This window comes from Pagrus major, chromosome 21 (assembly GCF_040436345.1).
Source record: "Pagrus major chromosome 21, Pma_NU_1.0".
Classification (NCBI taxonomy): Eukaryota; Metazoa; Chordata; class Actinopteri; order Spariformes; family Sparidae; genus Pagrus; species Pagrus major.
The window spans coordinates 20,106,681-20,178,769 of NC_133235.1; the positions used below are offsets into that span (position 1 = coordinate 20,106,681).

The 72,089-nt window shown below is 40.5% G+C and overlaps 4 protein-coding genes across 4 annotated transcripts; 3 read left to right on the forward strand and 1 right to left on the reverse strand.

Moving 5' to 3' along the window:
- Positions 1 to 6,734: 6,734 nt before the first annotated feature.
- Positions 6,735 to 9,134, forward strand: gjc2 (gap junction protein gamma 2). Its single transcript, XM_073491253.1, has one exon. It carries the CDS (start codon positions 6,824 to 6,826, stop codon positions 8,078 to 8,080), a length of 1,257 nt encoding a protein of 418 aa, XP_073347354.1. The 5' UTR covers positions 6,735 to 6,823; the 3' UTR covers positions 8,081 to 9,134.
- Positions 9,135 to 12,030: 2,896 nt separating this feature from the next.
- Positions 12,031 to 15,000, forward strand: iba57 (iron-sulfur cluster assembly factor IBA57). The gene is made up of 3 exons (XM_073490681.1): positions 12,031 to 12,525; positions 13,978 to 14,327; positions 14,437 to 15,000. Exons 1-3 carry the CDS (start codon positions 12,173 to 12,175, stop codon positions 14,826 to 14,828), a joined length of 1,095 nt encoding a protein of 364 aa, XP_073346782.1. The 5' UTR covers positions 12,031 to 12,172; the 3' UTR covers positions 14,829 to 15,000.
- Positions 15,001 to 15,147: 147 nt separating this feature from the next.
- jmjd4 (jumonji domain containing 4) lies at positions 15,148 to 18,254 on the reverse strand. Its single transcript, XM_073490682.1, has 6 exons — positions 17,550 to 18,254; positions 16,688 to 16,853; positions 16,464 to 16,589; positions 16,062 to 16,329; positions 15,810 to 15,956; positions 15,148 to 15,702 (listed from the first exon to the last, which is right to left on the reverse strand). The coding sequence occupies exons 1-6, from the start codon at positions 17,800 to 17,802 to the stop codon at positions 15,367 to 15,369; spliced, it is 1,296 nt and encodes a 431-aa protein (XP_073346783.1). The 5' UTR covers positions 17,803 to 18,254; the 3' UTR covers positions 15,148 to 15,366.
- Positions 18,255 to 18,272: 18 nt separating this feature from the next.
- On the forward strand, positions 18,273 to 25,403 carry snap47 (synaptosome associated protein 47). The gene is made up of 5 exons (XM_073490683.1): positions 18,273 to 18,521; positions 18,648 to 19,169; positions 19,296 to 19,804; positions 20,110 to 20,234; positions 22,923 to 25,403. The coding sequence occupies exons 2-5, from the start codon at positions 18,673 to 18,675 to the stop codon at positions 23,067 to 23,069; spliced, it is 1,278 nt and encodes a 425-aa protein (XP_073346784.1). The 5' UTR covers positions 18,273 to 18,521; positions 18,648 to 18,672; the 3' UTR covers positions 23,070 to 25,403.
- Positions 25,404 to 72,089: the final 46,686 nt, after the last annotated feature.

Below are 72,089 nucleotides of genomic sequence, written 5' to 3' on the forward strand. Positions count from 1 at the left end.
GTCCGAGCAGCAAGTTGCATGTTTTTGCTCTGGTGTCTTGTGTCACTCTTTTCTCTGAGGGTGGGGGCACATCCAAGTCACATGGTGGAGCTTGATCTGTTACATAAACACAGACCTCCACAGCCCCCAGTCCGCTCACATCAACTTTGTTCAGTAAATACATGTGGTTAAAACTCTTGTGATGACATTGGTGGCGGCCAAGGAGAGTTGTCGAGATGTTCACTCCTCCATGTTGCATCATTTTAACACTCGGCTACGCTGCCAACCCTCACAGCTCCCAGTGGCCTCTTAAAGGTGAAACTGTCTGCGAATAAAAAAATCATTCAGGTAAAATGTTTTTATTTATAATAAACATTTAAAAGAAACAGTTCATACAGGACATTTACCACAACAATTTCACTGATTGCCTTTTTAAAATAAATTTGACATGTTTATTTGACAGCTGTCACGTTGGATTTTTTTTGTCCGAATCTCACAGATGTCACCACGTATGAAAAAAAAAGATCTATTTTACATTTAGCACCAAATATAACTTTAACCTAATGAATATTAAACACCATCATTTGGCTGTCGCATGATGCCAGTCCTTGTGACAACAGCAATGTCAAACAGTGTCTTACAGGGGAATACTGTACCATTTGCCCCGCCCTGGGCAGTCCAATCAATATTTATCAACATGAACTGCAGTTTCCCAAAGCTAGAAGAGCCTGAATGACACAGGGACAACACATTCAAAACTAGGCTAGTCATTGGTTTGACTCTTTGCATTTGTGCACTTTTGTTTTGAGCAGTTCAATATATTTTAGTGCAGTTTCAGAAACCAGCTCATTTTACAAATGTACCGTGTTTCCCATCAGTCATATAAATGCTGCTCTACCATGTGAAGAATAATGAAATTAACTGCCCAGGAATAAATATTATATTAATGATTATATATATGATGATTGTGAACTATTTTTCTATAATTTAACTACAAGGAATTTTTGTTGTGACACAGTCTCAATTTACTACTGATGCCTTTATACGACCTACACACGCAAACAAGACCATCAGCCAGGAGATTGGCTATTGGCTATCTTTATAATTGCATGGTATCGAGGAGTCCAAGCCAGAGGAAAGAAGCTGCTCTGTAGTCTGATGGTACTTTTGCCAGTTTAGGCTTACACTGTGCATCCTGCAGACAGCCCTAATTTCAAAAGAAAAATAGTGTTAAAAATATGCTGCATTTTTCTTTCACACATTTCCAAAACAACAACAAGGGCCACACAATCAACCAAAAAAAATTAAAGTTCTTTGTATCTGCTTTAAAATAGAGACAAGGATAGATTGGAATAAATTAGGTTTGTTTCTTTTGTACAGACAGTTCAAGATAAAACCATGGGTTACTGTACATGTTATTTTTAACTACTGTAACTTAGAAAGATCTGTAAAATACAAAAATGTGTCAAATCTTTTTTTACATTTATAACCAAATACAACTTGAACTTAAAGATGATTAAAAATACCATGTATGAAATTAAAAAGTAAAAAATGAAATATGAAATGAAAGATCGAGCATTCAATTAAAGCACAGTGAAACCTCAGTGAGTGTTAATTAAATCCCCACCATGAGCAGCAAGTTCTACTAACTGTCTAGGAAAATAACTCTGACTGTATAATTGACTTTTGGTTGAATGTTCACTCATCAACCATCTCCACTGGACCATCTGTGTCTCTTGGATGACGGGAAGATTTTGGATCTAGAGGAATGCACTGCAACTTAAAAACACGTGCTCATCTGTCCCTTAGGGATAGCACATGTCCAAACCCCAAATGCTCTAGTCATTCCAGCAGCATCCCCTGTCTCCGTTTCCTCAGTGCTGCACCAGGGGTGCTCGCTACGCCACATCTCCTCAGTCAGACGGAGAGGGGAGGCTTGAAGGCGAGGCCTCCGGAGGATGGGTCCTGCAGGCCCAGATGGCTTGGCTCTCAGAGCTCTCTGTAGACTGCAAACTACTCAGACAGAATCTGATCTAAAAGCAAAGACTCCTCATTTGCTTGTATTATTTTATTCTTGACACGTCTCGCTGCTATAGTCCTTGCTCTCTGACCAACTGAAGGCAGTCTCATATTCGTAACGATGTAGTCAGACTCAGGAAATAAAGAATTTTTCATCATCATTTACGGAACTAGGTTAAAACTGTGATCTGATTGATGGGGGCCTTGCTGATGTTGTTGAACGTTATTCTTCGCTTTATAGCGGTATACAGGTCATAACTAAGGGTTATTGAGGGCCTTGTGAAAGTAACATTATAATAATATGGTCACTCTGACAAAGACCAGACACATTTCACTGATGCAAGCCAGACACCAACCCGTTTGTCTGTCCTCTATTAAAGGTAGCTGAGTTTAGATCCCTTTCCACACTTGACAGCAAAGTCTGGCACACAGAAGAAAGAAATGGGGACATTCCTTTCCGATTTTAATCTTGCATCCTCATCTGTACTTTGTCCCGTCATTTCAAGGCTTAAAAGAAATGTAATGAGGTGTGTGTGTGTTTGAGAAAGAGACAGAGGCTTCTGCACACATACAGCCGTTCTTGCTCTAATGTGAAAAAATCTATCACGTGCCTTAAGTAACGTGTGCTACTGCGCTCCGCATGCCGGGGTGAAAGCTTGAAGAGTAAACATCAAGTCGGAAAGGACATGTAGCGGGAGTGCGGAGTGCGACCCATCCACTGCTCTGTTATCTGGCCATCTGCCTGGATGGAGGATCTAAATATTATGGCACTTGATATGACTGAGCGTACCTGCTGGTTACATTCTAGCGGATCTGCACTGAGGCAAGGTGGCTTATGTCTCAGTGACACTTCTGTCCTCAAACTCCCTGTCTCACTCCTTTGTCTCACAGAGTTGTTTTTCCATAAGTGTCACCCACTGTAAACTGTTATGTAATCGACAGAAAATATAGAGGTTGCTACTCTGCATTTACCTCTGTTGATGTGTGTGTGCATGAAATTTCACAGCGTTATGGGGACATTTATGCTAAGTGGGGACATTGTGGATGTTTGAGGGTTAAGGCTTGGTTTTAAGGTCAAGGGTAGATTTAAGTGTAGGAAAGGGTTAGTGTGTGTGTGTGTGTGTGTGTGTGTGTGTGTGTGTGTGTGTGTGTGTGTGTGTGTGTGTGCGATACAGAGAGGGAGAGATGAGGATGTTTTAAAGATCTTTTGCATTTTTGTAAACATGTGTGAAGTGTTCTACAACTTTATACATCACCCTTTCTCTCAAAATGAGCTACTACTGATGCTGCATACATGGTTGGAGGGCATGAAGACAAGACGCTGAGATACATAGATGGATGGAGATGTAGAGAGAGAGGGAGGGATAGAGACAAAGTAAGAGAAACAGAGAGGGAGAGAGAGAGAGACCCTCTTCATCTGTGTTACAAATGTTGCACATGAGCGTTGGGGGGAGGTTGACTGCGTGTGCGATTAACACGCTCCCTCAGCTGGGTGTTCATTTCAGTCTGCAGTACGATATCCTCAAGTCTGAACCCTCGGATGAGGGTCACTTGCCAGAGGAGGATTTTTTTTCTGCCTCTCTGTTTTTTTATACTTCCTTCTTGGGCAGAAGGCTGGTGTAATAGAAACCAGACACAAGCTAGAATGTGAGGCATTCACAGCGGCGAGACCTCACTTCTTCACAGAGAGGGAAAAGAGGATAAATAGAAAGTCTTGTCTGATAAGTTCCATCATTGTTTCTGGTTTTTGCCACTCTGGAAGCTGTCAATAAGACAGAAAAGGCCAGGACGTTAGGATGGAAGTGGTATTCCATGGATCAGATATCTAGCAAGGGCTGAGGAGACCTTCGGGATGGGAAATGCATGTGCAACTTTTCCAGGTGGGTTGTTTCAGTTACTGACTTTGCCATAAAGAAACTACAGAAAATCATTATAGATGTACATTGTGAGGTCCTGTGTCTGAATTAACCCTGTTGAAAGATAATTGACATTGCAATTGTCATTCAAATATGAATATTTTCCCACAAAGGCAAAGCAACTGAACCAGTTTGAAAAGAAACTTTTGTTAGATTTTTCTCCAACAATATGATGCATGTTTAATCATGCATGTTTTAAAAACTTTAGACATTAATGTATTTCTGATGAAATACCTGGTCCAACAATTGAAAAAATGGCTTAACCAAACACTGTGATCTTAACTATGTAACAGCACAAAGCTATTTGGGACTTTTTCCCAAAAGATGATACTACGCAGTCAACTACTATATTAAACAAGTTTAAATGTATACATGTGATAACTATTCTTGATTTAAGAGCTAAGAGCTGATTTAAGATACATTTATATCTTGACATGGAAATAAAGTTAAATGAATTGAACTACCTCTACTGAGGTCAACTAAATTAGTTACTGTAATTCATAGAATATCCCTTTACAATACACCTTTATTAAAATAAGTTTCTCTATTTTGTGGAATTTAAAAACATGAGTGAATGCATTTATTATACTTTAATATTTTTGCAACTGCAATACCTCTGTAGCTAATATTATTAGATAAGCTGTATTTCTATAACATTTAAATCTTAAAAAGTATGGCATTTGTGTTTCCCTATTTTAAATGTTATATATGAAAAATATTTACTCCGTTGCTTTGTATGATATTTCAACAGACACGTATGAAGCAAAAACTCATGAAACCAAACATGATCTCAGGCTTTATTTAGTCTCAAGCAAAATGACGCATTTACATTGGTGCTCTTGATGTGAACGTGTCACTCTTTAGCTTCCGTAAAATCTAATCTTTATTTATTAATCAAACTAAGTCCCATGTAGATTAGAAATGTCTTTTCTGGGGAGACCTGGTTAAAATGGCGACAGCACTGAAAAATGAAAGCCAGAAAAGGCAGCAAATCCTTCACATAAGAGGCTGTAAAACACATCATCAGCAGGCGGATATCACACGTATAATAGTACAATATAAGGCGACATGAAATGTAAAAAAAAAAATAATATCATGATTATTTTAACGGATATTACGGTTGCTATATGATTCATGATTTTTGGGAATGATTTTTTTGAATCACAATTTTTATTTCACTGAAATAAACTATTGAAATCATGATAACGTGGCATGTAAGAAACATATTTTCTTATATCTGGAGAAAAAGATTTGTAGGCCAGGGCATCTCTGCAGCACTACAGTACTTTATTATGATGCTGTTTTGTCTCACATTTTACCTTGATTAAAACACCACTGCTTCTGCGAGTTGGATATTGGTCTTGACCATATTGCAATTCTGATCATCTTTCGATGTATAGTACAATTAAAGGTTATGTAATGTTGCTATGATACACAACATATTCATTCAAACTTTGTTGTAAATCCTCGGTGTAGTGGCCCTCCTGTCATGTCATCCTGGGGCAGACATGAGCATCCCCACCATAGGTGCCATCTGTCTCCATGTGGCTGTACCCCTCCCCAGCGTCAGCAGTGCTGGATCTGGAGGGGAGGCCTCGTGGCAGAGCAACAAGCCTCTCCTGTTCACTCAGATGGCAGGGGAGATGACACATCCCACGCCAGGGAACACAGTGCCGCAGTCATGAGATCAACGTGAACTCGGCAGCTCAGGCCCATGAATGGAGGGACAGAAGCGTTACACTGTCTCCTCACTGCAGCTTCATTCACCTCACAGAGTCAGCAGTGACTCTGACTGTGAGGAGAGGATGACACTGTGAGGTTTCATGTCATCTGTTTTGCTGGGTTTGTGTGTGTGTCCCTTGGCACGAAGAAAAGCCGAGTACAGTATGTTTGTGAAGTGGCACTCTGAGTGGAGCACAGTCTTGAAGCAGAATAGGCTTTTCATAGTCAGAGCACTGTCGGTTTCATTTTGTGTTTTCAGTCTGTCACCCTCTTGTCAAGTCCTTGGATCAAAGCTTTAATCAAAGTGATTGTTGTTGCTGGTGGAACTGCACGTGGCTGAGGGAGTGTTTAATTCTCTTTTTTGTTTACAATCTTTGCTTTTTTGCCATTCCAACCCCTTTGCAAAGTATTTCAATCTGTTAGACTGTAATATTAGACATGTGTGTGGCTGTGTGTTTAGATAGGGTGGCTGAATGACATCACCCTGCTTACTGACATGAATCAACACGAGCCATTGTCTTGTGTTTGGCTGTGCAATTGATTGAAAGTGCTACAGTTCAAACGACTACAGTTGAGCTGAGAGACATTTGCGAAGTAAGATTTGATGCTAATTTAAACTGAGACAGCTGCAAACAAAAAAAAACTGCGTCCTCACAAGGTTAGTCAAAGATCCAAGCTGGATTAGAGCTAAAATTGTTCATAGATTGATCAATTAGTTGATCGGCAACTATTATGATAATCCTTGGATCATTTAAGTCAAAAATGGCAAAAACGATCTAGTTCCATGTTCTTAATGTGATTATTTGCTGGTTTTACTACATTATTTGCTCTACTACAGTAAATTAAATATCTTTTGTTTTTGCGGGAGTGGTGGTCAAGTAAAATAACATATTTAAAGATGCCACTTTGGGCTCTTGAACATTTACAGACGATAGTTGACAGATTAAATGAAAATAATTAGTTGCAGGCTTCGTCTGGATTTGGTTAAACAACTTCAAAAAAACAGCACAGGCGTTTGATCTAAGAACGTACCATTACAACATAGTACTACAAAGAAATATTCATTGGGATTCACAAAAACATTTGGTTCATCTGTGACTCATAGATTTTAATTGGTCCCTACTTGATCTTAATCAATTCTTTATTCTCTCTTCACAGATTCTAGTTGAAAAGCTTGCTAGAGCAACATGAGCTGGAGCTTTCTCACTCGTCTCCTGGAAGAGATCCACCACCACTCCACCTTCGTGGGGAAAGTGTGGCTCACTGTGCTCATCATCTTCCGCATTGTGCTCACAGCGGTTGGAGGCGAGTCCATCTACTCAGACGAGCAGACCAAGTTCACCTGCAACACCAAGCAGCCGGGTTGTGACAACGTATGCTACGATGACTTTGCCCCTCTCTCGCATGTCCGCTTCTGGGTCTTCCAGATCATCATGATCTCCACTCCGTCCATCATGTACATGGGTTACGCCATCCACAAGATAGCCCGAACTTCAGATGAGGAGCGCAGGAAGAACCACAGGATCCGGAGAAAGCCTCCTCCTCACTCCAGATGGAGAGAGAGCCATCATTTGGAGGACGTCTTAGAGGAGGATGAAGACGACGATGCTGAGCCAATGATCTATGAGGATACGCTGGAGGTGCAAGAGGCCAAACCTGAACCGGTGAGCAGCACTAACAAAGACCCACCAAAACACGACGGCCGCAGAAGAATAATGCAAGAAGGCCTGATGAGAATCTATGTTCTTCAGCTTATGTCTCGAGCTATTTTTGAGATCGCTTTCCTTGCAGGACAGTACCTCCTCTATGGTTTTCGAGTTAGTCCTTTGTATGTATGCAACAGGGTCCCCTGTCCACACAGAGTGGACTGTTTCATCTCCAGGCCCACAGAGAAAACAATCTTCCTCCTCATCATGTATGTGGTAAGCTGTCTTTGTCTCGTGCTAAACGTGTGTGAGATGCTTCACTTAGGAATTGGCACTTTTCGGGACACCCTTCGCATGAAGAGGAACCGGGGCCGACGGACATCCTATGGCTACCCGTTTTCACGCAACATCCCAGCCTCCCCTCCAGGATACAACCTTGTGATGAAGACAGAAAAACCTGGCAGGATCCCCAACAGCCTCATCACCCATGAGCAGAACGTAGCCAACGTGGCCCAGGAGCAGCAGTGCACCAGCCCAGACGAGAACATCCCTTCTGATTTGGCAAGCCTACACCGGCACCTGCGGGTCGCCCAGGAACAGCTCGATATGGCTTTTCAAACATATCAAACCAAAAACAACCCGCAAACATCCAGAACCAGTAGTCCTGTATCTGGGGGAACCATGGCAGAGCAAAATCGAGTCAATACAGTCCAGGAGAAACAAGGAGCAAGACCGAAATCAGCCACAGAGAAGGCTGCAACCATTGTAAAAAATGGAAAGACCTCTGTCTGGATCTAGAGGTTCATCTAATTGAGTAAATTAACAGTAAAAACTTTAAGGACTCCAGGACTGCACTGCAACAGAGCTGGAGATATGTGTGCGTGTGAGACAATAACAAGAGAGAATTTCAATCACACCAGCTGAAGGAGTACAATACACAGTTTTGGGGGATAAAAGAGAAAACACACATGACGAAATGATCAAGTCCAGTATCATGAATCTTCTTTGTTACTGTAGTGTGTCATTTTGTGCTTGCCATAGCTTTTGGACATGATTAACATGCGCTCATTTAGTTAAACATCTCTAATTCCAACTAAAATGTCAAAGTATAAACAGACTGCTGCGAGCTATTTATCTGATCTACCCTTGACTGCCGCTGAACTGGATTAATTTGAAGAAACGTAACTTTGTAAGTGTGTGATTGTACCCTCAATCCAAATTTGCAGTGAATGCAGTGAAAACACTGTACAAATGCACAGTGACTCATTTCTGAAGAACGCTGATTGTCGTTGGAAAGATGCATGTTTAGTATTTGGGGAGGTATTTTTGGATGTAGTATGGATGAGTGTTGCTGGAAGCAGATTAAATGTGAAATATTTTGATAAAGATAATGAAACAGGGCTGTGTCACTGTAGGCTCCTCTGGTCAACATCTGCTCAGTGTGATGATTTTCAGTCATTGCGTGCAAAGCCTTTATCTATGCTATATTTTCCAAAGCCTTGCAGTGTCACATCTGAAGGGGAAGAGGTAAGTGAATAGAAAATCTGATTATTTTCTAAACTAAATACTGATTTTCTGCATTCTGAAGCAGATGATGCATGCTTTACAACTGGGAACATACAACATAGGCTACAGTAGAAACCCCTTCCTTAGGTATTCAATTAGCTCTACGTTTATCTTCTGTTTAGGCATGTTAGGTTTTTCTGTCATTGAAGCAGTCTGTTTCTAGATTTGGTTTCAGAGTAATATTTAATCCTGCCTTCACTGTTGTCATACTTCAAAGTGCCTCAAACTTTCAAAGACTGTTCTAGTATTTTATTCATGAAGAAATAAACTTATTTGAAACCTCTGATTTCTTGCTTTCTGACAGACATCTGCCTCCCTCCTTCATTTCACACATAGCAATAATGTATTTTGGAAACTGCAAATGAAAAAGAGAGAAGCTCGCAATAAAGTGTATAGATAAGTATGTTGCTATAGCTCCAATCAAAGCATAAACAAAAGACATTCTAACATAAACCATCAGACAAATTGTACATGACTAAATTATACAAACTGATTCAATTTTGTTTCATGGTTGGGATCAGATATGTTGAGAGTTTTGAAATGTAACGGGCAGTAAACCTCAGTTACACATATAGTAGATTGTCAATTACGGTCAACCTAAAGTAGATTTGAATAACCCCATAACCAATTTGCAAAAAAGTTATCACTAAATTATCTCTACACCCACACACTTTCACTGTTTTGTCTTAGTTATAAGCAATTTATGAATATATTGTATATCTATCTAAATTTGAAACAACTTCCAGACTCTACCCACCAATGTAAGATAGGTTTCTTTGTATAGCAAGTGACACAGAGAGAACAATACGACCTTATTGTCTGTTTACAGTAAAATGCAAGTTACATTCAAGAAGTTAACACACAAGTTAAACATACAGTTATATGACGCATATTTATAGATTTTTCAAAGCACATCAAACAGTCATGGCCATAAAACATATCACATAACATCCTCAGATCTAGATCTTATTTAGCAGCACACTTAGTTTGGATTTTGGTTTAGCAATAGGATAGATGTGTGAAAGAAATCTTCAGCCTGTTTAAATAGAAAGGCATCATGTCAAATTCCAGTGAGCTTGTTGTTTAAAAATGAAAGTACTGAAATAATTGATCTGGAGAGCTGATTCTTATCCATATTGAAGAGCTTTTTGCCAAGCATCTCTGTTTGTGGAAGAAGCCATTCAGTGCACTTTCACATCACTTTTTTTTTTTTAAACAAACCGGCTTGTATCTTTTAAATCTTTAACCTGGTAATGAGTTACACATTTAGCTCTGTAAAAGTTTTACAGTGTTTTACTGAGGAGTTAATGTTTATAGCGCCTCAGTGAGGGGTAAGTTATATGCCTGTATGCTGCTAGAATTTTGTCATAATTAACATAGAATTAAAAATGGCAGAGTATTACATTTTATAAAATTATAACATTTTATAAGAAATGCAGTTGTTATTATACTGTATTAGGTTTGTCTGTATTTTCCAGGAAAGAAGAAAATGCTAATCATGTAGATGAATCCAGAAATAGAATATATCTAATATAATATATTGGAATATGCGGTTACTCAAGTTACCTCTGAGAGATAAAGCTGCTTTTCTGTTCAATATGCATACGATATACATACATGACTAATGAGCTAGCCTTTCACGTACAGTAACTGCAGTTGGTAATATGGCCAGATTTACTGTGATTTTCATCTTTTTTAGTACCGAATTGGTGGCCATGTTGATGTTGGTGACGTGTGTTGCGGGAGACGATGTAGTTCACTGAGCGGTTTAACACAAAACTAGATGGTTTTCACTGTATTTATGAAAAACAGTGACTTAAACAGCGAAATATCTTTTAAATTGACAAACATTATAATGGTGATTCATGATACAATTCAAATGGGATCAAAAAATGATTTGTCTTTCTCCATCCACCACTGTAAACTCCGGCACTCTGTAGTATAAATAATACAATAAAAGAAAATTAATAAGAAGATGAAATGTGCCAGGGTTCAATGTGAATAGATAAAATAAACTTAGGTAAAAACATTCAAATTGGAGCAAATTCTCACAGTCTTAACAGCTTCTTTGTTCTTGCTGAGGTTACTGTCTTAATAGGAAGCTCCATTTCATTTCATTTGTAACCCTGGAAGTGAGGGTTTACCTTTGCAAATTTACACTTAATGTAGAACTTTGCAACAAATATAACAGGATTGATAGAAAAAACTGATACTGATATATTGCCTAAATGAGCTTACAAAACCAAAACACATTTTCCAGTATAAACTCAAAGTTACCTATATTATCCAAAATAAATCTACAAAAATCTCACCAGCAACAGTGTGGTAGATTTATTTATTTATACCAACTATCAAACACACATACCCAACATTAAAAAAAAAACAGACAACAACCACAGAAAGCCAGACCAGACGGAGACATATACACTAAAGTTTCTGCCTAAACAAAACATATGACAAAGAATGTCCCACCCAGATATCACATAGCAAGGACTTCCACTAAGATCCAGGAGAATTAAAATGTCTAATAATTGGGCCTCGGATACTTTCACATTTTTCACAAAACCCATGTGTGTTGCTACGCAGCCTTTCAAGATGTGTCCCTGAGACAAGTTCCCCCATCCATTTAGAAAAACGAGGAGCACTGGTGGCCGTCCATTCCTTCTGTCATTCTCTTTGCCACTTACATACCAAACATAAGAGTCTGCTGGCATGTGGCAGTGAAAGAGAGGCTTTGGAACAACCAAACAAGGCAATAAAAGCATCGGGTTCAATATTTAGATAATACATTTTGCAATAAAAGATGCCTGGTATGGCCTGGAGTACCTTTTGCTATATTGCATCTGTCACAAGTATCAGAACCATTAGGATACTTTTTTTTTGTAAATGTCGCAAATAAACATAGTGGCTGCTTGATGACTTGAATTATGTTAGGTTGGTGATAACTTAACAATGTTGAGTAGTAGTAGTAATAGTAATAGTGTAATAGTAATAGTAGTAGTAATGGCAGAGACCGCAGGCTCGGGCAGCCATAAGACCATAAGAGTTTATTCTCAACATTTTGACTTTTTTCAAATGATATATTTGATATATTTACCGTCATATTTGAAAACAATAAAACAATTTTTGAGTGTAGTAGGTTCATGCGTCACACTCACACACGTGCTCCAATATTATCGAGCAGTGCATTGTGGGATTTCAAAATGGAGTCCTTGCAGCGGCTGTCAAGAGCGATGTCCTGTGTTATGTAGCCGACCGCTGCCGTCAGCAGGCGGAATAGCCACTTGTCTTCACCCGTAACACACTCCTGTGACATTACACAAAATGGGGGTTTGGTGTTTCGCCAGAGGTGCGCTCACGTCCGCCGGTTGTCTCGGAAAATACACCGGTCGGTATTTGTGCGTCACGTTCCTCTCCGGGGGTTCAGCTCCAGCCGGGAACCGTGTCAGGAGGTACAGCCAGGAGCCGGGTAGCGGTAGAGATGTCTCGGGACAGTTTGTGTGCTACCACCTGCCTCACAGGACCTTAGTGAAGATCCAGGGAGCAGACACTAGCCCGTTTCTTCAGGGGATCATAACCAATGACATGGGGCTGCTGGAGGAGCCGGGACAAACAGCCATGTACTCACACATGCTAAATGTACAAGGAAGGACACTGTATGACATCATGTTGTACAGGTACAGTAATACTTCACTATACCGTTTAAACCCATGTTCATGTTCGTTAGTTAACACCAGGGTGAGGCTGCTTATCTTGTTATGCAGATGCTGGCACAGACTGTACACAAACACACCCCTAGGTTTAAGATGTCTTGTTCAGTTCACTTAAAAAATGAAGCCAACTTAAAGGACACTCCAACTTTTAGGTCAGTGAAATGAAAAATACCTGTTTTACATTAGATGCAGATATTTTATTAACTTTTGTAGTAAAATAAGGATGTCTAGCTGTGTCTCAATCTTCTGGAGAAGTGTGTCCTCAGTTGTGACCCCATGTTGCAAAACTACATCAACAATCATCAGTAATGCTATATAACAGATTAAAGGTGCACTATGTAGTTTTGGAGAAGAAATGCCAACTACAATTATATATTGCACCTTTAAACCTTACTATGGCTTACAGCTACACATCCCCAAACTGATCCTTTAAACTGTTACCCTTCCTGTGTTAAGTCTCAGCCTGACATACTTTTCTACAGGAGATAGCATTCACCAAAAAAAGGGAAGTGAGATGCTTTCAAAATGCTATTACACCAACATTTTAAAACAGTTTTTTTGCATTGTCAGACAAACAGTACGTACAGACTCCATGACAGACTCCATGTTCACTTTCAACTAAGCCAACTTAAAGGACAATCCACCTGAAATTAAAACATATTAAAAAGGAAGTGAGATGGTGTCAAAAAGCTATTGTATTAAGGCTTGAAAGCAGTATTTTTCATTGCTAAAATAGCTATTTGTGATTAAAGGTACCTAGCTTATATAGATGGTGTGTTTTCCTATGTGCAGGAAACTTGAGCAAAGTCAGATGACAAGTAATTACATTGACAGGAGCAACAATCTTATGTAGAGCAGGAAAAATTGTAGCCCAGTTGGACCCAAAAATATGCTAGATGAACTTTTGAAGGACACATGTACAAATTCAATTCAGTTTCCGCAGATACTAGTTTATTGTAGCTTGTCAGCTTATTTGTTTTCTGAACTTGATTATTATATACTATTATTAACTATATTAATTTTTATATTAATATGTTTTTCCTTGTATGTTGATCTGTTGCCTCTGACATATATAGTTATCTTCCTTGTGAGTTGTAGAGTTGTGTTTATGGATTGGGTAAACTGCAAATGATTTGCCTTTTTGGGGTCAATAAAATTTGAATCTAAAAAGGCACTAGTATGTTTAGTGTGAACCTGTCAGTATACCTTTTTGTCAGTACACAGATCTTTTGATGAAAATCAAAGGTTCATCTGGAAAATAAACAAAACCATTAACTGAGGTAGACCAGGCAGATTGAGAAAGAATTGCTCAACATGAAAGTATGTTTGTATGCTTGTGGAGGTAATTGATTTAATAGATTTTATGATGATTTTCTTTTTTTAATAACTCACTAAACCTGCTGTATTTCCTTTCAGTCTGAAAGAAGCTAATGCAGGACCTGGTGTTTTCCTGGAGTGTGACCACACAATTAAAGACTCAATCTTGAGACATTTGAAGGTGTACAAGATCCGCAGAAAGGTCAACGTAAGCCCCTGTCCAGAGCTTTCTGTCTGGGCGGTGCTTCCCAAGCAGAAGAATGAAGGTCAAGAGGCCAGTAAACCGGAGCTCTTGTCTCCAGACAAAGCTCTGGTATGGGAGACTGATCCTCGAACTCAGGAAATGGGCTGCAGATTGGTGTTGGACAGTCAAGTAGATCCCTTGGATATCATTGCATCATGTCAGAAAGGTGACACAGAGGAGTATCATCGACATCGATATGCAATAGGTAAGACAACATGCAGAACACACACAGTTTGTATCGAAAGGCAAAAGGAGACGAAAAAAAAGGATTTGTATGCACAGTTTTGTTTATCTCCTCTGCTGTCACTGTCTAGGACTTCCTGAGGGAGTGAAGGACCTTCCCCCTGGAGTGGCGCTACCACTTGAGTCAAATCTCGTCTACATGCAGGGCATCAGCTTCAGCAAGGGCTGTTACATTGGCCAGGAGCTCACAGCCAGGACTCATCACACTGGGGTGGTTCGAAAACGCCTGATGCCAGTACACTTGTCAGCTCCAGTCCAAGACCTCGAGGAGGGAGCTGCGCTGCAGACACAGTCGGGCAAGCCAGCTGGGAAGCACCGAGCGGGAGTCGGAGAGCTGGGTCTGAGCCTAATCCGCATGGCTCATGCCAAAGAGGTATTGACCCTCAAATCTTCTGACGACGCCACAGTGACACTTGAGGCCTCTGTGCCAGACTGGTGGCCTGAAGACACCAAAATCAACTGAAGAGGATGTTTCACAGCTCCCTCAAATGTCACATGCATCACATCTGACTTCTCATTGACAGAACCCTCAAGTACAGTATGCTTACATTGTCATTGCTTAGCAGCTGTGTGGCACTAATGCATATTTGTGAGTATTTGTTTTGTTTGCAATAAAAAACCTACTTTTAGAGTGATTTTTCCTGAAATTGTAAAGCATTATTTACCACAGAATTATGCTATTTAACAAATCTATTGCAGCACTAGACAACAGGATAAACCAACTGTGAATGGTATTGGTGCTTGTTGAATAAATATGCACAACAGGGACACAAAAACTCAAATCAGCTTGTGTATTTTTTTCTTTATTTATCCATTTTATCTTTCAGTGCAAAAAACAAATTCCAAACATTCACAAGCAACATTTGAGACTGCAGTTCATCTCAAAACAAAAGGCATACAACACCTTTATCATCATCTTTTTTTGCACCTTACAAATTGGCACTTTGCATTCAAGCTATCTCCAGGTGATTATTACATTGGGACACCACTGACTGAACAACTTACTCCTGATAAAGGAGATGCTGCCCCCTTGTGGATTGTATGGTGTCCCGAATTTGCTGTAACATGGTTTCTGGCTGCAGAGTCAAAGCTGAATGATCGAGCCGCTTAAAGTCTTCGTTGCAGAGAAGGCATTCAATTATGTGGGCCACTCTTTGTAGGTCAAAGGCAGCGTGGTAAGGTCCGAGTGTGGTGAGGGTTTCTGAGAGATGTCGTGGGTAATCGGAGGAATCCCCAGAGGAACACGCATTCAGGAAAGTCATGCGGTTTCCAGCAATGATCTTCAGGAAAGAGGCAAATTCTCCATAGTTGATGCCAGAGCAGGCCTTCATGATGACCTGAAAAGTAAGAAACAGCTATGACTTTACATGTGATGTTACAAACATTCACAAAGCGTCATGTTTCTTTAAAACATGCAGGCTGAACAGTCTTATCACTGAAGTACCTGGCAGTGCTGATGCCACGAGTCCATTGTGTTTCTCCACTCATTTATCTCTTTTTGAACAGATGATAGCTCATTCTGAAGGAACTGCCACATGATGTCTATGTTGCAGCCATTCAACCAGTTATGATTAATAGAGATGGTGTCCTCCTGTAAGACAGTAAGGAGAGAGGATTCCTATGTTATAATAAGATTAAAGATTAGAATGTATAAAATAAGTCATTTGGATTTTTCTCTAGCCTTTACAGCTCTTACCAGATTGTAAACTTGATGGTGCCAGCCACTGGGCACGAAAATTATTTCACCTGCCTCTTGAATAATTTCAAGAGGCTGACAAGCTTCTTCGGAGTGTGGGAAAAGGCCTCTGTCTCGAAGTTCAGATGACGTTACATCGTAAGGGAGGTTGCCGTGAGTGTCGCGTAAAAACTCCTCCTGACCTGGAGGGTACAGAAGCCATTTCTTTCTGCCACAAATGTTTGCAGACCAGCTGTAGGAGCGGAACACGTCAGCGTGGAACGGGGTCCTGGTGATGACAAAGTACATCATAATGTATGAAAAATCAAAAACAAAATATTAATAAAAAATATCAACATGACTTTTAATGAAAAACCGAGTTATAATCTGGGTTCTGCAAACATTATATTGAATTTTTCACACCATGAGCCTTTGGGTCCCATGTAGACAAACCGGTAGTCATCCACTTCAAGCGTATCCCAGTATTCATTAAGCCAGTCAGAAGAAAAGAAGACTGGTGTGGTGTAAACGTTGTGTTCTGGAAAGTCCCTGTTGAATAATAATATAAAAATCATCATGGGTGGTTATGTATTTAGCATGCTGTGCTGTATGAAATAAAGTACTGTTTAATCAGGATTAACTTATACCTTGACATGTGCCAGTCTTTAAGATAGAGACATCCTTTAGGGGATGAGTGGCCATTCTGGATATATTCCTTCCAGTAGTGTATAAATTCTTTGAAAGGCATAACTTGTTTAGGGTTCGCATTGTATTCCTTTGCATTGCAGTTTGCAACAGGAACAGGAGTCTCATCTGTAATGAAAAGGAAATAAATTACAGAACATGACAGCAGTCATTGCAGCAGTTGCACAACGATATATAGTAGTTGGTTAAAGGATAAGTACACCCAAAATAAAATATCAGCCATTATTTACTCACCCTTATGCCAATGGAAACTACAGGGAAGTTTTGTAGTCCACAACACATTTCTGGAGCTTTACAGTAAAACAGGGTTCCAACACAACTAAAGTAGAAGGGGACTTGTTTTAAAACTTAACAAAACAACTGAAGAAAACCATAAAATTGCTTCATACAGCTTGTCTGCAGTAATCCAAGTCTCTGGAAGCCCCAAGATCCCAAGTTGATTTAAAAAAACATTCATTACACCCTCACAGCAGCTACAGTCAAGATTTCGGCTAATAAATGTGTGTAAAAAACACATTTTCAAATCAATTTGGGACCCAGAGACTTGAATTACATCAGATGAGCTGTATAGGTTTTGTTTTGTTTTTTTTAAGTTGTTTTCATTTTAGAAATCTCAGAGAATTTCAGAGACGTTTCAGAGAATGTGGTAATGGCTGTTTTGCTGTGAAGCTCAAGAAGTCTTTTGTGGATGATGAAACTTCACTCAATGTCCCATGTGCATCGGGGTGTGAGTAGATAATGACTCAATTTTCATTTTTGGGTGAACTCATCCTTCAACGCATTAGACATAAAAATATTCTTTACCAAACTCTTGCAGCAGCTTCTGGAAATTAGGCTTCCCCTCCTCAGACACCCACTGTTTCCTACACTTCCAGTCCTCTGTAAACCTTCTTGAAAACATACATGGGTGATTGGGAAGCAGGTATTTCTTGAAAAACTTAGAATAGCTCAGCTCCTTGTCGATGTAATCCACAAAATGTGAAGACCAGAACTGTTCATACGACTGTCTGGGTATTTTGACCAGGCTGCAGCAGTTACGGTACGCCTCCCTGTCCATGATGGTAAACAAGACCTAGGCTAGCTTAGCTTAGCTAGCTGTCACCGCTTGGTCAGCAAGAAACGGTGAGGAGAAGCTAGCGAGTCGACTGGTTTGACATTACATAGCGCACATATTTTCAGTTTTGCTGGCCAGCTTTGTCTACACTAGGCTAGAAAACCATAATCATGCTAAAACGTATTTTTTTTCTTCTATTTTGACAACGCGTCGCTGCATCCCGAAGATTGCAGGTTATGACTCCTGAACGACGCACATAAAATACCGCCGCTGTTTAACTGATTATTATCACTACTGCCTATATCAACGTTTCAATATATTCAATGCTAATCCTGCCGCTATGATAGCTAATTCCGAAACCGCTGTCCGAGCTAACAATTATTATTTTTTGGAAAACCTTGTCGTGATAGCCTTTTCTGACAGCAAAGTTTTCACGTCGGACAGTAAATACAGCCGGGCTTGTGCGTGACGTCACTTCCGTAATAAACAGCACCGATACTGAGAACAGTATGAGGTAACGTAATGCTCAACCCGGCAAGAAAATGTCGTTTAATGTGCTGTGGGACGAATATAACTTCACAACAAGGCAGTGACACGTGTTAAGAGGGTTTATAACGTTATAATGACGCACTCGTAATGCAGTCAGTTGGATAGAAAGCTGCCAGTGAACGCCTCATCTGAGCTCATCTGCTGCCTGGATCTGTTATTACAGTCTGAAGAAAGTATGTTCGCCACCAGGACAAGGAGATTATGCAGTATAATGTATTTAAGATGTAATTGTAGAATAAAGCAGCAACAGTGTGTATGTATGGAACATCTGTAATATTGAAGCTTATTTGTCCTTCCAGGTCAATCAGTTAATCTCCTTTCAAAATGAGCCGGGACGTCCCCATCCACAGCTGGCCCGGCTCCTATTACATTAACAGTGAGAAGAAGTGGGAAAATGGCACCCTGTCCCTCACCAGGACTACGGTGCGCTTCGTCTCTAACCAGAGCAAGGAGAGCCTCGCCAGCTTCCGCCTGTCCAGGATCATGGAGATCAAGATGGAGTCGTCCAGCTTCATCTTCAGCACTCTTACTGTGCTTGAAGAGGGCAATGTGAAGCACTGGTTTGGCTCCCTTAAGCCCAACAGGGTGGTGGTTTATAATGTGTTGGAGCATTTCTGGAGAGAACGCCTTCTGTCCCCCAGCTCAGAGGTCCGGGGGGCAGAATGTCAACCCTCTAAAGGCAGGGAGCTGATCAACCTTGTGGCAGGGGCCCAGAGAAGACTGGAGGACACAGGCAGAGTCATCAGCCACCAAGGAGAGCAATTTGATGATATGATGCAGGGACTGGAGAAGATTGACTCTGATCTGGGCGTGGCTGATAAGTAATTATCTGAAATATTTACTGACTTGCTATGATATTGACTGCTCTAACTAAACAAGCATGATGTATTAGTTAAACAAGTCACACACTCTCATGACTTCTTCCTTCCTCTTTGTCTCCATTGCAGACTTTTGTCAGAGCTGGAGTCTCCCTCCTGGTGGCCTTTTGGTAAACTCCCCTGGAAGGCTCAGCAGGAGGCCAAAGCTGAGGACGCCGCAAGGGCTGCAGTTGCAGCCGCTGCTGCGGCTAGCAAAGGATCCAGTAGAAGTAGGGTGATCGCAAGCATCCCAGCTGTAGTGACCAAAGGTGGGGACTCAGACTTAAAACCCGGATGCTTGTTGGTGCTGGTGTCGTCGCTGGAGGTGCGAGACACAAACTGCCAACTCCTTCACCGCTTCGAAAGGAATGAAATCGACGAAATCAGAGTGCACAGTCCTTATGAGATCACTGTTAGACAACGGTTTATTGGGAAGCCAGATATATGCTACAGGTTCCTGTCTGCCAAGATGCCAGAGGCTATGTCAGTGTTAGAGATGCAGTACAAGAAAAAGGTGGAGTTCACTAGTGAATACACCGCTTTCAGGGCAACTCCAGTTTCATCTCCATGTGACACAGAAGGGCGAAGCTGGAATGAAGGTAAGGAACAGATCATATCAATAAAGTATTCCTTATTACAGTTTCCATGTCTTGTATAAAATTGACCACTAAGTGGCAGTAAAGCTCTATGTTTCCACCTCAGTATAATTATAGGTGTAGCCACATGTCAAAACATTTCATCCACATGACTTCTGTACAGTTATTGGTGTCTCTCCTTGACAGAAATGTGTTTTGATGAGTCACTTCATCCTGATTGCCTCAGTCGCTTTGAGTTTACTGTCTGGTTTCCTCGTAAACAACATATGCACTCTGCACTTTTTCACCATCTCCACCCATGGAGTCAGGTTTGCAGCAGGGGTGCCAAGAGACAGAGCTGCCACTGGAGGTCCCAGCAGGAGATCTGTCCCAGTTGCAGGTGCAAGTCCTCCAGCCATGTGTCAGCGAGGCTGAGGCCCAGGAACTCAAACAGGTGAGAACTGTATGAATCTATGACGTCCACCAATGTGGCATTTATGATTTTCATATTTATATATGTTTATTGTAAAAAACGCTTTGGTTTTAGTAACATGTATTTTGATAGTTCCATTCCCAACCACAATTCACCATAATGATTTTAATTTTTTATCCTGTATATTTAAAATGTTATTCAGTGAGACCACAAACCAAAGTCCATCCTGGTTTTAAGAGAGGGAAAGAAACCTGTTCTGTCATTTGGTCAGACTTTACAACGTCTTTCCATTCAGAAGCTCGCAACACTGAGAAATGTTACAGACATGGTCTGTGGTGGCAAGACCTACACAGTGACGCAAATCCAAACCTATGATTCAGACAATTATTTTGTATGTGACACACTATTCCAGGTAAGATTTTTAATGTTAAATCATTTCAGGAGACTACTTGTTTTCATTTCAACATATAGATACACATCATATACAGTATTTAGACTAATGAATGGATGTAGACTTAAATTAAAGCTCTTTGATGTAGGTTCCAGACAATAACGTGAACTTCTTCAATACAGAAGGTACAAAATCATCATTGCAATCACTGATACGAAGGTGGGACATATCAGGGAGAATGCCAATTAGAACTGTAGGAGCCATGTGCTTTTGACAATGTTGTCTTTTGTTTCTATTGTAGAAACAAGAGTGTTGTTTTCTGGAAGTGTTATTTCATTTGTTTTCGGGTCTTTACACTTGACTTATACTGCATTCTTTTGGTCTTGTTGATATTGCACTACTTTAATTTGGATTTTAAATGTGTGTTTTAAGAATTGTGATGAAGTGAATGTAAATATATAATAAAATGCAAATACATTTGCAACTGCTATCTAATTGACAACTTCAAACTAATCTTTGGTGTTTCAATAGTGCCACTTTGCTTAGCTAACCATATAGCAGGCCAGCCAATTTATCTGCCGGGCTCTAAGCACTTTGTTGTTGAATGGCTCTGATTGAAAATAATTTCTGAAAGCATAATAATGAAACTAACAAATTAACTAGTTATGGCTGACAAATACTGGGCACTTCCTTATATGACCCACCTTTGTTGCAGTGTTATCCACTGTGGTTTTGTTACATAAAAGCCTACTTCATGGTACATTGTTTTGTCTACCCACTGCATAAATCATATCTTGAACGAGGCATGGGTAACACTGTATACCTAATATTTAATTATTGTGTGTAATAACAATGTGCAGTGTTTCACTGTTTTTTTTTTGTCTGTATAATCATTTTTCAAACACATTTATCATCGCAGTAACAGAATTGTGCCAGTCATACAGGTTGGCTCGTCTATTGTGTTTATAAATGGCGTATTGTCTGCAGCTGATAATGCTTCAAACTTCAAAGGCTGCCAATTTGGACTTAATGCTACACTGCTGAACACACCCTACTCCGAATGTAATTCATGTCCAGATTACAATCTACAGTGGGGCAACTTCCACAGACAGTCACTCAGTTTCATGTCCTGCCCTAAGTGCTTTAGCAAATATTCCCCTTTGTCCAAGCATTTTTATACAAGTATTATCGTCTGAGGCTGGAAATTCCTGCTTGTCAACAGTGCAAACACATAAGAACGATGAAGCATTTTTTTAGATTTCATTTACTGTTTTTCTCTGTTAACACACAGTCCTGAAATCACCCAACTCACACACAAGACACTCAGCATTTTAGCTCATGTATTTTTCCATTAGCTCTAGCCTAAATGTTTAATTTTAGGGGTTTTCTACATGACTTAAGTCTTCAAACCATCGCATAAGCAGCAGCTAAAAATATTCATTTTCTGTGTTTTTCTATGACACACCAAACTCCTGCGAATGTTAACTGCAAGGTGTGATTCAGTCATGTTCTCCTAGATGAAATTGTAAAGTCGCAGACCCGAGTGAGTGAATACAGTTGTTCCACGGTGTGTATTGACATACTATCTGTTTTTCAAACTGCTGTCTGGAACTGTTTCTGCGCTCAGCTGCAATGTCCAGTGAAAACTGACATAATGTCCGTGTGTGTGTGAGAGAGAGAGAAAGCGCACGTGTAGCATAACATAATATTAGTTTAGAAACCATGGTGGTGGGGTTTGGAGGAGTGTTTATTAGGTTTTGCTTGGCACATTGTCGTATATTTAAGTTGTTCCATCAACCATAACATACACAGTTGTTGGACTACGGAGATGTAGTCACAGTAACCCACAGAGAGCAGAAAACAGTATTGTATGATATCAGTGATCCCAGGAGATAAGCCAAGACTTCATATGCTGCATAATATGAGCTATTATCATATCTGCCACGTGAGCAGCTGTTATTGAATCACGGTTGGTGTTGAATTGTAAAGTTTGCAGATGTTGAGCAGCAGGCGATTGTCTTTTTGTCAAAGGGAGAGTAAAACTGAATTAAATGAAAATTTCACTGTCATCTACTCCTCATTCTCTGTTCTCACTAACACACTCTCTTTCTAACTCCCTGACCCCGTCTTTACACCTCTCCACATATGGCCCATATGTTCCACCCTGCAACTGCTTACAATTTTTTCTATACATTTCAGTATTTAATCTTCTTTTATTTGTGTCTTGCTCCTCAGTTGTCCGTGCGCACTGAGGACCGGTGTCTAATTACTTAAACAAACGAGTGTGTGTGTGAGTATTGGATTGTGTTCGTTTGCAGATGCTGATGCAGCTGAAGAACCTCGCCCTGGAGGCAGAGACGGAGCTGGAAAGACAGGATGAAGTTCTGGACGTCCTGACGAGCTCCACTGACCGATCCACCATGCACATAGAGAAGCACACCTGCCGCATGAAGAGACTGCTGTAGCTGTGTCCGTCCAGCAGACACGATGCTGTCAACACATCCTCCCTGAGAAATGCACTGTAAGTTTCCTTATTGTCCTCATAGGATTGGAGCAGTGTGAGAACACTGGAATAGAGTAGTAGGGGTTGCATATAGGGTTCAAGTGTCAGTGATCTCTGGGAAGTGCATTTCCACATATATTTATGAAAATCAACAACATATATAAATTTGTTCTAAACAATGGTTCTTTCCTTTAGACAGTCATTTTTCTTTATATTTTATTCTTTTATTTGAAACAATTCAGACATGTGTGACTGAGATAAACGACCCCTCTGAAGGTGAGTCCTGCAGCACAGAGCAGTTGTGGCTAGCACTGTTAGCATTACATTTGACTTTGATGGTATAAGCTGCACAGCTGACATTTTGAACGCACATTTTCTTGTATTTCATGTTCTTACTTTTTTGGAGTTGCAATGTGGAAATAATATACTTGGTTCAAATTATGTGGAAAGAAAGAAGGGAAAAATTAGCTGTTGGTATTTTATCAAAATGGGCACCTGATTGCCACAGAGGACAAAGAATTCACCCAGCTCGAGGTTCAGTGTCTGGTTGTGGTGCTCATGGCTCAGCTCAACTGACAGAAGGGAACCACACGGGTGTTCATGGTGGGAAGCCGGTGCGGGATCACATTAATGTTGCAACTGTACGGTAGCCGCATCGATTTCACAGTATACGGTATGACACAATTCTCATCATTATCAGTGACGATGACAAAGGTTTTGTTTGTTCGTTTGATTGTGTGTTTAGTTGTTTTTGTTTTTTTTATGTAAATGTGATTTGTTGTGTTTTTTTCAAATAACACTAATACAGTAGAATCCAATACCATAGATAAGTATATGTAAACAGTATGATAACTGTCAATTTTCTGTAAATTGCTGCAACCCCAGATCACGTCCTTGTCTGTGGACTTGTGACTCCCGCTGATTGGTCCTGGCAACTGACTGAGATTTGGGGGAATAGCATGAATCCTCGCTGCATGTCATGCCTGCCTCGTAAAGCGAGCAGATGAAAAAAAATAAGATGCTGACTCCTTAAGTACCGGAGGAGACACGCGTGGCAGTTTTTAAGTGCAAAATGGATACTGGAAAAGCGAAAAAGAAAATAATTATTCTATTCTCTCTGCACACACAAATTTAAAACAAACAGCATGTTGTTTCCATATGTGTTATCTGCACGACAGATGTTGTGAAATAACACAATTTGTAAGAGTGAAGGACATCACTGATATGATCCTCTACAGCCCAGTTGCCAGTATAAAATGTTGGCATTCTACATTTCTGCAAACCACAGAAACGTTAAGTTTGTACTTTTCCATACATACCATATTAACATATCTACAATTCTTTTCATGTTTTGTTCAGAATACACTCATATGAGCAGAGTTCCTTATGAGGAGGAGAGAATGGTGGTAGCGTAACTCCTGGCTGACATGGCTGCCAGGCGAAAAAACACTTCTGCCAAAGACCAGGGTTGTTGGTTTTTTTTTAGCCATGTTTGTTGCAACAAATGGCACCTAACCAGACCTTAAACACAGCATTGTCACAACATAAAATTGAAAATTGAACATAAAGAAATGTAAAGTTTCAACATATCTGTGGTTTGCAGAAAAATACATTGCCAACTTTAACTCTGGCAATTTGGGTTGTGTCAGTAAGGTCAAATGGTTTTCCAGTAAAATAATATGCAAGTAACAGGCTGACAGATAAAGTTTTCCAGTGTCATCACAGTATTGTCTGTGTTTGTGATGATGTACTGCCATTCCTCCTTTTTAAAACCATTTCTGTCCTGATGATTTCTCTCTCTGGTCCTAACTGTCACTTAAACTCTCTGGACACGGTTTCCCTGTGGCTTAATGTTGCATGTCTAAATATTACAGCTTTGTAATGCATCAAGTGAAATATCCCATATATATGTATATATATATATAGCAGAAGACTGTACATGTGTAACTAAGTTCTGATGATAGACCCTCTCTGTTTTTACATATTATATAGGTCCACACCTACTCTATATGTCTCGCTAAAGATTGGTACTATTCTACATCTGTATTATCTGTAAATGACTGAAAAATGTATTGTAATTCTGTGATTTTGTTGTGGTTTGTTATCATGGTGAATTTGCAATTCACTGAAATATCTTTACCGTGTTTCAAAAACAGGCTTCTTTTTGTTGATGGTAACAAATTTATCTTGACACTGGATATACTGTAACTAAATGATTAGCTCTATAACCCGGAAAAGTACATCTGCACATTTCTTATAGCAAACAATAAATCAATAAATGAAGCAACACACCTGACATTGTAGGTTTGGGGATGAATTTCTTTTTATTGGCTTAGAAGTCATCATTGAAAGTCCGTAATTATTTCTGATTTGCAGTCAAATGCAATAAATTCTCAAATGATCGTAAACTTGGATCAGTAGTTTGTTCAGAAAAAAACATTTTGTTCGATATTAACAAGAGTAAAAAATGATGTGTACATAAAAGGTGTCAGTCACAGTGATGATACCACAGCTGCCACAAGAGCATTTGAGTGTCTTTGAATTGTTATGGTTCACTTCCAGTTGCAGCTGTTTTTAACAAAAAAGCTCTTAGGAATGCACTGTGAACTAACTTCTCAGCACCAAACGACAGACAGACAAAGTGAGTGACCGACTGGTGAACATGGTGAACATTGGTAGCGGGTGGAAACCAAAACAGAGCTAAAAGGAGAGTGGAAATTGAGCTCCAAGTGAATCGTGGCTCAATATTAACAATGCAGAATGACAGAGTTTGTAACAATTTTTCTCCATAATACACTAATGTATTTTAAAGAGTATGCTTGTCCCCTGAACCTAACAACATCAATATGCTAGAGTCTGAGTAAAGTGTTGGCAGCATCCAGTTTCCTTATTTATGAACTAAAAGATACAACCTTTATTCTATGAGACATTGTGAAATAGGTGCTATTTTCACCCCGTTTATGTTGGTTTGGAGATAAATCCTCATCAGGCATCTATACATAATCCTCAACTATATATTGGGAACATGTGGATCTCACTAGTTGGGAATTTTTAGCTTTTGCTAACAGTTGGATATGGGTTTTTATCATCCTTTTAACAGCAGACAAGTGCCTAGGAAAGGTTCTAAACAATCAATTGACTGAAATCAGCAGAAAACTTGAGAAACGTATCCTGGCATAAAATGGCCATTAAAGCCAAAGAAACATCATCATTTCAAGAAAAACTTCAGGAATACACTCTATATTTTACTTTAATTGCTGTCAGAATTATTGGAAAAACAATTTTCCAACTGAAACTTCACACGAATGCCTTCTCAAGTCGGAACAACCACTCGAAAGTCAAGAAAATTTTGGTACACGATTTGCCGAGTTGACGTCATATGACATATGATCACTCAAATACTGGAAACAGCTGTCAACGTGTTGTTTAAACGCTTAGCAATAAAATGCAAAACAACTTCTTTTTGGCATCCACGTTGCTTCCACCTTCCGACGTGACATGAACATGAACACCCCAAAGTCGCAAGAACGACTTCCCAGCTCGGGAAATGGGACTATCCGAGGAGGACGTGAATGCAGCATATGATGAAGACCCACATGACATCAAAACATTAGTCCGTTAATAAAGTTTGTTGCCTTGGATTGTGTGATCCAGTATACTCTGAGAGCACCAGACAGGCTTCCAACTCCATGTGAAGCGGTTGAAGCGTGTTTAACTTCTTACTTCAAACAATATATTAATTGGGAAGAAAATTTGTTTTCATTAGTTTGGCAGTGAAATGAGTCTCCCCAATCATTACCAGGCTGCACTTCCTAACAAACAGTCAACAGGCATCACTCCTCACAGTCGGCTCCCTTGTGACAAATTGCAAGAGAGAATATCAAAACACGTGCAAATTCGAAACGGATGTTAATTACTGTTTCAGCCGCTGCGCATGCTGTTGTGTGGAAACGGCTCACTTTATATGCTCTACTATTATAACATCCTGTTGGCACCAGGACTGTTGGCATCGGCTGACCACCCCCGTCGGGCCGCTTTCACCGAAAGGGGGGACTACTTCATGTCAACAGCGGACCAGATTTGATTTGGCAAGTAGCTGAGCACTCAATTATGAATCAGGAAGACGCCTTACACAGAGGGGTTTGAAAGGAGACCGACAGCCTCACTCAACAGTCTGGTCCCAGTTAGCATGAACTTATCACTTCTATTAAACAAAGCCCACCATGAAAGATGTGAGACTGAAAGCACGGGCACATGGTAACACTAAAGGGACGCCTAGTTATGACATTATAAAAAGTTCTTCCAGCACGGTTGAAACTGTTTTCACTGTGGACTGTTTATTTCTGTTGATTTGAGTGATAAACAGTTAGATTTTGGAAGTCCCAAACTCCAGAAGCACACCACATGGTTATGTGAATTCCAACCCTTAAAAAAGGTTAGGGAAATAGAGCACACACTGGCGTGGTTTTGAAGCAGCCTTGCAATACGAGGAAGTGGTGGCGGTCTCGTCTGACCACAGATACATGAGATCCGGCTTTGCCTTCCTAACGGATGGTATGGAGACACAAGGGATTTTGCTGGCCTTGACTTCCAAGTCTGTTTACTTGATAGTTCTGCGGCGAGCGCTCTCATTCAAGGAGCGTGTCTCCATTGATGGCCAATCAATCAACTCTGGCTGGGAAAAAAGCAGCCCAAGTTTGTGGGCTACGAGGGCACATGTGTGTTGCACTGCAGTCCAAAATATGGAGCCATGTGACTGCAGTACAAATAGACTGGAGTCATTGTCCACAGGAATAATTTTCTATTTGCAACTTCACTCAATCACTCACTCACTCACTCACTCACTTCTATTTCTTATTATATTTGTTTAAATAATGCATCAATTCCCTTTCAAAGTCATGCTTTTATTTTGATGATGTATGTGTATGTAGCGACGTACATCAATTACACACATGAGTAATTGTTGATGTTGAGCAGACCAAGAATATATTAGCAGAATATTCAGATATTTAACTTCCAGTACACGATTAGACTATGTCTCAGTCTAATGGTCTGATTTTTGACTCACGTCCTGGCCGGCTTCTCACTCGTGCAGGTGTTGCTGGGTTTCCTTTTGCTGAGGGAGTTTCAGGTTTCAGGAAATCAGGCCTGTTGGTTAATGTTAGAACTGGGAGAAAACGTTCCTGGAAGGAAGGTGCTTGAGTCCATCCAGGGGGTGTATATGTAGTCTGCAGCAGAAACTGATGTGACACTCGGCATCAACATCTTCGTCTCGTCTCTGGCTATCAGCGTGGTAACATTTTCTCACATTATTCCACAGACATAAGTAAACCTGTGGATTTACATTTCACTCTATTTCCTGTGAATATATGTTCTTTGCTCATATATTGTTTGGATTCGGATCCTTCTTTGGTTTAGTCAAACCATAAATATGCTCTGCGTGGCTGTTAATATGGTACTTTCCCAGATGCTGAGCTGCATGATGATATCATGTGCTCTTGCACTTATTGTTATGTTTTCCTTGGTCTTTGAGGCGCTCTTTGGTTTTCTGGCTTGTGTTTCACAAACTTTTCTCATTTCTATGCGACGGAGTTAACAGCTAGGCAGCCAAAACAAACTTGGCTGTGGTTTTATACAGTAGTATCAGTCTCAAATCAAGTCCAGGTGAAATCCCACATTACAATCTACCTGAACTCTGCTGAAGCGCTTGCCTTTCTCACATACACATTTTGTTACGTGCTACTTTGCTTAGTATTATTACTTTTTCAGAAATTGTACTTTGATTTAAATAATTTAACAAGTGCAAGTGTAAGTAAAGGTTCATTAGAAAACATATAATTCTAGTCATGTTAACATTGTACTGTATACTGCATTTGTTATGACTTAAATCAGCTCTCTTGTCCTATAACTTTACACCATCACCCCCACCCACCCACCAAAACACAGCATTGTTTAACTTGTTTAAAGGTGCAATGTGTAAGAATTGGCTACCTGTCAAATTCAGACAAATAGAGGTCAGAGTTATTAACTATGACTTTATCTATTAATGATGGTTATTATAAAGTGTTACCACTATTTTAATAAAATCGTGCATTGGATTCAGTAGAGGGCAGCAGTGAGTTGCTGATTGTGCGTTTCAAGTCATTAACTACAAAAATGATTTGCATCATGACCTTTTACATTATGTGGGGTCAGTTGGGGTATTGTGCTGTCTACAGGGTATGGCGCACACATGTGAATGCTTGTCTCTGTGCGTATTTGAAGGGGCTAACATCCAAAACATTTTCTCCAAAAACAATTTTCTCTGTTTCCTCCTTTTCATTTGATTCATATTTGATCCTAGTGGTTAAAACTAATGGCTGCTCTGCGCAGTAACAGTTACCAATAACAGAAATGTCTCTGCAGGTCTTGTGTATTTTCTTTGGAACCCGTTTTTTTAAAAATGCTTCCTACTTTTTTACACGAGGTGAATAATAAGAAAACAATAGTCCTGAGTCGCAACATTGGCACATGCGAGGAGTCCTTTTTGTGATGACTGGATTATGTATTCATTAAAACCCCATCTATACCGCTCCACAAACAGGTTGTCAGGCCCTGAGCCAGCTCACACTGCATCAGTACTTTTACAAGCGGGCCCCCCAGAAACCTCCAGCGAGTCTGTTTTTAGTGGCTCTTACTGCAAATGGAAACACTTAGCTCCCACAATAAATTACCCACCCGACTGATGCCACACTGTATGTGACCCCCAGCTAGTCTCAGACAGACTATGGATTTATATTTCAACATTAAATCCTCTTGGAATCTGGTATGTTATAGTGACTTTGGGTCACATGAGCTGACAAGAGGACGGGAAAAAAGAATTAATCACGCGAAGGCTGATGTACTTGCGTGCAGCCTGCAGGGCCGGCGGTTTGATTAAAGTTAAGGATGTGTCCCCCCCTCACCTCGCTGGGGTTGACACTGGGGTCATTTCAGGATAAAAATAGACTTTCTTGGTTACTTATTTTCCCCAATAAGTAAATAGCCATTAGTGCAGCAGGCCAGTGATCTCAAGGGCAACACTAGTGTTCAGTCTAAACTATTGTTTATCCTGCGGCCGGATGATTAAAAGAGACAACGGGGTACAGCAGGCCCTGCTGTTATATAGAGCATCCCCAGCAAAAACAGTAATGATGGTGCTCCTGTGAACACAGTCCAGTGGGGTCAAGTTCAGACACTGTGAAAACATACTTTAAAGCACTTGACTTAAACTTCTGTATTAAATGTCGAGGTGTGTTAGGAAATAAGAGCAGCGTTTAGGACCCTTGCTAAGACTGCCCGTGAAATAATCCTAATTATCATTCCAGCAGACTAAAGTGTTTGACCACCTAGTGATGTAATTGCAGCTGACCAAATAGATTGTTGTTGAAATATTGCCCCGCTGTTATAGCTACGTTGTGACAGCGTTGTGTGTTCACCGAGGGCCGGCGCAACCATAACAAACACAGCTGAATCTGGGGTTTACATTTCAGCAGGATGACGGCGCACGCAGCGTCTGGGTGGAACTTGGGAAAAGGAGCCTGGGCCGGCAGCCTCGTCTGGCTCCCTGCCAGCATGGTAAGAACAGCCTTGACAGTGGGACCTGTGAAGTCATTGTCCAGATGCACCAGTTTATGAATGCGAATGAATGAATGGACAGCAGTGGTTGTAATGGTGATACTTTGGACAAAACTGGTAAAGCCGTGGCAGGACATTAGATCGGGCCTGTGATGAGGGTGTGGACCATCAAGATTGTGACGTGTTCTTTCGAAGAACTTCCAAAAGGAAGCCGCCAGTCTAATACCATGGGCTGCGACTTTTGAAGTCAAAACAACCACAAATGGAGAGAATAATTGTAGCCATCTTTGGCCTGAGAATGGGTTTGATTTAGAAACAAAGTGAAACTTCTGTAAACGCTCTCTGTCCAGCAGTTTAAGCTTATCCTCTGTTCTTGAAAACAAATGAGCCTTAAAAATATTTGCCTGTTTTCACTTGACTGTCTGTTGAAAGATCTTGCCTCTTTAAATTCTTCCACTTCATCGCAGATTTTCGGAGATGAAAAGTTAACAACGTAGCCAAAGGCATGCCCATAAGCTCATTCTCTCTTCTTTTTGTGGGTTTATTTCCATAACTGCAAGGAATTTTTGGACAACACCTATTTTGTGGAAATTCCTTCCGCAATCCCAAATGGTTGTCCACGTAACCTCAGGGGAGCAGCCAGCAACTATGTAATTGGAGAAGATTGAGTACACACAGAGAGACCATAGCCTGGTGAGCTATTGAGAAGCTGAAACAAAGATTACCAGATGTTTACCCAGCCTGGCCATATGTGAGGTGGTTACTGAACTTATGCGTAGAATGTGTGAGCGGCAGACAGAAGGAGTGTGAACCTTTGACCCAGTGTCCATTACAGGTACAGAAAAAAACTGCAATGCCGATTGACCGTGAAGCCGATGCAAAACAATGACGTGTTACCGTGTTTGGTTTTCCTCTAAAAGGAAATCTAGTGTTCCTCAGGATATCACTCAGGAATCCCCTTTTTACTGATGGAAACCATGAAGCCGTCAAAACAGAGCTCTGTAATTCTGCAGCCTGGTTTCAATTAAAGCATTGAATATCAAAGACAATCACTCCCATTTTAATGTGCATTTTTTATGTGTTCCCAGTTTATTTTGATGGAAAATTTGTGGGTGGAGCACTTGCTAATTGGTATGGAAAACTTGCACCTGTGGTAGACCAATGTTTTGAGAGTCAGAAACATTGAATATTTGCGTTCTTTTCTTGTGAGAAGGAGCCCGACTTCATCCCAAAAACAATTCCTGACTGGATTTGACGTGTGAGATTGTCTGGAACAATACAGCTACATGGTGGTTGGCTTTTTTTTTTTTTTTTTTTTGTTAGACAGTGCAGCATGACCATTTACAGACCATTTAACCATTCACTTACTGTGCAAGACTGGCACTTAAAACAAAAAATACAGCTTTGATAGCACATCATTTGATTCCAGAAACTTCAGATCTTAGTAAGGCAGTATTACACTGGTGGTATTAATAGTTAATAGTAATGCCAAGTGCTTTGATTAGACCATCCTGTTAGAACTGAGTGTTAACATACATTATGTCATTGTTTTTTCAGCACACGTCAACCTATTCAACACATCCTGTGTTATGTCATAGCACTGCTACACTCTCATGATATACTGTACTCAGTGCAACTTATGTCCAACACACCCTTCTGAATAAGGGGAATAACAATCGGGCTTATTTGTATTTTTTTAAACCAACCACATTCATCTTTGGCAGCGCTAAACCAAGGATGCAGCAATTGTGACCCTGCAAAATAGTGCTGGGGGAACTTTTTTTGCATGTGTGGAGGTGAGATCTGGCATTAAAATGCCTTAGTACCGGCAAAAGAAAAGGTAAAAGCTCCCAGCCAATGACATACTTTATACCAACAGTCTCCATCCTGTACGTCACACTAGGTTTGATGTTTGACATTTTCAGCATGTAGGTTGCTAGTGTGGAGGTTGTTGTTGAATTTTCCTCTACGGACAGGGATTTTGAGAGCGCTAACACACAGAAAGCGCAAGAGAGGAGAATGCTGCCTGAAATAGTTGGCCAATGGCAAGCTTACACCAACAGTCTACATCTGGTGAGTCAGACTGTTTATTCAAAATTCTTCATATTAGCTGTCAGTCCACATCAAGCTTGAAGCCAGAGTTTCCTGTCTATAGACCATATTTACATGGTGGCCATTTTCCTCTGACATCACATTGAGGGTGGGAAGCTCAGATTCATACTGCTGAGTCCAAGCTATATAAACTGACCTGACAAATTATCATTTCACTGCTTTAACTGCGTCCTGATTGATCAGCAACTGAAAAGCAACTGTAAAGACGATGGATAGTTTAATCCCAAGGGACATCGGACCAGATTTCAAGGTAAAACAACAGCTTCCATTAGACAACAGCTAACGTTAGCATTCCACCACATTCTAGCTAACGGGACTGTTTGATAAGATACTGTTTTAATGCTACACGATTAGGAAAGGTGTAAATGAATTCAGAACACGCATCTTAGAGACATTTGTCTAAACCTGGAAGTGAAACACAGGATGTAATCAAATGGTTCTGTTAGCTAGGAAGTTGTTGAATGCTAACATCAGCTAACAAGTCATCAAATATGTTGTGTTACCTTGAAATATGGCCGAATGTGCCTCCAGATTTTCACTTCACCTTTTCAGTTGTTGATCAATTGAGAAGCTGTAAAAAAAAATCAGATTACCTACCTGGAGCCCAGCAACATTACATTATCCCAGCATACAAATTTCCCACCCTGAGCTTGATCTTGGAGAAAAATGGCTGCCATGTGAAAACGGTCTATGCTGTCACAGCTTTGGATCATGACAATGATGGCTGACTCTCTAAAGCACAGGGTGCGTCTCGCAGATACGCTCATTGAGTCAGTGTCTCGGCTCTTTTGGTGTGGCTGATGGCTGTGTTATTGCTCTCCTTCACAGGGTAATGTTTTGGTGTCTTTTGGATGCTAATTTTTGCTGTTATGCTAACGTCATCAAACCTCTGGCACCAGTGAGAAATTATATACTTGTCACTCCCCAATCCTTTCACTGAATATGTATATAATAAGCATAATATTTCACAAGAATGGCAGCACAGTAATTTTAGGTTTTTAAGTTGGCACTGTTTTTCTGTATGTGTGGGGTGGATCTATCAAGACATTCCTTCCACTCTGGTGAGAGAGAGAGGTGGAATCACCGGGTCTATATATACGACAAAGTGCGTCACTCCCGGCCCTCCTCTCCTCCTCTGTGGTTTTCAAGACTAGAGGGAGATCTATAAGTTACTGTGGTGTTCTGTCATTTGTGGTGAGCTCACCAAATTAGAGGGGTAAATCATTAAATATTCCTTACATCTGCAAACAGGAACACGTCTGATGAGAGTTTCCTGTTTAATAAAACAGCTGGCTGATTTGTATGTGTGTATTTTATGTGTTACACTGGCTGCCAAGTGACTTATGAGCATTCTGATCTCAATTGCTTTATCGTTAAGAACAGACAGATAATGATGATGCAATAAATCCTGGGTGTTGGGTTTAAAGGCATTTATTTAACCCTGATTTTAAACATCCGTTTAAATCATTATGTCAGTGACATACATCATGCAACATGGTACTTCTGGTTTCAAAGTAAGCCAATTGTATAACCTACATTAGGTTTGACCGCTCAACAAATGAGGCTATGCATGACCTATTACACAATCTGTCCCAGGGATTGTTACATTTTTATTGTCTATTCAAAATAGGAAACTCAACAAACAAATTTAATTAAAAAACTGATCTGTATTTTTATATGCGTCATCAACTTAAAGGCTGTAATCATCTGTTTTATTTGGAACCCATTCAGAAAATTTTAAACATTTAGTATCAGTAATTGTATTATTTGATGTCTTTAAAATGATCTGTTAAAATAAAAACACATTTGTCAAAAGTCAGCGGCTGTCCGGCTAGTTCGCCAAACAATACAAACACAGCAAAGCAAATAAGCTAATGCCTCAATTCAATATAGTCATGTCATACATCGTTAGACAGCTTAGATTCTTGTGATTCTATTCATGCAAACCATTTCAAGAAAGATACAACTAACAAACAAACAAACAAGCTGACAAACTAGCATGTATGAAGTGTCTGGGTGTTTCAGTGGTGCATCAAACTCCAACAAAAACTGTGTTCTCTTATTCCTAAATGTCCAGTAGATCCATTTCGGTAACATATTCAGTCCAAAACACAGTATTCTATGATTAAATGGTGACAAAATTGCAAAAAACTGTAATGCTTTTTTCTGTCAAAAAACTGTTGTTTGATTGACAGCTCATTTGAGCAGATAGGAGGATCTTCTATGTCCAACCTAAAGCCAAAAACAGCAAATGTGTGATCGTGTAGACAAGTGACCCACTCTCTCTTCTTTGTCCTCTCTCATGAGCCACTTACAAGCCAGCCTCGGATTATTGATGCATTATGTAGCCAATGAGATTTCAAATCCAGTAACATATAGTTTATTACAGTTTTTAAAGCCATAAACTTGGATATTATGCAAGTTTATGCAGTTTTATGCACTAACAGAGATTCTGACCGCTTTCAAAAGAGTCCAAAACCATGCCTGTACTCAAAATGGTTAAACAACAGCTTTGAATTGACTGGGATAGCCATTTTAGAATAATTTTACATACCTTTCCAGGAATAAGAACAGGCTAATGGAGTGTGGCTTGTGTTCATAAGCAATTAGGGAAATGTGATTTTTTTTTTCATTCATCAATTCATTACTTTTAATAACTTGTATGATTTCTTTTTGAAGTAGCAGATCAGAAACACAGAGGGAATTATCATGTTTATGACAAAAGAGAAAACATTTAAATAGTTTAAGTCCAGATTGTTCACATCATATTACAGAAGATATACTGTATTTAATGCGCTGTGCTTCATTCTTATGAAACTCCAGAGTTTTGGTGGGTCACTAACTCGCTCACACCCAATGTTGTCAAGCTCCTTAACTTGATTTATAATACTCTAACATTTCACTATGTATTAGAGTAAGAATTTATTAGCTTGGTGCTCACAAATTTCCGGAGAGACATGATGGACCTCTGAGAGAGAACGCAGAGTAAATTTTGTGTTTGTTACATGATTTGCAGAGTTATTAAGCAGCTAGGGCCATCAGGGTCTGCAATCCTCGGAGTACAGAACCGCGGCACTCAATGACGACATGAGAACATCATGCTGAGGTGATACCAAAACCAGCCACTTAATCGCAATAACATCCCGTCTCCCGACGAGTGGGCCAATGTGTACGTCACGGCTCTGCGTAAGCAGCAAATTGAACCTGACCATCCTCAAGAAAATGACTTACTTTGTTGTAAACTCGCACGATATCTGAACTCTTTTGGACCGCTTTACGATAATATTTCCCTTCATGGCTATGGACCCCTATTAACCTCCTTGGATGATTGTTTTAGTTTCATATGCCCACTGCGCAGTATTATTTAAAAAACTTCCAGGTGTCGAATAAAGTTATTTAATCTCTTCATTTTGCAAAGTCATATGCCGTGATTTTGTTATGGTTTTTATATGTGCACACCTGCTCTTGATACGTTCTCCTTGAGGTCTGTGGGGAGGTAATAACCACCATCAATAATGTGAATTCATGGGATACATCCTGCATTTTTACAGTCCATTGAAAAGGTACTGAGAACCGGAGAAGCAGTAAATGAGTGTTCAACTATGACACCATGTCTGGTTTTATTATTACCCTCATATGTCAGTTCACACATTACTCCCTCATAGTGAATATACTCTGCGCTCATTGTCTTGCACATCATTTAAAGTTACTGCCATTCATCAGATTTATTCCTCCAATAGATTTTCTAGCTTGAATCAGAGCCAGCTTCTCTTTCTTTCTCAATGATCGGGGGATTCACTCCACAAAGGACAGCCCTTCCTCTGTAGAGTGTTTTGGGTGATCAAGTATCTCCTCTCTGGTTCACTCTTGAAACTGAAGCTACATCTGAGAATATTCCTCTATAGTGACCAAGCTGTAATTTAAGACTTGCAACTGACTATTGGAGATGATGACCTCTTGTGATTTGGGCTTACGCTGCAGCTTACACAAGGCCGCCACACCAGAGCAAGGGGGGACATGGGTTTTACAGGCCCACCCGCAAGGAGAACGCAACTATTTCCTCTCCATAAATCAAAACGGACATGCTCTGTCTGGGGGCTTTCAATAGGAACAGGCCATGTTCATTTTTGAAATGAAAAGAAGCTGAAATTATTTAATTTTTTTGGTGCTGCACTGAGTTTGGCCTTACATATACACATGCAATGAATATAGTATTTGTTCTTACTTATTTTAACAGAAGATTATTGTCAAATATTTAAATAAAAGCTTGAGTACACTAGAGAAAACATCAGCGGATTACTTAAAAGAGATGAAAAAAGGAAAAACAGCAAGTGGACTAAAACAACAAACATCCATCATCACTCTTACTCTTACTCTTACCAACTGGATCTGCTGTTAGCTTGTTAGCTCAGTTAGCCGTGCAGCTAGTGGGCAAGGCTGGGAGCTTGGCGCTTCAGGGAGATGTTTTTGTTTAAATCGCTAGCACAGGAGCTTTGAACCCAGACGGGCTGGAGCTAGCTGGTTAGCATACTAAACAATGCAGCACAATACATGGATGTGATAACGTCAAAGCTGTTATCCCCCCACATTCTGTTCATAATCTTAGGGGATGACATGCAGCAAAGGGTCAGACTCGAACCCTGAGCCGCTGCAGCGAGGACAAAGCCTCTGTACATGGGATGCGCACTCCACCAACTGAGCTACCGGGGCACTGAAATCATGTGAAATTTGCTTCTTTACATGTGAATTCCACATTTTCACATGCAATTGGCTACATTCACATGTTTAATATCATTGTAACATGTGAATTAAAATTTTTACATGTGAAGATAAAATATTGTTACATGTGATTGACTTTTCCACATTCCAATGAAGAGTTTCACATAAAAAATTGACATTTCCACCTGTGAATTACATAATGTTCATATGTGATTGTCTTTTTTTCATGTTGCTTAGAATTTCCACTTGAGGAAATAATCCGTATCCATGATCTGTTTAAATCAGCGCTGATTGCTTTGTTTTGGCTTTTTGTGGCCAACTCTAAACACAACCATTACATATATTTATCTTATGTTGATATCGTGAATGTGTAAGCATACACAGAACAACATTAGCATTCATTTGGACTCTTGGCTCTGTCTACCTTTTGAGCGTGAGTCCAATATTTCCCCTCCTTTTAGCTCTGTTATAGTCTCCACTTACTCCTGAGGGAAAGATCTTGCTCTTTGGCTTGTTAGCTAGTCGTTAACTTTGTCTGCCTCTGTCTGTATTTCTAGTTTTTGTGCTTACAAATACTGATGAGAGTGGTGAGAGTGAAACGAGACAGAACATTTACGGGCCATGTGACCAAAGAATAAGTCAAAACAGTCACTAAAACAGAAAACACTGTAGAGCTCTGCAGAGTTGAGTAATGTGGGTTTGTCTCTCCGAGCAAACCTTTCACACGACACAGACCTAATATGAATCCAAAAAATATCGATTAGCAGCTCGGAGATGTTTTCAAGATTTAGTATCTGGGCAGTAGTCACAGCAGTCGCTTTGGTTATGTCTGGTCATTAATATGACTTCCACTCTGCAAACTTTCCAACACGGTGCTTTGACATATCTAGATTCCTCCTCCCATCACAAAAAAACAATTACCACAATGTTCCTTGTAATGAGATTCTCTGCAGGGACCAGGGGTTATGGAACACACATACAGACGAGTCATGACATGACTCACCCCACAAAACAGCGTCTACAAATATGTGCCTGATGTCAATGACACCATGTCTCGGACACTAAAAGCATTCACATCCCTGAGAAAATATCAGGGAGTAATTACACATTTCCTTTGAGATATGAAAATTATTAAAATATGTTGTAGACGTTCTAGCAGCGATGTGTCACTGAATGCCCCTTTAGTGATTATATAACAAAAGAAAAGACAAGAAATGATGAAATGATTATCGCCGCGATGCAAATTTATGTCTTCCAGCCACTTACTGCAACTGGTATATACAAATCAATCCCTCACATGCTTTGTGTATTGGTTAGTTGATGAAAAAATGTCAGTCTATGGCAGCCCATTCTTCCAATGTAAACCCGCAGGAGAATGTCATGGAACAATTCAGCCAAAGCGTCTGGCTGAGACTCCGCAGAGCTGCGTGCGTGGGTAATTGGTCGAGCAGCAGAGGAATGACCTTAAGTTTAGATTCAGGCAGTTAGGAGACCTTGGAGACAACCTTGATCCCCAGGCTGTCCCTCACATGCTTATACTTTGAGACTCTGCTTATACTTTGCCACTGGGGAAGTGCGCATAGACATTATAATGCCTGCTATGACAGCACAAGGCCTTATATGATATAAGAGCTGTAATAATTTCTTTCTTAATGAATTCTGAGTACTTAGTGAATGGCAGTGGAAAAATACAGTTTTCATTTCTCAAACTACGGAGCATGCACTCGCTTTACTGGGTCCCCTGGTGTCTATATGTGCACATTCTCAATACGAGGGTAATTCACAATGTAGTGTGACGTATATCCACTTTACGAACTGCATGTCCTTTTGCTTCTGGTGCAGTTTATGTCTATAGCTATCTCTGTGCATTTTCATCCCTAACTTAGTTAACATGCTTCACTTTTATATAATAGTTTACCATTAGTTTTTGTATATGGTGTTTTTAACATTTTTTTTAGATAATCATGGAAGTGTTTTTAACCAGCAAAGTTAGTCAGCTAGCCTAGCTGGTTTTCTTAAAAGCTCAGCATATAGACCTACACATAATAGTAGAACTAGTCACCCTTCTCTCTGATTCATGACTTAATCCCTTAACCAGCAATGAGGTCAGAGCTTTACTGCTCGCTTTCACAAGACGGTGTACGGCAGTCATTTTCATTTTTGGAGTGTAAAAAAAAGCCATTGCGACCTAACGTTAGCGTGTGGCTAACTAACGTCGCTTAGTTATCTATCCATCTATGTAAAGGATCAAAAATTATCAATATATACAAAGCGAATTGTGAAAAGTGAAGTATTTTAACAAAGTTCGGGATGAAAAAGCACAGAGGTAACTATAGATGTATACTGAAGCAAAAGGAGGTGCAGTTTGTGTAAATCGAATATACGTCACACTACATTGTGCAAGTGGAGAAGAGAGTAATGTCCTCCCAGCGAATAAAAGGTTCATATACGTGTTGAGGTTTCTTCTGGATGACCATAAGTGTAAGGCCCTTATGGATGCACGACAGCCAGCTTCATACTCTGGAAACTGGCTCCCACTCAGCAAAGAGCTTGATGGAAGAGCAAATCTTCCCCCCGGCGCCCCCTCCTCCCATTCGATTCGGTCAATATACGGCACCAGTGGTGGCTGTAAGTGCAGGGAGCTCCCCATTGATCAGTAGTGGAACAGAATCCAGATCCAGCCAGCTGGGGCTGTTAGCTGGGGAAGCCGTGTTCTTTGCAGTGAGGTAATACTTCAGACATCTGCAGCAGGTTCTAATTATGCCAGAACAACTCAGTGTCTGGCTGCGTTTGGCGAGAGGAATAGCCAACACAAGCCATTCTACTCTTCTCTGTGCGTAAGACATAAAGGCCAAGGGGATGCCCTCATACCGCCCAGCTTCGTCATTGGCTATGTGAGAAATTCTCAAGAGCTAAAGTTGCCTTGGACTAAAAGATATTCATAAGTGTTCATTAGATCATGTGATGCATGTTTGATCTTTATTCTTTTCCTTGCACGTTTTATTGTTGGTCTTTTATGTGCAACAGTCTAAGGATCATTCTGAAATTTAGTTTTAAAAAAGTTCGATAAGGATTAAAAAAGGTATTTATGCAGACCTTTTAACCTTTGACTGTGCCACAACACAAGGTGGTGCTACTGCATCTTTCTCTTCTGTTGCTATGCCGTACTGCAACACAGGCCAACAGGGTAAAGGCCAGGTGTTTAAGGTCAGGACTGTTTTATAATCTCATCCAAATTGCCTTCCTGTAAGTGAGAAATGATTAAGAAAGTCATCCTGTACCCAGACTACACTGCCTGAAGGGTTACGCATGCCCAAGAGCTGCAGCTACATCATTTTTTTAACAGTTTGACTCAGTTGTTTTTGATCTTTACCCACCTCAAAGGCTTCTCTCATAAAGGCATTTTCATAATTAAACTGATATTTCCTTCCACGTGACAAAATTAAAGGTTAGTCAGCGACACCCCGGTTTTAAAATAAGATGGTAATAAGGGCAAAACTGCACTTTGCAGCGAAACCCTTGATTTGAGTGAGCTGTAAACTGTAAGTTGACAGTGATTAACACAAAAACATTTGCTGCTATAGTAACCGATCAGAACACTGTGTAACAGAGATGCCTGTGTGATGGTGCACACATACCTGGCAATTATGTTTAATTGTTCTTTGTGAAGGACTATAATTCTGCTTTATCAGAGAGATCTGGATTTACAGTCAGCCAGTTGAAAAGTTTGTTCTGCTAAACTTACACGTTACTGTATTTGCCACACTTTCGCCCTCTTTGACCTCATCGATGCGCACAAGAGCACATATGAACAACATGTGCCCGAAACACCTCCAGGTGCACATACTTGCAGCAGCTCAACAGTAGCTGCAAATGCAATCTCGACTCTTGATTACACACACGGCAAAGTGGCTGACTAACCTCAAATCTCATCATTACCAGTGCTGCCGGGGACGAGAGAAAACTCTCTGTAGTCCCACCACAGAAATAGAGTGGTGACAGTTTAATGGTCTCCGAGCTCAGAGCACCACACCCTTGCCACTCTATATTAAAGACCCTACTCCCGGCCCAGCACGTGACGTCAGGTGTCTGAACCTGCTCTGCGAAGCTTTCTGGGATTGTTAATCTACAGGGGGGTAAAATTCCCTTTAAGTGATGACATTACTGTGCGTGACTGCAAATGGAAATTTTGCAGCCCTCCATCACTGTCAAGGCCTCTAATACAAACATTTACTTCTCATTTATTTATGCTAATCAGGAACAACTGGAGTTTTACTCCCTTTTTTAAAGCGATTTGAGATTTGATATGTCTAAATGATTAAAAGCTGGAAGGACACGTACAATTTTATCATGCTTCGGGAATTCTTTCTCTGCTGAGATGAGAAGCTCATTCCAATCGAAATGAATTCTCTACGCCTGTCTCTGTCCCCACATCCACTCTGAATATTCATTAATTTTCCCCTTCAAAGCTTTTCCAAATAATATGACCACTTTTTCCTGTGCACTTGGTGAGCCATCCGTATGAAGAATTACAGCCCACAGACTTTCTGTCTCTCCAAACCCCATATTCCACAACACGGGGTCCTGATTGAGACAACTGTTGAAAGTTTGCTGGAGCTTTAGCAGCCTCTCGGGCCTGACAGCCTTTTGAGTGAGACACTCCAGACGGGATCCCACACTTTGAGCTGTTCTAATGACCGGCAGTATCACCAGAACCATAAGTGAAAACCTCTGATGTGACAGAAAGGGAAAAAACATCATTAATAAAGATAATGAAGCAGATGGGAGCTCTAATGGGTGACTGGAGTAAAAACTGAGAAGTCAGACAGGGGGTGAAGGTGCAGGGTGTGGAGGAACCGGATGCTTACCACTACGTGTTTTTGACCTTGAATAACCACAGTAAACACATGTTAGCCCGATTACCAAAGATGAGTCAATATCATGGTCTTGATGGCAGATGTGGCTGTGTTTTATCTCTGATAGGACAAGCAGAGGAAACCCATTAAGCAATTGTGTTTCCTTATGCTGAGGTTTGTTTGAAATGAAAAAGGATGGGTCCAATTAAATGACCAAATTCAAGAAACCCAAAGACAGATACTCTGTGTGACATGACTTTAAAAAGATGCAATATGAAAGACGTGGCCACCTGTCAAAATCATCCTCCAAACAAATGGAGGGCAGTATATCACCAGAAGAACTGCTGATTACCGTAGTTAGTTTAGTTAGATGCAGCTGGTGGTCAAGAATGTAAAACAGACCTGGAGGTGAGGGTGCCGCTCAGCATGTCTTCCAAATGTACCCAGTGGCCACTTGCAGTATTGCAGCAAAAAATTATCTGTAGGCTGAAAAAGCACCATTATAAAAGAGACATCTGTAAAACTGTTGATAGGACATCTCAATTATGACGAATTTCTGATTTGTGGATGTTTTATATTTGTAAAACTGTGACGTCATCACAATGCAAAGTCTTTGGGCGGAACAGGAACTCGTAGGCAGGGGAAAGTCTGCTACGCATATTCAGTGGGCCGCATAACCAGAAAGTAAACCTGGAAGATATAAAAACTTTTTGGGTGTATGCGCCAGACGAGCAATTTTCATTAGACTGAATGGGTGCCATCTCTGCAGTCACTATCTAGTTCTATTTAAAATCCACGCTAGCGGTCCTATTAGCTGGCTCTACCCACACTGGGAACACAGAGCAACTGGGGAAGGTAGGTGTTTAGACCGCTAGTACAGGAGGTTTGGACTGCTATGGGGGAGCGTTTCAGGCCAGGGATAGTGTGGACCCAGCGAGAAATGCTGGCAGGGAGCAGGGCCAGAAAGGTCACCAGAACCAGTAACACGTGAGCAGGCAACAGAAACCGGGATAAGGACCCTTTCTGTGAACACAGCTGTACCAGGACCAATCACCGCCTCAGAGAACTACGGATGTCAGTTTGATGACAAGGAATTTCGTACTGAGGTGATTTACATGGGCTTCAACCAGGTCTCTGACTCCAGGGACGACGAAGCCATGGCAGGTTCAGGCAGGGACAACAGAGGTTTGGAGTGGGAGATGAGAGGAAGGGAGGTTTGGCATCAGTCAACATCTGGAGGGCCTCAGTGGGGATTAACTCCAGGATGCCAGGACCCAAACCTGGCAAGAAAACCACCTCAGTGTTGTGGGAGTGAGAGAAAGTGGAATTAGGAGCCAAGACGGGTTAAAGATAGCTGATTAGCATGCTAACTTCAGTAGATATCTCTGCAACATAACACATAAACATCTCTGACATAACGTCACTTCTGTCATTTCTAACTTTCTTTATTTCAGTTAATATTTGTGTTTTGAATAATAATTCTTACATATTGCTCCTTTAACATTTCTATTTTGGAGTTTAAGAATTCCAACAAAAGTCCTTGTGAATATGTAATGTGGGCTGTGAGGGATGTCTATGAAGTTGTTCACCACTAGGAGAGCTGTGGAGCAATGTTTTTTACACACATGTGATTCAGCATTCTTCCACAGGTGGCATTAAGAAACACAGCAATGTGCCAACAAAGGCAGGAAAGAAGAAGCCTTTCAACAAGCAAACGTGGATGTAAGCAATGCAGGTTTCAGATGTTTTACGTGGAAGGAAATGCACTCAAGACATTTGTTAGACCTCAAAGATACAAGGATACAATGTGTTTTGATGAGTATTGCTGGATCATGTAAACAGAAGCTTTGTATGTTTACAAGAAAACCCCAGAGGGCAACTTGAGTTGTCTCTTAAGTTTAATTCCATTTATATGTACTTTGGTTCAAAGCCTGACCCCGTTCACCTGTTCTCCACAGAACATGATTTCCTAATTCGGACGAATTGGAAAAATATCACAACATAACATATGGAGCATATTTATATATAGTGTTTTATATATATATATGTTTTCAGTCACACTTGCATGAGCTAATTGGCATCATGCTTCACAGTCACTGTCTTACCAACAGCTGTGTGGCAGCTGGTTAGTTTGTTTTTATTCTTTACTTTGACTTTATCCTTTATTTCCAGGGAGTTCTGGTCAAGACAGCAGTATAAGCAGTTTCACGAAAAAAGAAAAAAAAAAAAAGCAGAAGGGAAATAGTATACTGTAAGAGAGGAGGCATACAGGCCAAACCAGCAATAAAACATGCCACCTCAAGTCAAGGATAGTTAATACCCATCGTAGTTTTTCCAGGTATACAGTGTTCCCATTGTCACCTTGTGCCAACACTGTTTGCTGCTGCACATCCCTCCACCACTCTAACCTCCACCTAATGTGGTATTGTTTTGGTATCACTTTGCGCTAAGAATCAACCATCGCTGGGACAAACAGGGGCGATGTTTTTTACACAAAGACAAAAAAACTTGATGTATGACATCTGCTGAATTTACAAGAAGGCCAGAATGATTAGGAATTTGTCATAGACAGAGTTTCAAGATGTTTACAAAGCTTCTCCTAACTCAACAACTCACAAAATTGAGTGATTGTATATGGAAGTCTGGGGAATCTTACTGTAGCATGTTGGTGTTCGAGTTGTCTGTCTGCCGTAGTGTAAAACGTTCTCAGATTATTGTAAATTGTTGTTAATAGGTATTAAATATAAGTTATTCTGGTCACAGAAATCGATACAAAAAACAAACCATCAATGTCGTGCACCATTTACAATGACATCATTATACAGACTGACCCCTCAGCACCCCTAACTGTGACTGACTGCCCGTGTCCCTGGATTCAGTGTTCACACATGAGTTCTCCAGCAGAATCAGAAGTGTTTTCTAACTGAATTTATTTCGGGGATTCCTCAATGTGACAATGCAAATTTACAGGAAAGAAATCCTGGCAAGATTTTCAGCGGCTAATTCATCAGCTGTATGAGCATTTTCTTTTGAGCCATGTCTTGTATTCTGTAGGTCTCCACTTTTTTTAGCTCGGAGGCCGGGAGATAGAGCCCTCTGAGAAGGGAAACAGTGTGTTGATACGCCCAGGGGCAGTGGAAAAAAAGGCCTGTGTGAACTGTCAGCACCAGATAGACACAGGAGCAGCTAATCTGCTCCCAGGCCACCATTCTCGACCATGTGCCACTTGCACTCTCACTGACCGACTTCCTCCATGTGCACACAGAAGGAGGTGGAGAGGGTCTGGGTGTACCCGCAGCTGGAAATCCTGAGTATAGATATACATGCATGAGGAGACGATTACCAAACATCAGATGCAATTGAATTCTGGGAAACACGCTTCCTGGCGCGGGACCCCCGTTTGGAAAACCACTATGAATGCAGACTTAAGAGCGGTTCGCCTACAGATTGAAGACACAATGACATGTGAACACAACAGTATTATCTCATTCTGTACACTGGGGGAGGTGTTGACAAGTAGTTGTGCTTTAATTAAATATACCATTTTCCAGACAATGGAAAATGGATCATTTAATGAGCCACTCCTGGCTGAATGAGAAGAGCAAATAGAGGATTGTTTGCTCAGTGACTAAGATTTGGAGATGGATTGAAGATGGATAGCTACAAAGGAGACCAAACCCCATGATATCATATCCTTTACTGTAAACCTCCATGAAACTTACTTCACGATTCATTAGTGAAGAACAGTGTTTAAATCCTTTGATTGCTGTTGAGTGATCAAATAATAAATAATACATGATTTGGATGAAAAGGGAAGCTGTCATGACACTGAACAACATAATATATTGTATGGATATGTTTTGGATTGACCTGTCAATCATTCACAGTGTAACAAAGGTCAACAAGTCTAGAAGCTGCCTGTTTTTGGCTGCACCTGTTGCCTTTCCTCTGGATGCACGAGTGTTTTTGATTTTTCAACAGGTGCTGGCCAAACGTCAGGCTCAACCCTTTGTGGCTGACACAGTGACCTTATGGCTTCTGCCGCCCGCAAGGCGGTCCAGGAGCTGGTCTGCAGACAGATCAAAGTGGGAATCATGCCCCACCAACAGAGATAAATACACACTTCCTCTCTTCTCTTTCACACTGGTTTTCCCACACTCCTCGAACCCCCGTGCTGAAGCGAGTCCAGCTCAGAGGAAATGACAGACCACATCAAGAGGCTCGCTGTTGCTTTGACAGGAGTGCTCGCGCCAACCTTCAGGAGAGAGGGAGACGCTCTCGCATGCATCAGGGGCTTGCAAAGTTATTTGTGTGTCTTTTGCAGAACTTGGCAGTGGCAACACAGCACATCCAAATAAAAATGGTTTCACGCTCGTTTTGAACCAAGCGTGACCTACATACAACATATTCACACCAGATGCTGTAAAGGAATGCCATTAAACCTGTCCATTTTGTCAGTGTTTTTAAACTGTAATCAACCTTAATTTGGTCATCAATTGCTCTAATAGGGTTTCATTTATTATTCTGTTTGCGCTCTACACCTACTGAATCTACAAACTGAGTCACTTTCATGGACAAAAACTAGGGTTGCAGGAGAAAAGTGACCATTCATCTTGTACAGCAGGTTGCTTTTAGTGAAAAAAGAAATGTGTGCTTTCTGTCAGAGAGTTAGGTTAGGAGATTAATATCACTCAAATATTTGTTGATTTTAAAATCAAGCTACAGCCAGCAGATAGTTAGCTTAGCTGTGTCCACACGAACAAAACTAGCACCTAAATTTCTCTAATTAACACCTTATTTTATGTTTTCTTATACATACAAAAAACAAGGTGGAGAAACAGCAACTTGCGGTTTCACACAAGGCTATGCAGTACACAATTTCCAGGAAGTCACTGCACCTGGCCAAGAAATAGTCCTACTCATAATCCCTATATCAATAACTTTTTTCTTTACACTTTTATTTTTATACAGATCAAACAAACAAGACACGTGTTTTAGAGGTTTAATTTGGTGTATTTTGACCTTTGAACAGAGCCAGGCTAGCTATTTCCCCCAGCTTCCGGTCTTAATGGTAAGCTAAGCTAACCAGCTGCTAGCTCTAGCTTCATATATAGCGTGCAGATATGAAAATGGTATAGATCTTCTCACCTAATTCCCAGCAAGGAAGTCAATTATACGTACAACATGTAACTTGAAATGTATCTTCATTCCTATTTATCAACCTGACTGCAGCAACGATATGCAGAGGTGACCTCCATTGTCAGGGGGTTATGTAATGTTAACTGCCGACTGGAGCTACAGAGAGTAGAGGGGAAAAGAAGAGAGGGAACAGGAGTCTCTGGTGAGTGCTCAATTCACTGAAAGTTGACCTGAATTTGTTCCACTGCACGCTAATGTCACTTAATTTTAGCTAATGTACAGTAGGCTAATCTGGCTCACAAGAGAGATGTTTTAAAGTTTTATTCATGTTAAGTTTAGTCACATTCACAGACTTGCTCCCTCATTCTGACAGTCAACCAAAGGAAACGCACTGTTACCTTGAGTAAACCTGTGGATTTCTGTGAGTTTTAATATAGTTGAAAACATTTGAGATAATTTGAATACAACACAACTAAAATATATAACAAAGATGTTGTTGTTTTTAGACATTTAAAGGGGCTCTTCGGAACTTCTGTGTTGTGCTGGAAGCCGGTCATTAGTTCATGTTAGCATTTCATTTCTAAACTCATTAGCTACTTGTTACTTACTGTTGGCGGAGCAGAGAGAGGCACGGAGACACGGCACTCAAGAACATGCATAAGGTCACAAACTTTGGACTATCGCGGAAAATCCAACCCGAGCCTGTTTTGGAAAATCTGACCACAGTCCTTCACAAAGAAATCCACAGTCCAGCAGCATTAAACAACTTAGACGAGAGGAGACGGGGAAGGTATCATTGTATTTATTTGTTTAACCTATGAATTCCCTTTTCACTGACACTTTAAATAATGTATTGACTTGACCCCTTCACTTGCTGACTGATGTTCTTCCCACTGAGTGGCATATCACAGGCAAATACCTTCCTAATGGCTGAGTTTTACTGCCTATTAGGCTGCTGGCTGCTCCTGGGCATCGCAATGCAGCACACCAGCGTGCATGTAAAATAGCATGTAAATCCTTCACGTCCTTATAGACTCGATGGGCCTTGCTGGAATTAGGAATCTTGGCAAACTGGTGCTAAACAAAAACCTCTGAGAAATGAATAATCAGCGATTTTCTTCCTCCAAGGTCTCCAGTCATTTTATTAGCCGTCCTGTCCTTAATTTCTCAAACTGTCCATCACAAGCGACTGCACTGTAGACATGCCTCTGTCCTTGACGTCAAGAAACAGTAGCTCAGAAACAAGCTGTTTTTCTGGGTTTGGCCTTGATACTTACCTGTTTCCTCGATCTGTGTCGAGCAACAAAAGCCCCTCTCATTTTGAGCGACTCATGGTGTAAATCAAGTGTACCTCTAGCCAATGTTTCTCTAACATGATCCTTCTGAGACATGTACTTGTCATGGCAAAATATGGCAGCTGCAAGGAAAAACCTCTCCTCAAGCAATGAATTATGTTTGGGCATTCCCTGAACAGCGGCTGTTTATATTTTCTTCAGGGGATATGCAAGGCCACCCAAAACAAAATTGTGTAATGTTATATTATTCCACTGCTATACTACAAACAGGAGAAAACGCCAGATCCTCCTAATAGGGCTGTGCTGCTTTTCCAGTATTCTGCTCTATTTTATGCTTCTCCTCAGGAAATCCACCCATACTCATAAGTTTCTCCACCTGTTTGGAAATATCTTTGAATGGTTTCTGGTCCCTGTGAAGGATCATAAGCAAGGCCCTTAATGAGCAAATAAAGTTTGGCAATGCTTTGCACCCAAAATCGGTGAGAATGAATCATTCTGCAGATTCATCTTCGGCACAATCTAATATTGTTTGTGATTCATGCAGACATGTCAAAAGGAACCAGTGGGAGAATGGGAGAACTGAGCCTTGATGTCCCATAGCTGAGTCCAGCTTCATCATTAAACCGAACTGAACAACTGAGTCAATGTCCATTAAATCCACCCGAACATTAAATATTGGTACACAAACAAAAACTACACTGCTTATGGCTGGAGGTAACTTGAGTCCAATATAGGGTTGTATCTTCAAGCACCTCAAGCACACATAAAACCCAAAACACATCGACATCATTTGAGTCAAAAACAAATTATGTAATCAATAAAATCTTGCTGTAATTGAGGAAAAACAGTTGTGACACTGAGAATCTGTCAGGTTTATAAATGCTTACAGGAAGAAGTCAACATGTCCTCCAAATGAAACGGCAAAATACATCATTGCCAACTGTCAATGACCTCTAGAAGCATGTTCTAATCTGATGCCACATTCAACAGGACAAAACCATTTGTGTGTACTTTCCAAATCACCAAAACCCACTCTAGACTTGGTAAGGTTAAGGAGCAGATTACGGCTTTGAAGGCAAACATCATTTTGGGGCACTTAGTCAAATGACTAACGCTGTTGTTTTTGTTGGGAGGACAGTCCAAAAAAATTCACACTGCCTTGAACATTTCTTTCAAACTTGTGTTGTATTTTTGTCAAGTTGTGTGACTAGGCCTGCTTGTTGCAGTCTTGCTACATTTTGCATTGTTTTAGTTAAAAGTTGAGACTTGAATGGATACGTCTCAAGAAATTGAAATCCCTCTGTCGTCAAATTCAAGGCCCAATCCCAAGACACCTTTTGCCCTGACTGTTTAGCCCTACACCTCCGTTTTGAATGTTCACACCTAGAGGTGGGATGTCCTGATTCTTGTTGGGATAGAGGAATAGTGTGAAGTGGCTACACGACTACTAACTAACTAGCCCAGCAGTGAAGTTGCTGCACTTGGTGTCGCTCCTTTAATATTAGTGCAGACTGGTAGATTAGGAGCACTATTGCCTATAAAGCACTGCCAGTGGCCAAGTAATGAAGCAGTGCTCCTTTTTGAATTGATGACTTGATTGATAGCTTAAAGTTGTGAACAAATTGCAGGCCACCATGCTTTTCTATCTCTATCAGATAAATGGCAAATTACGTGATAATCACAGCTTGTTGGAAATGTCCGGTCACGACTGTTTACGTAAATGCCATCAACAACAACTGATGACGTATGAGGGTCTTGAAGGGTCGTCCCATTGCATAGTTACATCTGTTAACTTGTGTATGTAAGGTAAAACAAGTGAACTTTGACTTTTGGTTTCACACGGGACACAAACAGCGGTCCTTGGTCAGGGTTGTACCCTGATTGAAGCATCTGGGCTGTTTTGTGACTTAAGTCTGACCTAAGTTTTGTCCACTGTTTTGAAATCATCTTATATTAAAAAAAAACTATGCTTGCACAGACATGTGCCATGATTGGCGACAGTTAGAGTACACATTCTGTAGTTTCACCAAAATGCAGAAAGGTCTAATTTTTTGATTCCTGTACAAGAGAAGGTCTTTTAAAAACCCATGTGAACTGTTCTTTTGCCAGCCAGGTTTAAGTCATTGCAGCAGAGAGATGTGGAGGGATACCAGAAGTATGTCTGGCCAATGAAAAACAGGTGGCTGGACAGAAGTAATCGAGTTGTAAGGACAAGTGTAAATTGCTGTTGGCAATAATTGAAGGACTTAAAGGCTTGGTTGGAAATGTCAGGGAGGCAAAGCATTCAAGATAGGACCATGGCCTTGTAGATGCATTATGTAAGACAGTGGAACAGGTCACATTGATGCTGACTTTTAGCTTCGTCAATTTCTCTGCTCACAACCCACTTACCTAATGGGCCTAATGTCATGTCACTGTTCATAGTCAAAGAACACAGAGAACCAGCCACCTCTGCTTTGACAGTCAGTGTCAAGGGAATGTCAGAGAGAAGAAAAAAAAGTGCAATGGCTTTTTAGCAATCTGTTTGTTTATTTTTCTTTTAGTTCCTTTGTGGCTCTTTTAAAGCCTTTGGCACGGGATGATTCCGCCTGGCAGGCCCCCTCCTCTCTACCGCACACCTTCCCTCTTGCCATGCGTAATTACCACACTGTTCGAGTCCTAGCCTGTCCAAAAGCCACTGCAGGTCTGATTTTTTTGGCTTGGCTCTTCTCTGACATGCCTGGGAAGGGCAAGGAAAGGAAATGGGTGGACCAGCCGCTCTCTCTGTTCCCCCAGAGCAGGCCTGGGAGAAGCCAGCCCAGTGTTTTTCGACTCGGCCGAGCTTGTAAGGGAGCACAGCCCATCTGGTTCTAATAAATCCTCCATGCGGCTTCGCAACTGGATTTGCCTGACCTGTTTGGGGACGTGATCACTGATACAGTCATTTTGCAAAACAACGGGGAAGAGCTCGAGAGCAGTTGTGGACGTCATCGGACTTTGCAGTCCCCGAACATCTTTGTACTCTGAGAGAAGCTCACACTAAGCAGACCTCCCCAAAAGCCTACAGGCCCAGGTGATGGATGTGTGGTGTAATGGTGACCATGTTGTAAGTATGCATTCCTGCCAACGGTGGGCAGTGTATCACTGTTACTTGCTTCATGACTCTTGGTAATTTATCAAACACAGACTAAGGGGTCATGGTCAGACCAACACTAATTTTTATAATGAGTCTTAAGTGCTCAATTAGCCCATTCGTAATTCCATTGCCATCATGCAAGCATTAGGTCAAGGACATCTTATTGGCATGACCCCTTGGATAAGAACACAATATGAAAACACTTTCCTGCCACCACCATGTAAGAGAACATTTTAAAACTCCTTGATTAGTATCACCTTTACTTGCACTACATGACAACAGTAAATCTCTTCAGCTGTGTGAATGAATGGTAGTATGGGCACACCAAAACAACACACTATGCCGTCTATAGCTTGCCAGATCATTAGGTCATGCAGCGCTATGTTGGTAATGTCTGCCTCCCGATCCCAGGCATATATTTATGACCTGTTGGCTGCAAGAGTCCTGCTGACTCGCGCTTATGAGGTCAAAGCCATCAAAGTGACCTCACCATCAGAGACAACACAACATCTGTCCTCATCTTTCACACCTTCAGTGGCTGGGTTTCCTCAGACCTCCCAGCCTCTCCCTGCACTCACTTCCCTCTAATTAGAAACAGTTTGATTTAGCACCCCGAACACGGTAGATAAAATAACAGGAGTCAAGCCCATTAAGACTTAACGCGGAAAAATTTAGAGTGGCGCGTCTTAAAAATAACACTCTAGATTTAGCAACGGAATCAGAATTAATTCACTTTTCGCATGACGTGGAAATAGAAGAAACAGTTGTTGTCTTCCAGTATAAGCTTGTCCGCTCTGTCTGCTGACATCTGACTGCCAAAGCTTGTGTGGAATGTGAGGGATTCAATAGTAGAGCCTATTTCCCATTTAAAAAACACATCTACTGTATGAACAGTAGCAGTCTCTGTCCACATATTTGTCATCTCCAAAACAGAGCATGTGACGCAAGTGTCAATCAGTTGTATATTAATAATATTAGCAACAATAATGATACAATATCCCACAGGTATTATCCTGTAATTAAAATGGGTAATAATAGGATTTGGGTGGGGGTTTAGGGCAGGAGACCACACATTGGGTAAGCTTGTATTGTACATGCTTAATCTGATTAAAACTTTAAATGTGATTATGAAAAAGAGTGACACAGACTTCACAGGAGTGTTGACATCCACCAGGTTTGTTCTTACGCTCCCTCCTGATAGGGCAGGGCTATTAATGTTACTATAATTCTCCTCGCTGCAGCTTTAAGAGGCATTTTTTGGAGGATTTACACTCCAATATGGGCTGACACAAATTTAGTGAGCTGCTGGTATGGATTTGCACATCTGGTACTGGATCATTTGGGTTCAGTAAAACATAGCAGAGTGTAATAGGACTTTGAGGCGAGGGAGTCCACCTATATGATTCATCTGAGTCTGATGAGGACGGGCCTTTGTTATTGCTGATTTCTCCGGGTGAATCATACTGGGTTGGTGTTTGGTGTTACCTACACTAATTAATGTGACAAGGGCCTATCCTGGCAGCTTTATCTAGCTGAAGAAATGACTATTACATCATGCAGCTCATTGTCAAACACCCTCTGATCTACAGGGACTCGAAATTAGCAGAGAAATTAAGCTTTTTTCCTTCTCTACCACAATGGTGTGACAGCCCTGAGTGTAACGCTGTGATAAATTCAAAACAGCCAATGGCAGAACTTAACCCCACATTTTCCATGCATTTTTCTGTGAAGTGTGTGATATTGACCACCCCTGACTTTTAAAGGAGACACCCATCAGCACAACCTGACAGGCAATGAACAAAGCCTCTCATTCCTTCCTTCTTATCTGTTCATTAGCTAAGCACCAGATTCTTTCTTCTGTTCTTTTTGTCCATTGCACTCTTGGCCTCTGCAGCGTGTCTCAGGAGAAAATTCATGCCTCTTTTCTTCGCTTTGTGTCCGGGAACTCGGCGATAATAAATTGTCTTAGCACAGTGGTAATAACAGAAACATCTGAAGGCCACATGGGATGCAACAGACCCCTTCTGCCTCTTAGACAAAGAAATTAGAATTCATTTCTGCCACAGGATAACCCCTAACAGCACAATATATTTTGGGGAAAAAAGGCAGCCTCTCTCACTGTAGTGTTTTTTTTTTTTCTTCTTTTCTTCCAGGAATGAAACCTTTATCTTGAGAAGGCGACATGAAAAGTATAACACCTGGTATGTATCAGTAAATTGAAGGGAGGAAAGGGAAAGCCATATGTCCACCTTCAGTCTTCAAAGCAGCCAGAATGTGTATCTAAGTGCATTCAAAGATTGAAACAATCCAAAAAGGAAATTTATCACTGAGCTGAAATTTCTGGGCTCTTAAGGATTTAGTTTCATAAACATTGCATGCTGAATGTTTTTTAGCTCAGACTGATGTCATTTGAGCCCAGGCATCTGCAACTGTCAGGATAGTTTCAGTGTATTTGCCCAGTTTCTGTAATGGTTTTAGTGATGCCATGTTGATCATTTCTGTCTTTGACGCAGTCAAACAGTTAACATTTTGGAAAATCTGCTTATTCACATTTTTTTTTTCAACAGTTAAGAGAGAAGATCAATATCACTCTGATGTGTTTACAGTAAATATGAAGCTACGTACAACAGCTGGTCAGCTTACCTCGGCACAAAGACTGGAAGCAGGAGGAAACAGCTAGCCTGGCTCTGTCCGAAGGTCAAAGAAATGTGCTTACCAATGCCTTGGAAGTTCATGAGTTAACACGTCATATCTCAGTTGTTTTATCTATATGAGTGCAAAAAGTGTTAAAACAACAATACGCCAGACTATTTCTTCAATGGGTGTATATACTTGTTGGAGTCTTGTTGTCACCATGAGGTTGCCATGCAATGTGATTTCACGGGATGGCAAATAAACAGCACATCACTATGAAAGACATTTTGCGTGTCATGTCTACGCATTTTAAACTTTCGCACATCATTTAAAACCTGGAAATATACATGCGTTTAACAGCATGTTCACGCACGCATGATGGGTACCTCCCGTCTCCTGCGTCCGTTTGGAGTGTTGGTTCTAGACGTCCTCAGAAATCAACGCTATGCAGCTGCAAGATGCAATACGCCCATGAACGGTAGGGACAGTGTGGGGTCAGTATGGTGATGTGACAGGCTAAGTAAGCACCAAGCCTGCAGGAGGGACACCAGGCTTTGAAGCCAACTTTCATAGTGGCCAGCAAGTGATTACAACATCACATGATGCACTGGGTCCCTAATGACTTTTTCCCACAAGCTTATATTGTGAAAGATGCAGCTGTAAAACGGTGGTTAATTTGTTTTGAGAGTCGCAACCACAGCTGGCTGTAGCTTCATGTTTACTTCACCATTCACACATGAGAATGGTATCAATCTGCCCGTCTAATTCTCATCAAGAAGCTTTACTTTGACATTCAGATGATTCATGTAAAAATGTGATCATGTCATATTTGGGATAAGGGCTGGATTATAGTGTCTTGATCTGGACTCCCCATTAGTAAAACAGGCTGGAACATAAAACTTCTCACCAGCTATCCAGTTTCCCCCTCGCAGTCCTGCAACTGCAACATGATGTTGATAGGATTTTTAATGGCCTTCCTGTGTCTCATCGTCTGCCTCCATGAATCATGCCCACTGCAGTAGGCTCTCTGGACAGTGAGGTGTCATTTCATAATAAATAACATGCGCAGTGGTGGGAGGGCGGATGATAAGTGGACAGAGAGAATCATCATTTACTCTGCTGGGGAAAACAAATACATATGGTAGTTAGATAAACTTCAAACAGAGGACAGACATCCTGAAACCAGGGGGCTGCATTGCGTGTCTCTTCGGACCACAGAGGAAAGAGAGATTTGGCTGTGTTTAGAAAGCAGAAGTCCCTCCTGATAAGATATATTTAAGATGTCTAAACACAGATAGAAGTATTTGTTGTGTTTTGCTGCCTCGAATGATGCAGTTTTGTTTTGCGTCTTTTCAAAGTCGCTGTAGCAGTTCAAATATTTACCATGCATCATTTTCAGTTTTAAATATTTGTGTTTCTCCCTCATTTGGAGGGTTTGGTTTTGGTATCTGTGTATGAAACAGAAGATGTTTTTATGAGATTTTATTTTTTACAGTGTGACAATGTAACTACCCTGTTGATGCTGATGACATTTATGTTGTTGCCAGAAAGTTGTCATATTTTTAACTAAATACACTCCAGTTTGGCCAGTTATTCAGGTACACCAAGCTTGAACAAATGCAGTCTAATACAACAGTCCTGCAATTAACTCTGCTGTGCTGTGTTGCATTACATGTTTGTTTCTGTTATGTAGCTTGCCCTTATTGATATAGATACACTGTTACCATACGTCATTATAACAATAACAACTTATTGCAGGTATTTTGTATGACACTGCGTTCGTTTTCAGCTGGTCAACCTGATAAATATGCATGAAGTAATTTTAGATCGTGCTGAAAATATCATCAAAACATGTACACTGTACATTTTAAAAGTAGACTTTACTTTTAAAAAGTCAGAGAACCGGTGACCTCAGAATTACCAAGTTAAGACGACTATTGAATTTAAGTTGCATGAGCAAAAATGTTTAACAGGTAAAAATTATTAGTGTCTGATTTTGAGGTTTCCTCATTTTTTGTTTTTGTTTGTTTGTTTGTTTTTTAAGTAAAGTCACAGATTTTTACAGTGTACTGTAAGTAAAGAAAAAACTACTCATACATGAAGAAATCAATCTTGAGATGAAATTCACTTTAACTTCTCATTGTCACTTTCATCCATTTATCTTTATACAATTTAAATACACAGTATGATGCATTTTCTGTCTATGTAGGAAAATATTCCAGGATATGTTAAAAAATCTACTTGGGAAAATAAATTCTGAGTTTATAAACTTACTCACCTGCTCAGTCAAGAGTTAATAAACTTAATGGCAAATGAAAACACCTTTTTCAGGTAAGTTCTGATGTAGCGAACATTTAACTTAACTCGCATGACTGATTAGCTTTTTCTGCTAGAAGAAGAAGAAGAAGAAGAAGAAGAACTCTCTCAATTTTTTTCTTACGTACATTGCCAAGGCGACAACAGGCTTTGTCTTTCCTTCAACTGGTGTCGTTTCCATTTCACAACTTCTACTTCTTCTGCTCTTTTTATTAGAGCCATGCAAATTTCCCACCACCTTTTGACATAACTACACTTTGCGTTGCCTCCTGCATTTACTCCTAATTCTCACTCTTTTCATTTAATTTCAAAATTCCTACAAATGCGCTTGATTATTTGATGGAAACCCAGCTCTTGACTCTTCCAGGCCAGAACATTATATGCATTTCACCGTGTTTTTCCCTTCAAAATGAGGGGAAAATGTGAAAATGTTGCCCTTGTATTTGACCTCGTAAGTCAGACGGCATGCCGAGAACTAAACAAACAATTAATTGGTAAAACAAACACACAAACATGTTGACGGACAGGCCTCACACACACTCCCTGTTCTGTGTTTTCACTTGAGGTCATCTTTTACCTCCTGCTGTACGACCTTTCCCTGTGTAACTGGCTCGAGGGCTCTCTTGGCCCTCCACCCTCACGGGTCTCGCAGTCTACATGTGTGGCACCCGTCAAGCTAACACCAACAGATAGCATCATTGCAATCCTCACAGAGGCTCAGACAGTGAGCGATGGTTTCCCTTGTAGAACATTTGGCCCGCAGAGAATAGGAGAGCTTGACACACAGCAAAGGGAGTTTCCCAGTGTTTTCTCCAATGAACTGCAATCTGGTACCTGCACGGTCAAAACAAAACATAATTACATCTCCTAGTGATATTTATGCTTTTAAATGACCCCTAATACGTGGAAAACGGCACGTCACAGAACTAAGGGGAGCCACCATAGTTACGTGATAAACATCATGTCTGCCATTAGACGGAATAAAGCAAACAAAGTGAGTCAGTGATTCTCATTTTTCATCCTTCTATCCATCCTGCATCAGCAACATATACGCTAAAGAAAACAAGTGGGCCCAAAAGCACTGGGTGGGTTTGTGCTTTAGTTTCGACCTTGGCTTTGCTCTCATAAAAACTGGTGGAGGAAAATGTGAGCTGAGGACGCTCACGCCCAGTCAGCGTCAGGTGAGTCATTTTATGTGGCAGTTCAGGTTGCAGTCAGTCCAAACCGCCCGCGTCTTCTCGTGGCCAGCACAGGTCAAACGCTGGTTGGGGAGAGAAGGGGAAAAAACGAGGTAGACTTAATTCATCCACGCTTGTGACAGGTGTGTTTTGATGTTTTTTTGTTTTTTCTAGTTTACCTAAATCCCTCTCTGCTGGACAGGGGAGTGGGTCCCTGGTGGCACTGCCAGATGACTGCATCTGTCGCTGTGAGGCTTTCAAGGCCTCTTCAGCGTTATTGTTTAGACAGCCTGCTGAAATATTATTTTGAGAGAAAATTAGCTTGATCAAAATCATGTGCTGTTACTCCTCTAATGCCGTTGCAGCTAGAGACAGTACACAATCGGTTTTGACTGTTCACATCCATTGCAATTTTCATCAACGTCACTATGGAGTTTTGACAGTCTTCTAGTAGACAGTCTTCTGTTCTCTACTAAATAATATAAGGTGGCTGAAACAATCAATAAAAATAATACAAATTGAAACAGTTTGCTGCTGATTTAATTGATTTAATCATGTACGCTGTCAACTTTAATAGTTGGCTTTACTTTAAAATAGTCACGAAACCAATGACCTCAGAATTACCAAGTAAAGTAGACTCTTAGATTTAAGAAGTACGAGCTAAAAAGCTTCAACAAACTTAAATAAGTAAGATTATTTAAGTAACATTAAGTAAGATCGCTGTCAGATTATACAGCGTAGATAATATTAACAAGGCTAATGGTTTGATTCCATTACTTTTCCGGACATGGTACCAGTGGTGGACTTAGGATGTTTGAGGGGCGGAGGCAAGAAAAAATTAAATGGGCACCAGCTGTAAGTGGTGGTGCACCCGCACTTACAGTAATAGTGAAGAGAGGGCACTCCATCATGTGTTCTCCATTGGAAGGGCATCCAGGGGAGACGATTACATTACTTGAGTCTTTTCACGCAAAACCACACATGCATTCATCGTTTTGGCGCTCAATGAAAAGTCAGGGTAGCGAAAACGTTTTCTGCTGATCGATTCATCAGATGGGGAGATATTTCACAGGGTGAGAAAAACCTCAGCCTGCTGGTGACGCTGGAGGAAAAGTCGTCGGACCACCAAGTTAGTAGTCTTAGCCGGGGGACCCGAGGATTTGTTTTAGCAATCCATCCATAGCTTGGATATTTCACTCTGGACCATCAGGTGGAATTAACATCAGATCAAAATCACCATCCCTGGAGCTATGCTACTTGGCTAAATACATTGATTACAACAAATAGTATTCCTGTAAGTAAGCGTTGACTGTCCAATTGGCTTCCAGCAGCGTGAAAACATCAGTGTGTGAATTTCCCACAACTATTAAAGTAGGAAATATGTCTTACGATAAGTAGTGGATCCAATTAGAGAAGAATTTTCATTATTGAGTGCTGCTGCTTAAAACCAGGTGACGACCATCAGAGAAGAAACGGGTAGGAGAAGAATGGGGTAGGGATTTCCATCCATATGTTTTTATTTTAACAGAAATTTACAAAACTCTTTGTTTTCGTATCCAGAGGTCGACCTGTGCTGCGTCTACCCCCTCCTCACCCTCTCCAATCACATTTAAGCCTTTAATCAAACGGACATCTGGATTGCATTGAGTATTGCAGAGAGAGAGGCCTGATTGCTGTTAAGCAGACCACGCGATGATGTCACTTTTAATTATTAATGATGCTGTCCATAGCAGTCGCATTTATCTTCCTGTCTAACGATACGGAGACCACAGGCTGAGGACATGACAGTGACCGCGGACGCTCGGCTGGCTGGCTGAGAAAACAAGCAGACGCGGCGTAACGGCAGTGAAACCAGGAGAGGGCTACTTAAAGAAGACAATACCTAAATGACCACTAACAGTGCATGTAATGAGAAAGACTAAATGTTCATTAAGTTACATGACATGTAGACACCAGGACTGAGGGTCTGCAAAATGAGGAAATTAACTCAACTGGAGCCTGACGAGTAGAGCACAATTTCAAATAAAAGAACTCTATCTCACATTTTCTCACCTTATTGTCATCCTTTCAGTCAAGCTCTTGCTATTGCACTGCTTTAATTTAAAATGCTCCTTCACTGATGTCATTCAGGCTGTTGTGGCAAATCTTTTAATGATTTTCTTTAAAAGCAATAATTGCACAACATGTTGACAGCAGAGCATTTCATGAAATAACTGGGAAATAAAGTGAAAATCAGTGAGATGCTTGTTTTTCCGAGAATTTGGAGACATTCTCGGTTATTTATTTTGTTTTTGTTACCTTTTAGAGTTCACATCCCAAGAACATTGCCAGCGTTTGGATGTGACTACAAGCAAACGAATCCAGGGCTGATTTATCGTGGCATTTCCGCATTAAGACGAGGAAAAAGGGCAAATCACGCAAGCAGCAAAAGTGAAGTACAATCCTCATAACGAGTGATTTTACGTGCGCGGAGCAAAAGTTCACGTCTTCACGTGCACACAGACAGACTGGATGGCCCAGCAAAAGTTCATTCCTGACACACGACTACTCTGTGAACTCTCCGAGCCTTTTCTCTGCACTCAGGTTTCATTTAGTTTTGACAGTCAGGGGTGGGCTCAGTTTTAGGCCATTGTGTCCATAAATTTAATCTGTTACTGTTAAGTCTACGCCCTTTTCCAAAGTTGTGTTATGACTGGCTTATATGCTGTGCAACAGCGTCAATGCAGATTAAAAGCAAAATGAAGACGAGGGAGGTAGAGACAACCTTTTACTTTGCACCATGGCATGGGAATGACTCCTTAGAGCCAGCCACAACACACTTAATTGCACATCTTCTTCTAAAATGTAAGGTTTTGCTGCTTTTCTTTGGTTTTTTACTATTAGTTGGACAAAAGAAAACAATTAAGAGCGTCAATTTGGACTCTGGGTAATTTTTCACAATTTTTTTTGACATTTTATAGAGTAAACAATTGATTAAATATGAAAATAATTTGCAGGGTTTTAAATGTTTGGTCAAACAACAATATTTTAAGCTTAGATTTGGTTATGTTTACTGACAAAGGCTTTTATAGTACATGGTTAGTTCAAGGACCATCAGAAAATTGAAAATCCAATGCTAATTCCTGTTTTTACAGCCTCTGGCTATGACAAATGGTGTAATTTTCAAAATAAATCATGCATTTTAAACCTGCCCACAGGGTTTGGGGGATTTGGGGGGTTCTGAGGGTTAATCGATAAAGCCCAAGCCCAATCTTGAATTGACACAGTTACAGTTAATTCAATGTCATGAGTTTGCACTGCAGATAACTCCTGTAATAAACTAAGAACAGCTCATTTCCAGTGATGTATAGCAGCTTTAAGTCTGCAGTCCATCTGATTTGCATTTCTGTATGATGTGGAAGAAAACTGGACTACCAGGATCAAACTCATGCTCACAAGGGATGTATTTCTCGCCAGAAGGAAATTCTAATCATGATGTGCTAATCATATATAAGAACATTCTTAATTATTTCTTCACTATTTTGCAGCCTGATCAGAAACAGTCAGTACAGACACCAATCACCCTACTAACAACACTGCCTTAAGAATTGACTGATCATGACAACTTGGCGAACAATGATTGATCACGAGCACGTTGTAGATTTTTGTCTGACGGCTACATTTGGAAGATGTCAAAAGCCCATTTACTAATGTTTTCTTTTGTATATAACTTTGACAAGAACACATTAGTGATTATGGAGAAAGGAAAGTAGTCTGAAGATGCAAAGGGAAGAAAATGTACAAAATTCTTTAGGCCTACTAATCATTGAGAGACATCAGTTCATCGACCAAACCAACTTTCAAACGGAAATAAAGCCAACAGAAGTTTTCCTTAGTGTAATTTCCCAGATGACTTGTTTGATGGTTGTTAGGAAAGTTTCGACAATTGTAGCTTCCCAAAGATAAGACAATTTATAGATTAAGCAGTAGTTGGAAAAATTATGGTGGGATGATTCAGCCTTCTGTGTGTCACTGTGTCTCTGTATCTCCTCAGAAACGCCTCATAATTCTGACTGGAGTTTTTTTTTTTTTTTATCAGAGATGAAAGTGACCTTATAACCCCTTTTTGTCTCAAGCAACACAAAAATCGTTCAGGTGTTGTGTTTGAGTTCATCTTTTCAGTTTTTAAATGCCGTACACTGAACCAGTTCAAGGTTTAGACAAAAGCAGTGATCGAACGTTAACTAACTACTTTTACACAAATACTGTCTTTCAGTATTTCAGGGGGAAATACACAAGTAAAAAGTACTCTATTACAATTACCTGACGGCTTTAGTTAAACTCTAACAATTAATGGCAACTAGTTTGACTTTTGACTATTTTTTTTTTTTTTTTTTTTACAAGCCAAAGGAATCAATCCATTAATGGAGAAAGTAATACTCAGATTAATCCCTAAAATACACATCAGTTGCAATCCTTTTACATTGAAGTATGAATAATAATGATCACTAAGTAATTTTACTTTTCTAAGTTTCCTGATTATACTTACAAACTTTTCCTTATGCAATATTAACATGCAGGACTTTTATTTAAGCAAGTATTTTACAGTGTGCTATAACACACTGCTGCCCCCATGTTTGAAAAAAAACACTGTGAAAGTCCCCTCTTGCTTGCCCCTATGGTAGTTACATGATAAAGTCTGCCCCTTCAGTGGACAAAATATGGTGAAGTGCCCTCTTGGAGTGCCCCTCCAGTGCTGCTGGTGCCCCACCGCATACAGCTGTTTTTTTTTTATTTATTTCACCCTTGCCCCGAAAAACATCCGGAGTCCACCACTGGCCTACTTCCTCCACAGTGGACAAAAGGAAGGAGATCGCACATGCAGCTTTGATTGAAAAAAAAAAATTGCACCTAAATTAATAACAACAAAATGACACATTTTACAAAATGGAGTGTAGAACATAGCATTGTATGTTCAACAGACAGGAGCAGAGAGAGACAAAGTAAACGTATGAGCAGGCCCGTCATTAATAAGGTCACCAGCCCAGGTGAGCCTCGTCTCAGCAACGACCCACCACCACTCTGCATGCTCACTTCCTGAGAGGGGGAAAGAGCATGCAGCAACGGAGAAAACAGAACCAAAGCAGTCGGATATATCACTGACATCATTCATATGTTTATGAACTACCTGTCTACTGGCTTCCGCCTATAGACTGTGAGGTCTGTGCTCTCCCGCAACATGTTTTCAAAACTGCAGTCCTCACAGCACAGTGGGGGAAATGTGTACCGACCATTTGGAAATTCATTTGTTTTGCCTTTTTTGGACATGGTGAAATTTAAATTTTCAAGAATGTTTCCTTTTAGTTTGCAGGCCATTGCTTCCTACTTTCCAAACTGAAATAAGCTTTACAGTCATTGGGTTATTGTTTAAAAATCCCGACATATTAATGGCTTTTGGCAGTCATGTAGGAGCACCGATCAAGTTTCACACATTTTTTTGGGTAATATTTACATTTTTCCCAATTATCCTCCTATTTTCATTATATTCTAATTATTTTTTTACATAGAAAAAGTACAACTACTTTGTCTCACCAACATAAAAGAGTGTTTACAACTGGATGGTGAAATATAACTCAGATGAGTACCGCACATAAGTGTAACCATATGTTGTATTGTGTTTCAGTTTGTCTGGATAACTGTAGTGTAATTGAAAACAGCAGGCGACTTCATGTTGGGTGCTTTTAATTTGACATCAGCTGATGGTTACTAACAATGGAAAAGCTTAATCTTTACTAAATTAAATATTTCAAATGTTTGTGGTGTTAAAACACTTCTTGGAATAAAGTCATAGTTACGCACCATTTGTGATGTTGATAAAACACGTTTCTGCATGGTTGAATGACCACATCCAAAGAGAAAACTCTTTTTTTTTTCAGCGATGAGAGGCCTTTTAGTTGTCTGAAATGTTAAAACACAAGAAGGAAGCATTATGTATAATTCATGAATATTTTGCATGTGAATTTCACATCAATGAGAGGACCAGAAGTCTTTATATTTGGACATCTTTTCAACATTTTAAGACATTCCTCTGCCATCTGCTTTTGATGGTCATTAAGTTCTGTTTCCACTCTAAATTATGTCTCGCTGTTTTGGTCCATCTGTTGTGAGACTTGAAAGTTATATAAATGAAAACTCTAAAGGATCATTTTATTTAAAAAATGTGACTCTGCAGCTGGGATGTTCCTTTGTAATTCGGACATAAAACACTTGGGGAGATACCAAGCCAGATTTTTTTTTTTTCATTCCCACTAACAAAATTCCTGTTTCATGTTATTTATGCCAAAGCCAAAATAATTGGAGTGACTGACATGTTTCTAAACCCATGTGCTGGTGAACAATGAAGCTTCAACTCTTCAAAGGTTCAACAGAACATGGACTATGTCCAAACTGACTCGGGGTGCAAACAAGAATGCCCCGCTTCAAAGTTAGAGCGGACATTAATGAGGGAATCGTTTGTTAAAGTGTTTTGCTGATTATGCTGCTTATCCAAATGAGGAGTGGGACCTTTCAAAAGAGGAAGCCATTTATCTGTGCAGGGACAGCAGAGCTGGTCTGGAGAGCCTCACTGCGCTTCTCTTATCACCAAAAACTTGAGGAGATTCAGAGCATAACGGCACTCATTTGATCTCGATGGGGTGACTGTCTACTGTCAACTCCTGACCCTACCAATTTTATTTATCCAGAGCATTTCACCATCCCGCCAATGTGATAAATTGGACAATTATTATTTTGCAATATGCACACATGGGCCTAACTGTGAAAACGACAGGCTGATTCAAGCTGGAGGAGTCACTTGGCTCGCTGTCGAGAAGTTGTCAATAATAGCGTGAAAGGTTTTCACCCCATGACTAGCAGAGAATATTTCCATGAAATATCCTCCAGATTCAGAATAATAAACAGCATGCCTGCTCTGTCCCCGAGCAACAGCATGCTCATGATCATACACAGGCTTTCTGTCAGTGCAGAAATCATCGTCACCGCAACTGCGCTGCTAAAAAAAGATGAAAGACTGCATCTGGACTGGCGAGGTGGCCTTTAGCAGGTCTGCTGCACCATTGCGTGCTATCTGCTCCATCTTCTGAAACCTCAAGGTGAAGAGGATGAACAAAAACACATGTGACCTGGGAGTGATTTCACACTGCAGAGCCGGGTCAGGTCATTCTCCATCTTCCTTTGTTTCAGAGTGGTGCTTTGAACCCAGGGGCCACAAGCCTGCTAACTCCATCATAAACACGACATGAATCTTTCAGGCCGTTCTGGTATGCGGCCAGAATATTTCAATAGCTAATACGCTCGGATTTGTAATGTTAGAAGATGTTAGTGTAACCCACAATGCTGTAAATCAACTCACCTGTATTACACCCAAAAATGTTAGTGGATTCAGTGTTATTCAGACCACTAAAACATTAAAAAAAAATGCATAAAAATGATAGATGTGCATGTTTCAGCCCATTTACTACAAAGAACATATTTCATGTCACAGCCGACCATTTCACAAACGCTGTTGCCATGTTTTAGAGTTCTGAGTGTGTTTTTCCCTCATTTCAAGGAGCCATTAGTTCAAATTCAGTTCTCTCTTCTTGATGTTCACTGTGATAAATAGCTGACACAATTAATGGAAAGTAAAAGCTACTGTGTGAGATTTTCCGACACGGCCTGTGCCTTCATGTTGCAAGTCTCACGTGAGGATGTTCCTGTCTGTCTTTGATGAGTGTTTCCTTTTCCCTGGTCTAGTGGGAACGGCTTTTGACTCACCCCTTGACTTGGAGCCCGATTCTGCTGGATTCTCACCTGCGAGGCTGATGGTGACATTAGCCGTTTGGCTGGAAGCCCTTTCTGGCTTTGGCGAGTCCGCTCCTCTCTTGATGTAGGTAGTAAAGATTTTCATTTTGGGTAAGAAGGCAGACGAAAAAGTTCCCAGCTTGGTTGACAGTCCAAAACCTTTTCAACTGAACATTGTTGCCACCAGTTATTGCCCAACTGTTTGTTACCAGTCCTGTATCTTTTCTAAACAACAAGAAAAAATCATCCTGAACTGTTTAAGATTCTTTTGAAGTCCATGTGTTTAATCCCTCTGCGTACCAGCTTGGTCCCTGTGAATTCCAGACTTGATTTACTTGATTTGAGTATTTCAGACAAACAAAAATAATATCCATCATTGTCTTCCATATTAAACAACAAAATCTTTTGTTTTCCCCTGCCCTGTAGGATGGCATAAAAAAGCATTTTTTGGTCCAACTGATCAGCAGGACAAAAGCATTTGTCTGTGCCTTCCAAAACCATTAGAAAGCTCTGTTGAAAATAAACCAGTTTTTATGATGTGACAGCACTATGGTTGAGGTTATGCGTGGCACAAAAAAAACTTTTTAGGTGTTAGGGAAACTTCGTAGTTTGGGTTAAAATGAAAACTTTGTCTAGGTTAGTCGTTTTAATAATAAACACATGGTTAAGGTTAAGGAACAATCGTGGTCATGCTTTAAAAAAAACCTAATGTTAAATAGCGATCAGAAATGAGAAACAAATATGTCTCATAAAGTCCAATGTTTTTTTGTCCATCCCAATCGCCAGAATAAATGTTGGCTAAGTACATTTCTGCAAAACCACAGATAAATTCAAACTCTCTTTATGTTGCTACATTGCATTTGTTTTGGTTCAATTTTGTATTTCTCTCTCGTCACAACGCTGTGCTTATTGTCTGCTCAAAGCTGTCTGCTTTAGGTGTATTAACCACTTGGTTAGGGTTAGGAAAACATCCTGGTTTGGCTTAAAGGGGCACTATGTGGTTTTAGAGAAGAAATTTGTTTAGTTTGTTTAGGCATAAAAAAAAATCAGTCAATGAAGATCTTTCTCTTCTGATAAAAATGTCTTTCCCAAAACTACATAGTGTGTATAGCCTACCTGTTTTGGTCACTACAAAATTGGCTGGAAGTGTCCCACCATATCTGCCCGCTTGGCAGCCTTGTGGCTTGCAATAATACCACCTCCACCCCCTCGACCTCCTGATGTGAAAGTCCTGAATGTGCACAATTGGTGGTATATACAGTATATGTAAATGGTTTATAATAGTAAGAACATTAAACTTGCCAAACCAGTGGTGTGATCCTTAAAGACCCGGCACACATACAGAGGTGATTTCGGGCTGACTAGATCTCTGCTGTTCAAGTTGGGCGTAGCTACAGTTTATGCTGGGAATTTTAACAGGTGCATCTCATGTGAGAGTCAGAATAAGCACACACAGAGCTGAGAAGTGGTCCATTCAGCCAAAAAAGAAAACACCTATGCAGAAGGACCATTAATTCATAGGGGCTTCACACTGTACCTGGGTACATTCACATATATTTAGGATTTTACAACATAGCAGTGTCCCATCTTCATTCTGGTCTGAGTTACTTGTCAAATTATCAACTAGAACTACAAAATATGGAAAAATGCCTTGCATGTTGACAAACTCTTGCTTCTTTCATCTTACATTTGCTCATTTGTCTCAAAAACAGTGAAATTAAGTCAAAGGGGTTTAATTTATAATGATAAGGAAAACAGAGACACTGCAGATCTTCATTGGACCAGCAGGAACATACAAATGTTCATTATTTTCATAAAAGAAAATAACCCTAATGTGTTTGGGAAAAGGGTGATTTGAGACTTCATATCTCTATTGCTGCCCTCCTGCATCTCTGATATTACTTGCTTTCGTCCACTGTGTTGTAATCGTGTTATCTCTGTCGAGCCCTTCCCTTCCCAGCTGGTTGGCAGAGGCGAGCTTGTAATTGTTTGATGAAAGGCACCCAATTAAGAGGAAACATGCAGGTCCTGATGTGAACGTTTGTGCCCCGACAACGCTGGTGGTCATAAGGCCTGCTACACAGCAGACTCTCATAGTGTGGGAATTGGACATAAACCTCTGAGACATGGCTGTGGCTCAATATTAATTCCTTTAGTCATTAATGGCCTTTGCTCAAAGTCTTTCGTATATTGTTTTAATAGGGGAGCAGTGCTGACGTAAGGAGGGAGCAGTGTTCTGACTGCTCAAAAGGGAGGGGAAACCAAAAGGTTTCCATTGTCTCAAATGAAGTTGGCAGTGAGAGTGGTTTACTTGGATTCTCCCTGCATGGTGTAATTTGTGAGTATTATATTGATAACCTGCATCGAGCTTCACTTGTGTGTTTGTCTCTACTCTGCTGTAATAAGAAATGATGCCATATGTAACCAAGGCCAAAGGGAATAAGATTTCAGCCAGACGGTTAAGTGAATCACCAACTGTGTTGCATGTGAAGTGTACATTTGCGTGACTTGTTGTTTATTGCCCGCATTCAGCTTCGTGACTGTCTTCCATATTTGTGCCAAGTCTGAGGCCACGTTCTTAAATCTCTCCAGTTTGTTGGTAGAGAAAGTGGCTTTTCTTCGCTGGATAATTCTGGTCCAATTCCCATCCATTATATGTCCTGGGACACGTATGTTATATAAATACAGTCCTGACCCAGTGTGTGGCATAAAAGGTAAGAAACCCTACCCAGAACACTTGATTTCTGCCAGATTTTAAGATTCTTTTCCTTTCATAACAGCGTACTTAATCGTTATGAAAATTAATTAAAATTTAGGTGTGGAGCCTCTAGCTCTGCTCAGGATTCAGATACATGCTCAACATCTGGGAACACACCAGCTAAACCAGGATCAGACACGTGTAGTAGAAATTGAAGTCATGCTTCTACAAGTCACATTTGGTGTTTGCTCTTCTGGGACCCACAGATCAGCAAGTAAGATCTAGTAGTAATACTAAGGCTATTGTGAATGTTACTTCATGTACTTTATGTGGATGCATAGATAGATTTAAAGAGATTTAAATTGTAAATTGGGATAAACTGTCCAATTTCATGCCAAATGTCTGGTATGCAGGATCTCATTATTTAGTTTAGCCTACAGGGGATGTGTTCAATTCAAATGTTGCTGCTGGGGACAGAGCCACTGCTCAGCTGCTCTTATCAGAGAGTGTTGGTGCAGAGCCGGACCTTCTGGAGGAATAAACACCCGGAGTCCCGGGTTGTGCTCTTTTTCTTTTTAACTTTTAGGGAAAAAAAATTGTATTTGTCTTCACAACCATTTATCAACCTGACTGCGGCAGCGATCCATGGAGGTGACCTCCACTGTCGGGTGTTTATGTGCAGTAATGAGCAAGAGAATAAATTACTCCATGACAGTTACATCATAGAGAGAGGAGAGGGGAAGCGTCTGGTGAGTGCTGAATCCAGAGTGGGATTGACCTGAATTCAAATACGCAGACACACCCACCGTACGTGCCATTGCTCGCCAGTTTATGGCGAATGTAAAGTAAAATAATTTGGCTTTTTGGGGTGAAAAACTACTCGCAAGGCAAGATTGTTTTTTGCTGGTGGTGAAAAACACCATTAAACAACCACCACTGCTGATTAAAAAAATCTATCGTGTGTGACTTAGACTCAGAAATTATTTATCTATCATAATATAGATTCATTTTGATAAATTTCACTGTCACTGAGCTCCACATGTTGAAAATGAGAAGTATTTGTGAATCGCTGAGTGAGTGGTTGACTGATAAATGGTCAAAAGTGCCAAAAAGTGCACATTTCTGTCCCATTTAATACGAGACTGACTGGCAGTAAAGCTGTTTAATCCACTTTATTCTCACTATTTTTCACTCTTGTTAAACAGAGAAGAAGGTTTGTATTTATGGTGCATCCAGCAGATTATATATTTTAGATTTCAGCAATATTCTTTTCTAATCTTTTAAAATACAACCGAAGATCATTTCTTTGGGGTTCTCATACCTTACTTGCACTCCACTCGTGGATCCATGTGTTGTATTTGGCACGCAGGCTGAGCACATAAATGTGTTTGGCAGATCCGGTGCGTAGTTTTGTGACTCATTCACAAGTGTTACATGTTAGGTTTGAAGAGGGGAACTCAGCTGGTTTACAGTTTGTCAAAGGTGCCCCTGCCAATAGGTCCTGTTTAATTTTATGGCAGTGCCAATCAAATTTACAGGAGGGACCTCTGAACACTTCTGTGAACTTAAAAGGGTCAGGCCTTCAAAATGCAGGCTCTTAAAATCTGATGACATGTATATCTTTCCTAAGAGGATTGTACTATTCGCTTCACTCAGTTCTCTCAAGGGAGGAAGTGGAGCCTTGTGCCAAAAATAATATTTTAATTATCAATATTGCATGTTTTTTTGTTTGTTTTTTTTTACAGTTTTCCTGCAGGCTATTGGACACTAAGTCATTATAAAACAATGGACTTAAAAGTGGAGGTGCACAAATACAGCCTGTTGCTGTATTGGTGTCAGGTGATACAGCTGCTAAGACCACTCATACTTAACATCAGCAAATACGTTTATCTTTTCAGCCATGCTATCTCAACAACTATTGGATGGATTGCCATTACATTTTGTAGGCTTCATACATTCATGGTCCCCACAGGATGAATTGATATCACTCCTGAAGTGGATGACCAAATACCAGCACAACTAATAACATTTCCATCTGTACTTTGTGTTTAGTGCTATTTATTAAAAATGTTAGCATGCGGACATGCTGCACACTTGTTATCACTGCTGTGTCTAAGTACAGTCTAACAGAGTCCCTAGTGTGGCTCAAGACCATTTTCAAACCTGTATTTTTTTTGCTAACGTGTGAACACTCACTCTGCTCATTGATCAGATGCCATTGGAAAGAACCATGAGAAAAAACAGACCTGAAGAAGGTCCCAAAATGAAGAAATCAACATACTTTGTTGCTTGTCCAGGTCAGAGTCCAGAGTGTGCCTTGTAGTCGGGTTGGATCGAGGTAGGATGTCATTCCCACCACAGACTAAGCACTGCAGAATTTGTTTGTGACTGGAAGGAGACCACTTCCTAGAGGGTTTTGGTGTGGTTGTTTCGCTCCAAACCAAAGTACGATTACTGTTTTCATAGTAGGGAGAAAATGAACCGTTTCAATTAAAGTTAATCTCTTCAAACAGATATCTTCATACGATTGCAGAATCTGAAGGCAAGGGACAAGACTTAGGTATCAGAAGTGTTCTGGTTTCCATTTGTAGTCTTTTTGTAGTAGCATTGACCAGTTCATATTTAAGTGAGCTTTGGTTACATGCAGGTGAACAGTCCATTTGGAGAGCAAAAGAGGCAGAGCATAATGGCAAAAATGCAATCTCAGCACCCACTGGTTATCGTCTCATGAGGATTTAGCTTTTTAAAACATTTATATACATATCTGTTTCTAGTGATTGGCAGAAATGTTGGCTGGACGTAACCTGGACCTACAAGTTGCTACTTGGACCGCAAACACGAGGGAGTTAAAGCAATGAGGGTATACCGCAAAATACAGCGTTAGGCATCAGGTTGCCATAGTAGTGGAAAACAAATATCACTAAGCAACATTTAACTCTTACTACATGCTAGGTACTGCTGGTGGAAGGCAAACCAGGCGTTCTCCTGTAGCAGACAGTTGGACAACAAAGTCAAAAAGTGGCGAGACGGGTCTCACATGCGCAGGGTGAACCTTTTTTTTCACGAATGTCATAGCTGTCCTTTTAACCATCACTGCTTGAAGTCCCTAATGACAGAAAAGGACCTGTTGAAGCCCCGAAACACTGGCTGCTGCCTCCAGAAGCTAAGTGGCCACGTTTCATGATTTCATGATTGAACCAAACTTAACAACACAGGTTTGTACAACTTGTAAAGGTACAGTAAGTCTTGTTGGGCATCACAGACTGAGTTTGTTTTGTTATAGTATTACAGATTTTGTATATAATCAAACACCTGTTGTGCTTTAATCAGTCCATTTAATAAGGAACATACTACGGTAGAAATATGTGTTGGTGGATCTTTCTGCCGACAAATCAAAATGTCCATGAGAGAATGTACACAGATGCAAGTTCAGCAACAAATTATAATTTTGAGTTTTTTTTTATAATCAAGATCGAACTTCTTCTTTTTGATCCTGAGTTGCT

Coding starts and splice junctions, on each gene's coding strand:
- jmjd4 (XM_073490682.1), bottom strand. CDS start 17,802: ATGGACAGGGAGGCGTACCGTAACTGCTGCAGCCTGGTCAAAATACCC. Junction 16,590..16,687: donor AAAGACTGGCACATGTCAAG/GTATAAGTTAAT, acceptor ATTATTCAACAG/GGACTTTCCAGAACACAACG. Junction 15,703..15,809: donor CGTGGCATCAGCACTGCCAG/GTACTTCAGTGA, acceptor CTTACTTTTCAG/GTCATCATGAAGGCCTGCTC.
- iba57 (XM_073490681.1), top strand. CDS start 12,173: ATGGGGGTTTGGTGTTTCGCCAGAGGTGCGCTCACGTCCGCCGGTTGT. Junction 12,526..13,977: donor TATGACATCATGTTGTACAG/GTACAGTAATAC, acceptor ATTTCCTTTCAG/TCTGAAAGAAGCTAATGCAG. Junction 14,328..14,436: donor TCGACATCGATATGCAATAG/GTAAGACAACAT, acceptor GTCACTGTCTAG/GACTTCCTGAGGGAGTGAAG.
- snap47 (XM_073490683.1), top strand. CDS start 18,673: ATGAGCCGGGACGTCCCCATCCACAGCTGGCCCGGCTCCTATTACATT. Junction 19,805..20,109: donor AGGGCGAAGCTGGAATGAAG/GTAAGGAACAGA, acceptor CCATGGAGTCAG/GTTTGCAGCAGGGGTGCCAA. Junction 20,235..22,922: donor AGGCCCAGGAACTCAAACAG/GTGAGAACTGTA, acceptor GTTCGTTTGCAG/ATGCTGATGCAGCTGAAGAA.
- gjc2 (XM_073491253.1), top strand. CDS start 6,824: ATGAGCTGGAGCTTTCTCACTCGTCTCCTGGAAGAGATCCACCACCAC.